The following is a 72,089-nucleotide window of genomic DNA, read 5'->3' on the forward strand; positions in this document are numbered from 1 at the left end:
TGGCAGTGTGATTTTTTAAATGGATGCGCGGAGCAGCCATTTTCTATATATCATTCATGTGTTGCTGGTGGAGGAGCATTCTGGAGGCAAGTCCTTATTTGTGAGGATTTCTTGGTCTGTAGGCTGTACCTTCACACAATGCACATGTAATCTGCTGTTTGAGAGCTTGTCTACTTATCGGTTGTTAAATGGACAGCATATTCACTGTTGCTCATGGTAGAACACATCATCTGTCGCAGGGTTTCATACAATTGTGGAACTGTAAAAAGTTGAACTAAGGGCCTCATTACACGGTAGGCGGTGAGCCATGGCGCTATTAGCGCCATGGCTCATGCCGGTAAAATACCGGCACCGCCTTGGTGGAAAGGGGATTTACCGCCCCATTCCAAGGTTGGAGGGGCGGTAAATCCCCCTTCCACCATTGCTCTTCCCCATTCCCATTTCTGCCCCATAGGGCTCTATGGGAATGGGGAAGGCGCTAATTACGGTACCGCAATTTTGCGGTGCCGTAATTAGCTCCGAGGTCCCTTTGCGGGTTGGATTTTGACGCCTGCAAAAAGCAGGCGTTAAATCCCCCAACCCGCAAAGGGACCTCGTAGTAAGGCGGTAAGGATTTACCGGTACCGGTATTTTACCGGTACCGGTAAATCCTTACCACCATCCGTGTAATGAGGCCCTTAATGTCCGGCTGGGCATTTTGTAGCGTGGTGCAAAACTATTACTAAGGGCTTTAAAATCACTGTTTGCAACAACATTGAATAGCCAAACCTTTGGCTATAAACTCTCAAACCAGTTGTTAAATTTCCAGACTTACTCTGTGGCTTTTGGCATTTGCTGTTCTATATTATAACATGTCACTTATAGTTTGCTGGTGAGGTGATGTCCTACTACAATCTGAAGATACAGTCTTTCTGGAAGTAGTATCATCATTCTACTAATTTTCAAGCATAATTGTGATTCGCCACAACCCTGTGTGCTCTCAGTTTGATGCTTAGAAAGAGCCAATGGATGATATTGCTTAAGCAAACTTAACTAAGTTGCCCTGTCTGTTTTCCACAGCTCACTTTCTGGTTAGGTGTCGTCGATATAGCCATAGTACTATTTTGGGGGTGGATTTGAAAGTGGCTCCAAACGATTGATGTTGAAGGTGTAGTGCTTGAACCTGGAACAAGATGCTCTGTTTTTCTAAATTTTTCAGATGGTATTGAGTTCTGTTGAGGGGGTCGCCAATTATGGTGTGCTTTTTTCTGTATTATCCATCAGGATACTGGTAATTTCCTTTGTAGATCTCATAGATTCAAAATATTTAAGCATTGTCCTACTATTTTGTCGATCTGCATGTTGTGTTTCAATTTCTCAATAAACTTAAGAGAGACTAGAGGTAATATTTCCTATGACCGATAGTGAACAGCCCTCTATAAACAGAACTCTTAAACAATACACAATGTTCACTTGGTCCCTTGCTTCCCCAAGTCCATATTTGGTTGAACCTTACTGTATGAGGTTAATAGCCATTAAATTCTCATACTACACCACATCGCATCAAAAAATAGTATTTTATTTTTCATATTTCAACAGTAAAAAACTTTTTTCTTTTATCTTTTCTTCTTCACAGTTCCAATTTTTTAATCTTGTATAAAAAGGAGTATTTCTGATAGTATGCAAATCACAATATCTGCACCATTACCATGCAATATCGTTGTGTACATTTAATCTCATGTAACAGTTGACCATTAAACAATTAACAAAAATTCATCTCTTAACCTGGATCTACAAGTTGCTCACCCCTATCGTCGAGACAAGAAACCCAGTCCGTAAAAACCTTTCACTTATTCTTCCTAAAAATCATGCTTACTTTCATACCACATCCATACCATACCCGACATGTTTCATTCCTTACACACTTACACACTATTGACAAGGAAATTCTTCAGGGGTAAAATTTACACAACATTCAATTAAATGCACAATCGTATCAGTCTTCTTGTAGACTTAATTTCTTGCGGGGTCAGCTTTCAATGAGATCCCATCGCACTTTTCTTTAGGGTCCAACCTTCAAAACGAATACACTGTGAGAAGCAAGTGTGGGATAATCGAAATTTAGTATTCGAGATAATATCCCGGTCGACATTTATATTATGCACAACCTGCTATGTGTCAATCATCAGCGGAAGGGTGTCATTACTTAGACCATCACCTTCTTTACATTTGTTATATCTTCACACCTCCACCCCTATCTGCAACTAGGTCCTTCAAGACCAAACCCATGCTGTTATCACTTCAGGTCTAATCTTTAACTACGACACTGAGTATTTCACAACTTTATAATCAATTAACCCAATCATGCGGTACAGTTAAGTTGTCCAAGTATGTCTATGAATTTGCTTTACCTTCTACAGGCTGACTTCTTCTTATGTGTCTTCTTGGGGGGTCCCCCTCGATTTACAATCCTCTTCCTAGTTAAAGTCTGTCTGATGTTGGGGTGTGCTTGGCTCTCAACTGGATACCACTATCTGCGATCACTGGGAGGCATTCCTATTTAAGACAAAGTCACAGGTGAACCAATTGGCGTAGCCTGGCTTGATGTTTATTCTATTTGTCAATTCATCGTGCTCAAAACTACCCTGCATATCTTTATATTGACCTAGCGTGATTACTTTGTGGATTCCTGTTCTATTTAATAGTTGACTTTATCCCGTGCCGCTCCTCATTTAGATAAATCTTCTAAATGTTCTCACGTGGGATGGGATGACTCTATATATCGTTTTCTAGAATGGAGAGAGGCACATCAGGTACTCGGTCATGATTCTTCTTCGTACCGCTGTTCATTTAAAATTAGAGTGGGGATATCGCCAAAAGGCTTTATGCTCTTACCTTTAACAAGCTTGCCTTTGACACCTTGTACGGGGTTACAGCCGCTGCTCACATGTGGCTGTCCTCTCTCTCAAGTCACACTCCTATCTCCGCCTGGTGTCCGTTTCTACCTGTTCTCATTACGTTCTCTCGCTTTTTATTGGATTTCGCCCCCCACATGACCAATTAGTCACGTGATCGGGAGGCGGCACCTTAATGGTCTCTTTCTCTTTAAAGACTATGGCCCTCATTACGACCCTGGCGGAAAGTGACTGACCTGACCGCCACAGCGTAAATAGCGTTTCCGCCATTGCACGACGGAGCAAAGTGCGGCTAATTCCGACCCATCGGGCACGAGCACTACTCCATGGCGGAAGTGCAATGTCCGCGATGGCGGAAATGTCCCCAAAACGCCCCCCATCGCCGTCGTACGGCGCCCTAGGTGCAATTCCGACACCCATCTTAGCGGTCACCGTAATGAGCGGCAATCGGAAAGTACGGTGACCGTAAATATACGGAAACGGAAGTCAAAACATGGTCCCGGAACGGGAAACAGCACGCCGTACACCTATAAAATCAGAATTCCCACACAACCATTAAAAATACTACCCTGAGACACATCACAACCCGTCATCCACCCTAGTGAAAACAATAACAATGGGAAAAGTAGCGAAAAAAGCGTGCGACCGCAAGCGGCAGGTCCACTTCTCCCGTGAGGAACTCACCGTGCTCACAGAGACCCTCCAGGAGAATGCTGCCGTCGTCTTCTCGACGCAAATGACCAGGACGGCACTTGCGAACAAGAAGGCCATATGGGCCCTGGTGGCACAGCGGGTAAGTGCGGTGGGGACCGCACCCCGCAACCCACAGCAATGCAGAAAGCGATGGGACGACCTGCGGATACGCGTCCGGAGCATACTTTCTGCCAACCGAAACATTGCCACAGCTACCGGGGGAGGATCGGAATCACCCATCAAGTTGACCCCCTGGGAAGAAATCTGTGCCTCCACCATTGAAATGGAGAGTATAGAGGGAGTCGGAGGGATGGAGAAAGGAGTGCAGACATCCGAAGAATCAGGTAGGTGGGCCAAATAAAACAATGCTAAATCCACAATGTCCAATCATGTGAAGTACCATGTGTCCACATAGTCCAACAGTAACACATGTCCAGGAGAACGTCCACATACATCGGCCTGATAGCGCACTTCAATACTCACAATAAATACATAAATAATTAAAAACCCTAAAAACACCCTCTACACGTGCAGCATGCACACCCTAACTGCAGGCTGCAAAACAACTGCATCCTCAATCCACACAAAAATGAAACCACCTCCAAGGCCCCGACCCAAATCACCCTCAGGTACCACCCCAATGCATGTGATACATTGCCATTCCAATTTCAACAGACCCATTAATAACGCTCGCCCTCCTTTACTCCACCACAGGGTCCGATTCAAACGACGAGCTCCAGGACACCCCTACCAGCACACCTGCAAACAGGGCCAAGACCAACGGCCAAAGACCCTCCACCTCAGCTGCACGCATCAAGACACGGCAGCAGCACAAATCAAGTGACAGCACACAGGAGGGAACTCCAACAGGCACCCCAGCAGCCAGCATGCCCACAACAGCACCACCACAGGTCCCCCCAATGGATTCCACAGAAGGCACTGCTTCTGGTGGCAGCAGCACCATAGGTGACACTGCATTAATGGCAGCATGCTCCGACACAGAAAACGGGGATGTCGAAGTAAGATCCATCCATGACCTGTCTCAATCCCCCTGTTCGTTACATCCCGTACACCATGAGGATACCACGCAGGGGCACCCACAAGACGACGACTGGCCATCCCCCACAAGCCCTGTGTCAAGGCAACATGAGGTGACCAGCCCCTCTGTGACACCACCGCAAATGGCCATGGCCCAGCAGAGGCAACAGTCCCTCGACCAGGTGATCGTGCAACAGCAGCAACTGGCCACGCTCCTCAAGGACCATGCTGATGAATGTGGGGGTACTAAGGCAGCCATAGAAACATCTACTGAGACACTAAGGGCACAAATGGAGAGTAGCACCGAGAGCCTGAGAGTACAAATGGAGAGAAGCACCGAGAGCCTGAGAGTACAAATGGAGAGAAGCACCGAGAGCCTGAGGGGTGAACTGCATGCGATGTCCAAAGACGTATGTGCTGAACTTGCCGCTGTGCGCCGTGTGCTCACTGAGCTCTCACAAACCCTTAGGGACATGCATGGACGTGAGCAGGCAGAGACATCATCCGTTGCAAGTTCCGTCCAGGGCAGCCCCCAACGTAGATCTGGGAGGAACCTGCGCTCCACAGGCAGGGGTGCCCCTGATACCCGGAGAGGGGGCTTGCAATAGCCTCTGCCCACTGACAATGAGCATCTTTGGACACTGGTGTTCGGGGGGGAGGTAGGAGGGTGGAGGGGGTGTGTTGGGCTCACCTGGGTGGCGGGTCGATGGGGTGTGTAACATAATTTCACATATGCTATAAACATTTCACAATCATCCAATGAGATGTGTGGACATTGATCTTTGTGTACGAGGCCTTTATAGGCGTACAGTCCATATTGAGCATGTTCCAGACACACACAGTGCCACAAGTCCCGTGTCCATGTATCAGCCACCAGGCGTGAGTGCTAGAAGCATGAATCTATGAGAATCTGACGAATGTCACGGCCCTCCTGTGCCTCGCGGACTCCTTGAGGTGCTGCCACATCCCCACCCTCATCATGACCATCTTCAGGTGCTTGCAGTTCTGCGTCAGGGGGCATGGGCACATTTCTACGTACGCACATGTTGTGTAGCATGACACATGCCATGACCATCTTTGCCACCTTCACATGGCGGTACAGGAGTGCCCCGCCAGACCTGCTGAGGCAGCGGAAACGAGTCTTCAGTAGGCCGAATGCCTGCTCTATGACTACACGGGTACGTGAGTGGGCATGGTTGTAGTCCTCCTCATGCTGGTTCTGTGGGTTCCGGAGTGGTGTAAGGAGCCATCTCTTCAGTGGATACCCGGCATCACCTGTATGTGGACAATAAAGGATGTTTGTGGAATGACATTGCTACGTACGGCCCCCCCCCCTTCCTGCCAGGTCATTGCCGCATCACATACCCCACATTATCATGCATGAAATGAGACTCACCGAGTAGCCAGGATCTGTTCCCTGCGTGTCGCTCCATGTAGCGTGGTATTGTAGAGTTCCTCAAAACCATAGAATCATGGGTTGATCCAGGAAATCGTGCACAACAATGTGTAATGATCCTGTTGGAGTCACACACCATTTGTACATTCAGAGAATGAAATTGTTTTCGGTTGCGGTACTGGGCCTCCATGGCATGCGGGACGACCAATTCCACATGGGTGCAGTCGATGGCACCAATGCAACCCGGTATGCCGCCAAGTGCATGGAATCCCACTTTTGTGTTCGTAATTTCCTGCTCCGAGCGTGGTAGAGAGATGTAGTCGTCTGCGTGCTTCAGGAGGGCATCGAGCACTTGCAATAGTGTCCGTGAGAACACTGGCTGTGAAATGCCATGCAACTGTCCGACTGTGTGCTGGTAGGTGCCTGTGGCCAGGAAGTGGAGTACAGACACCACCTTCAGTAGGGGTGGAATGGCGGTTGGGCTATCTATCATGCTGACAAGGTCAGCCTGTGTCATGTCCACAATGGCGGTTATGGTGTCCCGGTCCAAACGGTAGAGGGTGTGGATCTGCTCATCCGTGAGGTCGAACGGATGTGCTCGGAGGCGTGGGATTGCGGGCTGCCTGCGTGGTGGTAGTGGCTGTGCTGGCGGGCCTTGCTGGCCCTGCCTTGCCCTCCCCCTCCTCCTGCGTCTCCTCTGTGCGGCCTGTTGTTGTAGTAGTTGCTGTTCGTCTTCTTCTTGAAGTTGGAGTACTTGCAGTGCAATCAGGTCCCCCAGGGTCAACATCGCTAGTCCTGCCGGTAGCATTTTGGTGTGGGTGTGGGTGTGGGAGGGGGTTGGGTGTGCAATTTATGTGTTTTCAAGCTGTATTGCCTCCACCTGTGGTGATTCATTCCACCTGTGCAAGCTGCAATCCCCTTTGGGCGAGCACGTCCCGCACACAACGCTGCAATTCGACGCATGGCATCTTGCTATTACAATCATGTATATGATCCCGATGGCAGTGAAATATTGGTTCATATGTTCATTCTGCTATGGTTCCATTGTTTCACATACTATCTTTGCAGTCGCGAACAAACTTGTGAAGGGTCAGTGGAATGTAGTACTCGATTAACGGTGGACCCTCATGCAGCACTGTACCGCGGTTCACCGACGGGCGGGGCGTCCCATTTGTGAGTGAAGCCAGTTTGCATTTACACACAATGCCGCACTACATGGATGGATTTGTGATTTCAAGCGGTCACAGATGCCTTTTCGACGTGATGTTGCAAATGAGGTATTCGAAGGACGGCGCTTTCGGTCTTCAGCTAGCGGCGAGGAGACGCCCACAGGTCTGACTGCAAATATAACGTTCTATTGTTTAGTGTCCTTGGGACAGGGGCCATGGCGAGAATGCAATGATTGATATGAATAGTATGGGATGCGCAATAGCGTAGTGGACGATGAGGCAGGACGTTCCCAAATACATCTTGCTTCACAACACTGGAATCCCGGCCTGGAGCACAGTGGATTTTGCAGACTGCATTACGCACAGACTCAATGGAAATTTCACATGTGATGTGAGTAAATAATCAGGCGTTTTCATACCGGGATGAGGGAATGATGTATGGATGCATGGACAGATGATTTGATGGAGAGTTTGCCATGTACAGGGCTTTTTGGAATCTATCCACCTCCCCTGCGCTATGTGATGCAGAGCTGCCATAGTGGGACCATCGTCTATCTGCCCTTGTTGTACCCTCCCTGTCTCGACGCGCCTTCATACACTTGTGTCTATGCACGTTACTAATCCCATCGAATGGATTCTGTTTTGACAGACGCATGCACACAAGCACTCGTGTGTAATAGTGTTTCCAGCTCGATTTTTATAGTTATGATTCGCAAGTGATTTTTGGGTGGGAATAATCCTTTGGAGTGGGCTAGCATGCATATGGCTGTAGATTTAGTGTGATCATTGAAGTGAGTAATACGAATCAAGTTCTGATGGCCTACTATTCTTTTTCATTTCATTTGGGTGACAGGTATCTCCTCCCCTTTTGCCGCTGCCATCTGTATGCCACTCCTGCAGATGGCTTTTACTCCCGACACCTGCTGCTTCGAGTTAATCAGTGGAGCACCATTATGATCTTATGGGACGATCGCCAATGGGCCACATGCCCTTACGCAGTACTAGTGGCTAGGAGCAACATTTCGAGCTTTCAGCTGGACTAGTGCCTACCTAATGGGACGGCCCTGCGGTTCTAGGCGCTTCCATGTTGCCTTTTTGAACGTGAATGTAGCCCCTGTGTACCATGAAGGAACAGGGCGTCACACAAGAAGAAGCTGGTCATTTATTGCGGATGCAGCCCACAATGATGAAATGTATTTTGGGGTTCATGACCTAATGGCTGTATGGGCTTGGTGATTTTGTGGTGCATTAAATGTCTATTCTGATATTAACCGTGTAGCGTTCTTCTTTGCAAGTAATGTAGCATATTCCTATTTGTGGTGCGATGTTTTGTGAGAAGATCTGCATTGGGTTCCGGCTTATGAGTATAGTTGCGTGGTACTGTACTGGCCGCGTTTGCCTACGAAGCCCAGTGTGGTCAGGGATAGGGGCTACCATTGTGACTGTTTTAATGATGTCATGCTCATGGGCGGGGGATTTGCTTTTGTGTAACAGATGCCGGTCAGCCAGGTGGATTTGTGGAATGATGTGATTATCTGAATATGGCTGGTCACAGGTGCCTGTGTTTGCGTGCGTTTCTTGGAGGGAGACTGAGGTCATGTCCATTGGAATAGCTTCTGTATTCGTGCCATCTGTGCCCTGCAGCTCCCATTGGCCCCTCTTGAGATGTGCCTGGCTGCTCAGTCACTCTGCCAACTTGTGTGGTCCATGCTTATGCTGATGGTTGGTTGGTTTACTGGCAGGAGTACAGGGCTGGTGCAGTCTCCCTCAGGATACTGCTTTGTATGTTGCCTTACACTGGTGTCAGTCGATGGGGGGGCCTGTTTTTGTTTGTCTCATTTTTCTGCTCATGTTGCTGTACTTGAACCTTCACATGCCTGTGCTGCATCAGTGCGGCAATGGTGCCATGGCAAATATGGATGTCCACTCACAAGGCACTTGGAGCCCCTAGATTCATTTGTTCGTTGGCATGCATGGGTGGCTTGTACATTTCACTGGTTGCATTTGTGTCTTCATTGCACCTACGAGGAGTTGTGCAATGTGGCCAGGGAGTGGTGTACAGGCACTCAGTAGGGCCGTTTACGGTTGATTCGCGAAGCCGTACTTCTCACCATGGCGGAATGGTACTTTACGCCATGCTTGATGGCGTTAGGTACATGTCCGCTTGGATCGGAATTCGCGTACCATTACGCCATGGTGGTAATTACGGTTTGGCATGGCGCGCGTGCGCGTACTTGGTGCAGTTAGCGTTGGCGTTCACTACGGTGTCGCTAATGGCATCGTAATTTACGGTGACGGGTCATAATCGCACCGAGCGCTATTCGATGGCGGTATTGCATTTCCGCCAACGTTTTTCGATTTCTGCCAGGGTCGTAATGAGGGCCTATGTCATAACCTATCTTGCCTTCGGCCCCCACCTAGCCCAGTTTCAATTTCTGCCACACTTTCCTCAAGGTCAGCATCTGCAGACTCTACATCAGAGTCCACTCACTCAATACTGTCACTAAGATCGACTGTTGCCCAGCTTCTCATTCCAGGATTGATCAAATTCAGATTTTCCCTCCATATCTCATGTGGCCTCAGGGATTTTGCCACATGTTTTATTTGCGATTTAATCCGTACTGGGACTTCCTTCTCTGCAAATTGTCTTACTGCAGTCTTAAGCATAGTATGTTCATTTACAGACACCGCAGTTTATGCAGAAATGCTCCAGCCCCCCAATACACTTCCAGTGGAAGCACCACTCTACAAATGTTCACAAGTACTGGCAAAGCATACAATGTTTGGGCTGCCCCTTAGCAATTTTCATAGACACTTGTTTGGTCATCTGCAACTTTTTTTTGCAGATGTTGATTTTGTTAGTCAATGTATTCTATAAATCTATTTTGTAATACAGCTCTTTCTCGCAGAAAAGGCACTCCCTTAAAAATTGTTAAATGGTTTTGGCTCTCCATCACAGACTTACAGGAAAGACACTTTCTCTTGTACACTATTTGTAATGCCTCATCTTCGCAGGCCCTCCGCTCCCTGAAAGATTGCAATGGCTCGCTTTCACAGAGAACCACAACTCTGAAAAATAAAATGGCTACCCCTTACAGAAAAGCTGTGCTCTCAAAAATCATAATGGCTCTCCCACAAAGAAATGCTGCACTCTTAAAAATGGTAATGGCTCTTCCTCTCCTTTCTTTTACAAATTACTAGCCAGTATCAACCTTTGGTGAATATAGTTTATGTGGAATTATGATTTTTCTGAAGGATCGACAGACTGGGGCTTGAAATAAATCAAAATAAAAGGAACAAAGAAATCAGCTGCCTGTTAAAGGAATTTATTTCCATTTAAAGTGAAAAAAGATTAACTCATTGTATAAAATAAACTGCAAATAATACCGGTTTCCAGAAGCAATAGACATATAAATAACATTGTTATTTCTGATAGTCTGTTGCTATTGAAAATCTGCTACCGATGGGATAGAGACAGCTGCTGGGATTTGGCAAGTTACTGACTCTTACCCAGCTCGATTGTCCTTTCAGAGGCACCGTCCTTTTTGGATTCCATCTATTGTCACTAAAGCCGACTTCACCTCTTAGTTTGTGAAAGCACAGCCCATTGATAGGTCCCTAAATCTCTTGAATGGCATATGAAGACGTGAGAGGCTGTTTATCTGTAGTAGTATTTTCAAGACTGTAAACAGTGCAAATATTACATTTCAATATCAAACAAAAATGCACTCACACTGGTTATTAAAAAAAACAGTATAATATTCATAGCAAAAAAAATCGAAACATGATAACCCTGTATCTGAGCATTAGTGTTATTGTGAGCATTAAACATTCAGTCTCAATTTATCAAATCGGTCGAGAGAGAAATACAGTATCAAATGTATTTTAAGATTGGTAATATTTTCTGAAAAATAATCTGAATCACAAGAACACAAAAACCTAGAACAATCATTGTAGCCAAGAACCAAAACGAACACCAATGCTATTTTTTATATAATAATCTACCATATTATGATGCGGCAGACAACGCTTTACAACGTATAAGAAAGCATAGATACAAGTGTATGTGTTCCATATAAAATGTATTTATGTATTTATGTATTATTACCCATCAATATGGATCAACATTAAAATTATTGGATTAGCATAAGTTAAAAGCAGCTCCTTTGTATCCAAAATTAACTAGTGGCCAGGAGCTACCACTGAAGAACAAGGTGCTAATTAACACCTAGCGTCCCGCATATCTAACTTCTACATAAGATGCAAACATATTACTTTGTCCATCATTTATTACCCCTTTCTGCTTTACATGTCAAATAGATATATCCTAATGTTTATTTATAGATTGTCCCAAATGCACCAAGTTAAGTTCACATAGGTGTGTTTATTTGGCATCAACTGGACTGGGAAGTCAACCACAGCTGCTTGTAGATGTTGGTGTCAAGCTAACCAGGCTCTTCTATGTTCCAATTAGGAGCTAAATATCTCCCATCTCACCTCAATTTCGAACCCTGATGAACTATCTTGAGAGCTCCCAACAGGAGCAAAGCTCTCCCAGAGCTGTCCAACATTACTCAAACCTACTGCCTGACATTGTAATTCATGAATCTATAGAAAATGTCAATGCTATTAACAACGTTCTCATCAGGAAGATAGATGACATATTCCAAAAGATCGATGCAGCAAAATATGCTCTTGATCCCACGGCGCATCAAACCTGGACTGCCTTTGCTCCCCTCCCTTACAAGGATCTTGCTGTCATCCTCACATGTCTTAAATAAACGATATACAAAGATGATGCCATCCCCGCTTTCACCCTAAAACAAAAAAGGGGCTCATCTCCGCTGACTCCTGAAAATAATAAATGCTTCTCTCACACAAGGCATCTCCCCAAGATCCCTAAAATCAGGACTAATCCTCCCTCGCCTTAAAAAAAGCCATCTGGGGCAGACAATCTCTGAAACCTGTGGCTAATCACTAGTCTCCAATTCATGCGAAAAATCAATGAGAAAGCAACCCAATGATAGAATTCCCTAATATGGACCTGCTCCACGTTGACCAATCTGGTGACAGGCCAAAATGTAGCACGGTAACAGCTACCATCCAGGTCATAGATAATGCTTTTCAAATCCTGGACAAAGGTGCCTCAGTCCTCCTGGTCTTCTTTGACCTCTCTGCCACGTTCCGCATGGTCGACCACCTCATGCTGACCAGTCTAGCTAAGTACACAATGGGTTTCTTGGTCACAGTTCCCAATGGGTTTGCATCTTACATCTCGGTCAGCCATCACAATGGAGGTGTGGTAGAAATTGCAGAAATTCCCTCCTATGAGAGCGGTAGCAGCTTCCTATTTGAGGCAGGATATTAATAAAGATGTCCTGCATTACCTATTAGTCAACCGCCACTGAGACACTTGCCTACCTACGTGCAAAACTGTGTAACTCAGATAGGTCATGCTCCTCGAGGTGCCACGCCATCGCTAGGTCCGAGACAAAACTAATACAGGGAACAGGCCTTTCTTTTTATGCTCCTGCCTACTGGAACACCATTCCGGTGGAAATCCGGACCGCACCAACATTGTTTCATTTCAGGAAGGAACACAAGACCGTACTCTTCAGACAATACCCAAGTGCCCCTCCTTTCGTTCCTGTATTACAACTAGCCCAAGGCCGGAACATCCCATTCTATATATTGAAACCCCTCCCTCGTTACATCATATGTTACCCTCAATGTCATTTAAGGGATCCATTGCTCCCTAGCTAAGGTTTCACTATATAAAACCCCAAGTACAAAACAAAAGAGCAAAAAGTGGCATCATGGAATTATCACCATGTTTTACCACTCTGCCAAACTTGTAATGAGCCCAAATTAAGCCAGTGCTCGGTAAGCAGGCTGATTTCTTATGTCATATCACACTTAATTTCAGAACATTGTTCACAATACACATCTCTTCTGTTATCAGTTTCTCTTATTAGGTCAAGCTAACTCGACCAAGTTCAAATCAATACTTTCCTATAGTTAATAAAAACGACTAAACTGGCAGCTTTCACCCAGTTCCAACCATGGGGACTCGTTGGCTTGAATAAGATTGAGCAGATTTATTCCATGCATGAGTCGAATTGGGCATTTACTGACTCAGCTCAAATCCCCCCCTGAGTCATCTCTATGCAGACTCGCAAGGCTCTAGCTGAACCAGGCAATTATTTTCATTATTTGAACTGACTGAAGTTGAGCACTTTAAGGCACCCCCATCCCTTTCCAAAATAGCCTGGTACTAGCTAACCTTCCTCTGGATGATAAACCCTTAATTCTGCTCAAGGACTTTAGAGCCACAGTCCATGCCCTTATGCCGACATTGATGGTAAAACGCCCTCCGCATGGGTGTTCCCTCATCTCACCTGGCCCCGCAATGGGCTGCCCAGCATGCTGCAGCATGACTCATAATGAGAAACTAGAAATTCAATCACATTGCTCCTGTCCCAAGGGAGCTGCACTGGCTTCCCATCCCAGCCAGTCTGTTCTTTAAGCCTTCCTTCATCACCAATAAGGCAACCACCACCCACACAACTGCCTACCTAGATACAAGGCCCTGTAGCTCAGGTGAAAGTCCTCCACAGCGGTCCGGCGATCACTAGACTCAAGATAACAGTGCAATGCAGGGAAACAACAGGAAGCAGACCTTCTTGTGCTACGCCCCTGCCGTCTGGAATACAATCCTGACAAGGCCAATGCTCTTTCAGTTCAGGAACGGAACTCGAGACTTTACTCTTCAGCCAACACCTAGATGCCACGTAGGGTCCTTTGGTTCCTGCACCACTTCCCTCCCCGTGGCCAGAACATCCCAAACCACATGTGTAACTCCACGCGTTGCTTCATATGTTACCCACAATGACAAATACAGTGCTCAGGTTCGTCCCAGCTAGGTTTGTGCTATATAAAGGTCTACTACAAAGACGAAACCCCCATACATTATGTATCAATTTCCCCCAAGGATATGTGCATACAGGCAATGTACCTTGCATTGTGTAAATGACCTGTTGCATCTTGTTCCTCCACGGTCGGTCAGGAGGACAAATATTGTCCAATATCTCAACATACACATTTTAGCACATTACAGAGCTAATGTGATCCATCTGCACCAGTGGGCGGTCAATTGTGACATGTCGGGCACATCGTCTAATAAAAACAGTCAGGTTTTTCTGGAAGCTGTTATTGTTGCTCTGAGTGCTCCACATTGCCCTGCTGAGTACACGGCAATGCCATGAGGGGTGTGATATTATGAAACAGTGCTCCCCAGTAAAAGCAAGGTCAGGTTAACTGCTTGGATGAAAGGGCCAAGCAATCTTAACACCATTGTGTATCAGATTAAACGCAAAAATATTATTCTTATTATTATTATTATTATTATTATAATTATTATAATATTTATTGAGCGCAGAGCTAGCTTTGAGAAGCAATGCAGTGCATTACAGAGGTATACATCAATACAGATTCATAATGAAGCGCTTTACAGAGGTGTGCAACAGTACACATGCATAGCGGAGCGCTTTTCAGAGATAACCACAGAACAGATATACAGCGGGGGTAGAATGCAGAGGGGCACAGAGGAGAGGTACATCTGTACAGGATGGCAGGGAGGAGAGGGGCAATGTGATGGCCTAGATGTTGAGGAGGAGAGACTCCTTGAAGAGGTTTCACATATGGGGTGTCAAGTTGTAACCAATCAACCCCCTTGTAAATAAGCTTAAATGGGAAACAGAGGTTTGTTGCTAACGTTACATAGTGTTACAGATGGAGCTGCTTTGGCCCTCACGGGGAAATGTCTTTTGTTCTGAATAGCGTTGGGGTTGAGTAATGAAAGGAATCCCTTGGAGCGGCCTGGCCATGTCGCCAACTCTGTTAGGGCAGGGGCAGATGCCATAGATAGAGCCCTCCTTATGAAGACGTATGGACAGAGATAACTCTGTGGTGATCCTTTGGAGGCAGCCACATCGGGGGAACAGTGAAAAAACCATTGTTTTGTAAACGTGCTATAGTGTGACAAATCATCTCTAAGAACTTTCTTGGTAGTCGCTCCCAAATGCCAGTAGGAAGCTGATCTCCAACAATGGACATCCTTCGCAATCCAGCTCTTAATAACCACCGTGTTCTTCACATCTCTTGCTCATACACCTTACCAGAAGTGCTGCCTGGTGAATGCCTTTGTCCGCATTCTTCAGGAGAAAAGGATCTTAGGGTGCACTGGTTTCATGAGCTGATCCACCTAGGCACTAGACGCTACACCACATCTCCTCCCCTTTGGCTTAAACCAATCTCGCCATGCCTCATTTTTCACATCTGATTGGTCTTAGGGTGGGTTATTCGACTGATTCGTCCTGATTGCCTGAGGGCTGGACTGTCTGGTTCCAGCCATGGTGTGAGTCAATCTGGACTTTAAGGACTTGTCCATCATGCAGAAGGCCTTGTATGGTGGAGGCGATGGTGGATCTACAGGTTCACTCCAGATGCTTTATACTCAGACTTCCAACACATCTTTTCTTTGCAGAGAAGGGATGTCTCACCTGAAGGATTATATGTTATTGGTCACTGAGAGTCATGAAGTTACCAGTGAGCACAATCCCTTTAAGCCGAACCTTTTCAGTAAGGTGTCATTGAAGTTGGAGTTTGCCTTGTGGGTTCTGTGTTGAGTCATCAGGAGCCACTCTCCATCCTTACATCCACGCTGAGTGGGGTCTCTTCTTTACCTCTCTGAATATTTCTTCATGAGTTCATCACAATCCTTATTTCTAACACAACTATATCATCCCTTCTTATTGCTTTGTGTTGCCACTGTGTTATCTTCATCCAGACTTGTCAACCCAGAATAACTTTTCATGTGCCACAATGGGTCAGGCAGTAGGTCATGTGTCATTCTTGAAGGACCTTAATTATTGCTTGTAGAAGTGAGCTTCAGCAGGCTTCCCCATGCTAAACTACTCCTCACAATGAGTATATGACACATCTTCTCATCCTAAATGACTATGGCCACACAGAATTGTGATGTTCGTGTGATGCAAGGCCACTTGTGCACATTTCTGTTTGGGCTCACTGTCGTAACTGTCTCTGGTATACCGAAGGGTGAGAACATATTAGTAACATAGGATAATGTAACATACCATAACATGTTTTGTTAAGGGTGAGAACATATTAGTATGACCGATGGTGCTGCTGCGGACGCTACTTGCCAGACAAGTGGGAGCCAGTGGTACTTGTCATTGTCTACTAGCAGCTATCTTCCCATTTGCAGCAGGCCTAAAATATGTATTCAACTCATTGCCACATCCTTGGTGGTAAGGTTGGTATTTGCAACAGTGTCAGTCAAAGTGTCTTTCTCATGCGCTGCAAACATTCCTTCAGTTAATGCTGCTAACCCCATGCCATTTAGTGTGGAGGATCGCAAACATCCTCAGAGCTTGTAAAATTGCTGTATTGTATTCCTTCCTTGATACCGTCCATTACTCTCGGACACTTGTGTAGCTCTCAAACACACAAACAACAAAAAGGGCATTCTCCCCTCCTGCAAACTGAAGGCTATAAAAGGTGAAGCACTAACGCCCCCTCTCAACATCACCCTCCCTTCCCTCACACAATGCACCGTCCCAGAAGAACTGTAAACAGGACCGATCATCCCCCGATGAAGAAGCCCACACTCGATCGCCAAGGGTAGATGGCCATCACACACCTGCCCTTCTTCGGCAATCTAGTGTCCACATCAAGGTGAGGCAGACGCGTAGCAGGTACAGGTAAGTCTGTTTTATTCGCGAGACCCCACCAGCGTGGTGCTCTCTCTAGATGCCGGGGTGTCACTGTACTGATTTCAAGGAACAACAGTCCTTGAATAACCTGCACTGTCTGGGTTCTAGAATCCAGCCAGCTTCTATGCATAAGATGAAATAAACTCTTTAATTTGCTTTCATCTTTGATTGATGATGTCACACACCATGTCATTGGCAATGTAATGACCTAAGCAATTTCTGACTTCACATGTGATGCAATGTGTGATGCCATGAATAACACCAACACCCACCTGCGCACGCATACACACACACACCCACACACACAAACACACCCACACACCCACACCCTCCTGTTTCCCACTGGCCTCTGGAACCGCTTCCTGGATGCCAGAGCAAGACGTGGTGCCATCACTGCATTTTCAAAGTTGGATGCCAAAGTCATCCCTAAAGAGCAGTGGGCATCTGCCTGGTGGTTATAATTGATGTAGTCAGATTCTGTATGTGTGGCCTCTGCCATTGAGGGGCAACTAGGTGGTATTGACAGGTTGTACTCCTTACCATGGGGTTGATTGGGCCATCACTTAACCCACTCCTTGGCCTTGGCCTTGGCTCGTCTTCGTCTCAGCTTTACCTTTTGTGGGGGAACACTACTGACAACCCTCGGTCACAAGGATGGCACTCTTAAGAACATATTCTTCAGGTCTGCAGAGAGTGGGGGTGCACAGCGATTGTTGAGCGAACACCATTGGGTCTCGCTTCCCACGGCTAACATCGACAAGGTGGAAAAAGGTGACCCAGTACATCAGAATGTCACGCTTGATGATTCCATGATCAGTAGCTGCCCAAGTCATATGCCTTATTCTGTATTCAACAAGATCAAGAGTCAAGGTGACTGGAACGGCCTTTGTAAAACTGATCGCTCGGTTACGCATAGAAATACAGAAGTGCTATAGGGAAGTATGGTATATTCTGGGTTTATGACACACACAACAGTCGATATTTATGGCCAGCTGAGGAAAAAACACATTTTCCTTCCTGCCAAACACTTGCAAAGGCTTTGAACACTGCATAATTTCCATGGTGCCAAGGCCAGTTGTTGGACGGGTTTCATAGTCTGTGAACAGTGAGCCGTTAGCTTTCACACATCAGCGTCATATGACCTCAATCCTGGGCACAAAGGTTGCAGGCACGTGGGAGAGTAGGTGTGACACTTATTTACACTACTGACTCTCTAGTACTGCAGCTGACACGTGTTCTCTGCCCACCATTTACCAGGCAAACCCCTCTTTATGTACAATCAAGCAACACTTTCTTTTCTCATGGTAGACCGATCATGATATTTGCACACGGTGGCACCAAATATTTCAAGTATTTGGAACGATATGCACAACATAACACATGTCAGAATGAGAAAGTTAGTACCTATGAAGTATTTTAGCTCCAAATGGCTTTCTTTGCATAACACCTCCAACCAGCAGCGTGTGATACAGGGGACGGCTGTAAGGACACCTCCAGCAGCCTCTTGCCATTGCTGGACAAGCACAAGCACCGACAACAGAACAGGCCTCGCTCGCTCTTACTGCTTGCACAGGTATGCAGGCCTACAGGAACTGAAACACATGTATGCAATGCATGCAGGCCCAGAAAGGCGACACACACACAGGCATGAGTACAATATACCTATGAGCAACATGAACACAGTGACAACAAACATACCACACATACACACAACACACATGCATGGAGGCACAGTTAGTCTAACCATGTCCTTGATGTCACCATCATATGCTAGTTACTCCTTTCATATGATAAGCCTCATATGATGTGGCAGAAACATGTCTGGGGTTGCTCGTGGGCTAGCGTAGAAATGATATGATTGGACTACAGTTTTGGGGTAGGGACCAAGCCTGATTTGCATATGGCCTTCTCTTTGTCTGTAAAGGCATGGCAGGCTGAAAAACAATGGAATTGCTCAGTGGTTATCATTAATTCAAAATGTTCCAGTGATCAACCTTTAGTTGTGCGTGCTTTCATGTCATGCCAGACATTGCCATCTTGTGCCCAATCACTGCTTCCACATAGCGAGCATAGCCATTTTATTCTCAGGTTCTTCCCCAATATGCCAGGTACTGGCATCAGGTGCCCTGATACCGCCCTCACATTGATGGTGTTGCTATCATGTTACCACCTGCCTGCACCGCATGCCAAATATTCCCATCATGTGCTAATGCACACCGGATAGCATTGCCATGTTTGCTTGTTTGTTTTATTATTTGTAATGCGCGCCAGACTCGAAGGTATCAGGGCGCAGGAGATACAAGAATACTTTCAGCTTAGTGTTACAGAGTAGTACTAAAGGATGGATGAACATATACAGACAGTGGTTACAGACAGTGGTAGATACATACAGTAGGAATAAGCAGTACAACAGTACAACGTTACATAGTTAGGATAGAACAATCACGGATCCTGGCGAGAACGCACAAGGCAATCGGACCTGGCAAACACTAAAAAGACTAAGATCCTTCACCTTTGGCGAAAAGAATTCCTTTCTCAAGACTTGAAAACTAAAATAATTTAAGAAAGTGAACACCATGCAGGGAATCTCTCCTGAAGAACCACGGCTAAATGCTGTGGAGAAACACGTGTTGGGAGATTATATGTGTTTCATGTGAATTCAATAACATGTATAAATGTATGAAGTCAATGCATGGAAAATGAATGAATAACTACTACAGATTGATCAATGCTATGTATGAAATCAATACATGGGGAATAAATCCATTCATAATTTAAAAAATGAAGAGTCTTTCTCATTACAGTTGGTGCTGGGCTCGCACAAATTACAAGTGACAACGTAAAAGGAAAAACATTCAGACATTATTGTTTCAGCGACAATAGAGACACTTGAAGTGCAGATCTGAGCACAAAATATAATACTGGCACAGAAGAGTCGCCCTTGAGAGGACTATAAGCCAACAAAGGTTGAATAATTCAAACAAAACATAGTTAGGATAGTATCATACATAGACTGGACATTATGATGTCTGTTTACAGTACAAGAAGCAGTAAAGACAGAAGGAAAGTAGCTGGCGTGCATTAGAGGACATTCTTTAAGCCAGGTGATGGTGTTATATCTACAGTTCAAGTAAGTTTGGTCCGCTCTCAAGGATGGTGGTAGAGAGATCCATAGCTGAGCAGCTTTAACTGGGAAACTACTCCCCCCCTCCCCGCTTTAGCCAATTTGAACTTTGGTACAGTACTACTTTGGTAGTATTACATGTACCCGTGTAATACTATCAAATGCCCAATGAGCTGGCAAGATGCCAGCATTTATGCCCTGATGCTGCCTCTCACGCAAGCCACCTGCACTGAAAGTGGACCTGCTCCAGTTCCCGGAAAGTCAGAGGAGGATGACAGAGCCTTGCATGTTGCCTCTCCCGTTCAGGCAAGACAAAAAACAAAGCCACGCAAACACTGATGGAGAGAATACGCGCACACTCACGCAGGCTGCTTATAGTTGCGCCGCATTCTCCAGCATATTTCAGTTGAAAGCAACTTGTCTTTCCTGTCCTCTTCTTTTTGTTACCCTCAGTCTTCATGTAGGCCTCTCCCCTCCGAAAGATTTTTGGCCCAAGTCCTGTCCAGACAATTTCACGTGCATATCCGTGTGAATCATTAGCACCACCTTCACAATCACTCCATGTGGTTTTTATTTTTACTGGGCTAATTAACAATGGAATAGTTAATAGTCACGGGAATATAGCTCAGGGGCAAGGTGCTCGCCTTCGAACCAAGCAACTGGGTCTTAAGCACGTTATAAATAACCTATCATATCACATCATCTACTTCTGTCAACTGAGGTAACTGACTTATAAGGTGACTACATGGAATCTTCTAGAAAGTCTCCTTTTTTATCTTTTGCCACACATGATTGAGGAATGGATGCCGGGCTTCAAGGTTATGCTCCAGGTTGTTCACTTACATATCACCTGCTGAATATCCCATTTAGGCACTGAAATCTCATAGAAGATTGTTAGCCTGGAGGATCTATCAGGGGCAATGCAGTTGTCAAGGAAACAAGAGAATGCTGAGCAATGCCATTGTCTTGGAAACAAAACGATTCCGCGTAACACAGTTTGGCTACCCGGTCCAGTGCTTAGAGGCGGGACTCTGGCATGAAGCCTGATGTAAAAGAACCATTTTATTTTTTACAGTTCATTTCTGATGCATGTTTTCTTGGGTTTGCTCATAACTTGATTAATGAAACTTAGAAGTCCCTGATGTTACTCTGGGAGCATATCTGTTCATTGTCCTCAGGCCATGTCTTAGCATGCTCCTTGTAAGGCGATTGTCGATGAGCGTGTAATGTAAGCAGAAATGAATACACTGGTGTCACCATCAGGTCTTTTAAACACTGCCCATTCCCATCGGCAACCTTCTGGTACCCTTTTCTGATTTCCCACCTCACCTATCGGTCAGGGGGTGGTTAATAATCTGAAATAAGTACATACATAAATGAAATCCTTATGTTGTCTTTGCTTTGAATTCTGGTGATATTCCAAGCTATTAATTCTAGGGCGTGCCCTGACATATGTACCTAGGCGCAGAAATCAGACTTCTTAAATCCAGATAATGACCCATAAAAGCCAATAACAAGATTCCCTGGAGGGCACAAATTGGAAGATCATTAGAAGCTCAGATCCAGACCTATGTTGGGAAGTGTGACCCATGCTGGAATAAAAAACTAGTCCTGAAACCAGATCCCTGGCCAGGTTACTTAATGTGTACTTGTGTTGCAGAATACAGGGCAGAAACATAGAAGATACGCAGTGGTATTTCATTGGGCTCTCTATTTCTCAGAGAAGGTCACCAGGCTCTTCTGGTCAAAACAAGATTTCCAGTATGAGTACAGTCCCAAGTGGCAGCACCGACTGACAACATATCGATATGAAGTAACCGGGACAGGAGTAGCCCAGAAAGGACATTCATTGCTAGGCAATTTGGAACCTCTCCCCTTTTCCCAACTTCTCCTGGTCAATGCATAAAAGGTAGCTTTGGAGGCTGAGTTGCCTTTGTGAGCAATCGCCTCTCAATGGGCTACAGATCCCACTCTCCTTCTTCTGTAGTCTTTCTTCATCATGCTGGTCCGCCATGTTTTGCTGACGTGACAGAGAGATTAGTTCGCGCTTATCACACCTCAGATGCTCACTACCCATTAGGAGGTTGCACAGGAATTAGGGGAAGAGCAAGATCTGGGATCCACAGAGACCAGACATTGCTTTAAGGTTCCTTCTCTCCCCACTGTGCTCTGACTTCCTAGAAAACCAGAAAGAGCGGTCATTAGACGGCTGTCATGAGAGTTATAGAGTTCCAAGCTATAGCATACAGTGAGCCCTTCCAGTGCCCCTGTAAAGGAAGCTGTAGTGCGTATGCCAGCACAGAGATACATAACTTAGGTTCCATTATCACAAACAAATTACATGGTAGCTGCCATGTTCAAACAAGTCTTTACCAAGCGTTTGCAGGGATAAAAACGCACTGGGATGAAGATAGAAGCTAAATAAATGATACATGTGGAAGGTGTCTGACAGTCTCGGGGGGATAGCTCAGGGGCAATGTGCTGCCTTGGAAGCAAGAGGCCACAGAACAACACAGGTTCGATCCCTGGGTCTGGGCTTAGAAACCTCTGGGTATTAAGCACATTATAAATAATCATATCATATCTCCAGCACAGCTAAAGGTCTGTATATATTACAAAATGACAGTGCAAATACCTCCTGTTGTAAAAGTAAATTACCGCTGGCTTTAATGAAATTCCCATTACATAAGGGAAAAATACCATTGGTCAGTAAAATCAACTCCACCAGGTTAGAAGCATGGTACGACTGGCAGTAAATATTCAACTAGAAATTACCCCTGATGTAAAAAAACAATTGCGGTTTATTTTTTAAAATTCATTTATACCGCAAGTGGTCTCTAAGCACAAGATCGGGATTCAAATCTGTGTTGCGCCACAATGTCTTGCTTCCAAGACAAACACGTTGCCCTTGACCAATCCTTCCTCCAGCACTCCCCGTTACCACTGTATTACCACGAGCACTCCCAATTAAGAACGAAAAGTCAGCCAGATCATGGCTGATTTTTACTGGCCAAATAAGATCAGCTCTCTTCAAAACGATGCACCCATAATTTACTGCTACCATCTATGTGTTACCAGTGTGTGTGTGTGTGTGTACACACGCGTGCGCCCACACACACACAAACGTGATAATGGATGTGTGGTTTGTTCTTTAGGGCGCCAGATGTCAGATTCTGAAATGTAAATATATCATGACCAGCTGCATTTTTAACACCAACAACATTTACTCTCAGCAGTATTTGTGTTGCTGCTGTAAATGTAGAATAATGTGTTCCACAAGCTGTATTTTGACCACTGGTGCTTTTTTCCGGGTGGTGGTGACATACCGCTGGCAGTGATGTTTATCTGCTATAGCATGGCGAGATTGGCTGGTGAGGAGGTATTCTCGGATGGGAAATAACTTGCCGCCATCAGTATTTTCTGGCAGTACTTTCAATGCAAAGCCTGCTTCCTGGGAGCTATTTGTGCAATACTGAATGTGAAGTCAGGAAGACAAGAAGGTGAAACCATGGACTGCAGGCAAGTGATTTCAAAATGGAGTCCCTGTGTAGGATATCACTGTCAAAGTATAGGTAATACAAGAGGGAATGGCCAAGATTGAAGCTCAACTCAGTTAGCATTTTGCATCTATATATTTCATTCGGATTTACAATCATATATCAGGAGGAGACTGTTTTTCTAATGATATGTCTAAACATGTTCACTAAAAATGAAAATTAGGTTTTCAAATATGTGTCAAAATCAGGGCCTGAATTTGTTCTGAGCAATGGTGGTAAGTAGCCTGTAGTTGTATAAGCATAGCGTCCATATTTCATTTTTCCGAGATTGACCTAACAAATGTTTGCGTTCTCAATGTTGTTTGATCGCAGGTCTATTCTATTTCTCTTACAAAGTTGGACAATGATCTAGAAATAACATTGGATGGCTTTGAAATAATTTTAGGAAAAAAAGTCCTTCTTTTTGAAAGAGTGTAAAAGCGTCTAAAATTAATTCAATTTTTTTTTAAACAAGGATTTGGCAGTAAACAGGGTTAGGGGAAGAAAAAAGCAAGGGAGCCACCACTACATTTTTAAATTGATTGTGGGAACCTCATTCCATCTTTTTGAAAGAGAGTTACAGTTGCTAAAGTAAATTCAATAATTAAAAAATAAAATTAAAATAATGTTTTTTTAAAGTGGATAGTATATCAGAGTGTAAAATGAGGTAGTAGAGTACAGTAGAAGAGAATGAGATTGGAGGCTATCTGATCAGAAGGCAAAATGGGAATGTGTTGTGATTTCCCATAAAAAGAACAAAAAGGGCAAATGAAGGAGTTTTTAAAAAGTCACTAAAGTGACAGACCTATGTTTAAAACAAGCTAAAGGAAACAAGCTTTAGGTCATGACGCGTGTATGAAAGATCGTCCTTTAGGAGGTCAATCTTCACTATATTATCTACTGGAAAATAAACGATAAAAAGGCCTACAGATATAGAAAACAAATTCTTGCAGAAGCAGTTATTGGTTATGACCTAGCACCCACTTGTGCACAACCAGATCTTTTCCTTTCTTTGGAAAAAAACCTTGACACTCTGAGGCAATTGTTAGCATATGACCTATGAATAAGTCCATCTTTAATGCGTCACAGCCCTAGGCCTGACTCCCCCTATCACTGCACCTCAAAGCATATGTTAATCTTCTCAGACATAGCGCAATATACTATTCTGGAATTGTCCTCCGAAACAGTGTTATGTTGCTGATTACAGATGTTCATGGTTCCTCATCTCAAGGGTGCTCAAGTGTCAATGTTTTATATTAAGAACTATGCCAAAGGCCTTGTTGTGCAAAGTGACCATCTTAAAATAATGTAAACAAATCGCCATGGGAAGTCAGTTCAAAAGGTGAGTAGCACCATTCACCAAGGGCCAAAGATCTCTTCTTTCTCTGCTGTTGGTGTCATTTCGCATCAAGTGAAGCTCTAGGGCGTATTGGTTAAATCATAATGCCTTGTTGTGCTCAGTGGTTGCATAAGAGCATTGTGGGTTCTCTCGCTGCCCAGTGCTTGGTGCCTCTTATGGCAGTTGATTCAGAAGAGATATAGCCTCCTTGAGTTTGTGAGATTGGTGAATTTATGGCACATTTCAGGTTAAATTCATTTCCAAGGTGGCGTAACCTTCCCCCTTTGCGGTCCTAGTAATGTGGAAATTATTTTCGATTTAGTGATTATGTTGGGACAGTGCAATTCACCAGGCAGCATAGTACTTGCCTATTCTAATATCTTACGTTTTTAATATGATGGGTGCTGATCAGTGGTATTCAAAAATGTTGTTGCTGAGCCCCCTTGAGTAAATATATTGCTGCCAAGCCCCCTTAAGTAAAAATATTGTTTCCGAACCCCCAGATGCCATCATTGCTTACATTTTCTATTAAAATAATTTGCCATACTCGCTTTTTGAAGAGCCTCACGCCCTCCTGTGACATCCTACAGGCCCTCCTAAGGGGGCCAGCCCCACAGTTTGAAGACCACCTCCCTAGGGCATTCACACCAAGGGCCTTTCAGTAGGACAGAAACCCAACCAGGGCTATAACGAAATGGTACATTCCTCACCCGGCATCTGTATCAGCTAACACATCAAGGAAGGAAACACCTTTGTTAACTCGTAGCAAGGTTACAAAAATCACAGAGATGATTCGGGGGATGGAAAGAGAAAGCATTACTAAGAGGCTTCTAGGTCTCCCTATTAGAGGAGAGGTATCAGACCCTTGCTTGTACTGTTGTAATGCATCATCAACAGACCCTGTTGTTGGAAAAATCTATTAAAGCAAGAACGCTGTGAAGATGGGAGTAGGAGGAGCACTTGCTACTTTTCTTTTTTCGCAGTTGAACTGATATGAAGGCACAGTTTTCTCCAATTATGTGTGTCTGGGCGCTGAAGGTTGCTGAAAAATTCTTGGTGTGAAATACCTTTTCACTTGCAGCTAAACTTTTGTTTGACACCCCCTAGCGAAGAAATTTTGCCCAAAATCAAAATATTGGTGAAAATAGTTTGTACTCAGTGCAGCACACAACTGTGGACCATGCTTCATTGTCCAGACACTTTTGGATGTTGTAGAGATCCAGCAATTGGGCCTCATTATGAGGTTGGCTTTGCCACTGAACTCGTAACACGGTTTCAGCCGCCTGATATCCCGATGACACTGTGATATTACAGGTGGCGACGGGTTGGGATGTCAGGTGGCGGAAACTGTAAGTCCCCATTCCCGTGGAATGTGAGTCCCAGAAGACTCCATGGGAATGGGGACAGGGAAAGCACCGCACCCTTGCTAATGGTGCAGGTGCTTCTGTGAAAACCATGCATGCCGGTAATCTCGTAGTCTGGCAGTCCAGAAAGGGTGCCGGAACGTTGCTACCGGCAACCTTATTTCCAGACCGCCAGACTTGGAATGAGGCCTCTTATGGGTTCTAGTTGTTACCTTGTGTTTATGTTTCCTTGACTCCATTTGACCCTGACTTGATCAATTCTATGCTTCTTAGGTTTAGGGATCTTCAAAGTCACAACGTATTCATCCGTGTGCTTTAGTGGCATTGGGACTTGTGGCTGGTGGGATGCTTCAAGGTTGTGATTGAGGTGGATTCCCCTGAAAGATCCGGCTACGCGCCCTAGAGAATGAGGAGACACAGTGTGTTGCGTAATGTTGCTTGAGCATGAAGCAGACACTTCGGTCCAGCAGAGACAAGAGGTTGGTGTCATTGACACCCCCGGTGTTAAAGAGTGGGCACTGGGAAGGGGGTGGGGCACCACGTGATGGTGGCAGAGGTTCACACATTCTTATCTAGGTTGAAGAGGTGGTGAAGGCACCACATTCGGGTGTTGATGTCTGTTCAACACTGGTTCTGCTTTCAGTTGCAAGTGTCCAACTCTGTCAGCTGGGTTCTGCAAGCCCACACTCCCATTCTGGTCGCAGCCTTGCCTGGGGATAATGAGCATGAGGTTATGTAGTGGTGGAGGCTTTGTCCTGGTCATTCCTGCACATGTAAGGTAGATGACAAAGGTCCTGGTCTCACCATGGATCATAAGATATCTGGTCCCTAAAGTTGCAAGCAGAATTTTAATGGCAGGATATCTGGCAGGACCTTAAAGAATTATCTTCCATACATCGACTAGCAACACAGCATGTACTCCACATTTATAGGGGCTGCATTGAGGGTAAGGGTCACAAATGCCAATCACAAGGTGGCATCCAGTCAAACGTTTTGGTGGCCAAGCAACCTGTGGTGGTTGCCATATTATTCACCTTTTGCAGGCTTCTTCCTCTGCATACTCCAAGGATGTGGACTTCACTACAAGGTGCATAACATCCAGGTACACTGGCCAGAACTGGTCCGGACTTGCCCGGCTTCTGGAAATCCTAGGCAGGTAAGCCTTTGGCCGGCATGGCAAATCTGTGTGTGTCTCTCTCTCTCTCTCCTACTGCCCCACCCCCTTTCTCTCTCTCTCTCTCTCTCTCTCTCTCTCTCTTTCTCTTTCTCTCTCTCTCTCTCTCCCTCTCTCGCTCTCTCTCTCTCTCTCTACCTCTCCATGGAATATTGACCAGCTGAGGGACAGCACTAGTGAATCTTAGAATGAGGCATGCAAGTGAACACTCATGGAGCAACTAAGCTGTACTTTCTAAAAATGACAGAATCTGTTGCCAACTATATAGGCTCTTCATAACCAGCCAGGTGAGTTTCAAGACTTGTGCAGCAATTGGATTCTGCTGACCTCATCGTGCTAGCGGGTGAAATATTGTTGATGAAGGAAGCAAGAAAGAAAGATACCCTTTTCAGCCTTGGCATATATGGTGATAAGGTGAGACGTACCAGATGAGAGAGTGGCCTCTGTGGAGGTCGTCTTTGAGCTGGTCACTAGAGCACTATCCACCTCTCTCCCATCCAGGTAAACGAGTTTAGGCTTCTATATTCTTCTCTAGAACCTATGTAAATATTTGAATGTTAAGTTCAGACATTTTGAGGAATTTGTTTATGATTATTTAATGTATGTATATGCTATTATCGGCTCTCACTGTCCTACAAAAAACAATTGTTTCAAACCTATGACAATAGTATGGCAAGAAATAGGGTTTCACTCAGAGTTCAGTCCGTTATTGATTTCTTAGTTGTCAATCAGTTTGCAGCCCTTCTAGCTATTGCCGCATGGGACATTTCTTCTCATCTCTTACAAATCAATTTCTGGTCGTAATGAAGGGTTGGGTCTCATTATAAATTCCCTGGTCTGGAAAACATGCTGGTAATTCCGGCATCACATTTTTTGAACTCCTGGGAAACAGACGTTTGCCGGAGGGCTCATTGATCTACCAGCAGGCCTCAGCTGCCGGGAGTTCAGGCCCTTACAGGCAAATAAATGCCAGAATCACCAGCACCAGTTCTACCAGTGCCAGTAATTCCAGCAATCCCATCCCACGGAGTCCTGTGCGACTCCATGGAATGGGAATTCACCGGCACCTCTGCCGCCCATGATATCCCGGAGGGCCAATGTCTTCATAATTGTTTTGGTGCCTAATGATATATAATTACCTGATATTGACACAACATTTTTGTCTTACTATAACATTTCTCTGTGCAACTGATTCCACTATGCAGTTGTTTCGACACTATGGGCCTCATTACGAGTTTGGAGGTAGCCATGGTGCTAGTAGCGCCAATGGCTGGCTCCAAACTCGGGTCCGGGTCCCTTCAATGAGGAATTACCGGGTCATTCCAACCTTGGAGGACCCGGTAATTCCTCATTGAAGGAACCCATCCCCATTCGAGCCCCCATAGGGCTCAATGGGAACGGGGAGGGAGCTAATAACGGGTCCGTTAATAACGGGCCCATTATTAGCTCCCTGGTCCCCTAGCGGGACACGCAAAAGACGTCTGGTCTGACCAGACGTTCTGAGCAGGTCCTGCTAGGGAACCTCGTAATAGGACAGTAAGGGGTTAATGGCACCGGCACCCTTACCGGCGCCGTTAACCCCTTACCACCAGGGTCGGAATGAGACCCTATGTGTTCATTTTTAGTTCAGGCTCCTTGCTCTCACTTTACCACTATGCTAGTTTATATGTGTCTGATCTTTTGCATACCTTCGGCCCCCTTCATAATCATACCATTGCTCATTTGTGCTGAACAAATACTGTCATGTGTAGATCATTCTTCATTGGCTGTTTCAGCTGTCACTCAAAATAATTTTAGAAGTATTCAAAATAAGAATTGGTGAGAAGTTCTAAAATTATGTTGCAGTGTTTGCTGGGAAAAGAATCCGCCTGAAGGGTGTGTGTATCTTTTTACTTTTTAAAGTGCAAAGGAAAGGATTGATTGACAATGTGTGGTTCAAGTTTTCAAACCAGGTTTTGATACCTTTTATTGGACTAGCCGAAAATATTACACTGAGATAAAATGCATGAGCTTCGGAAGTCCCAGAGGATTCTGGATCAGATGGTGATCACATGATAAAATCCATCTGCGGGTCCCCAGCCGGGTCTGTGGGCGCCAAATCTGGCCACAATTTTCAAGACACCAGGCCTCTTTTTCCGAAACATGGCTCTCGACCATGCCTCTGACACCCTCAGTAACCATGGCGAATTTGCCTTGTGGACCGAGTCACACACACAAAGTGGCCACTGACCCACAGGCTACAAGCTGCTGGACACGGGCCGCAGGTCTAAGTTGGGTTAATACCCCTGACAGGACTTTAGTCACTTTTGAACTGATTTAAATAAACCTGCTGGACAGATTTGTGCCAAACAAGTGCAGGTGAAAGCACACTTGCTCCTGCAGCTCACAAAATGTGTTACAAATTAGAACAGCGTGGCAGGCTGTAGGATGTTGGTGAGAGCACAATTTGCCCTATGGGAAATAAAATAGGAAATTAAGGCTTTGGGACCCACCCCATAACTTTGTTGTTAACTGATAGAACCTTTCAAAACTTGTGTATTTAATTAATTGTTCATTAATAACACACTTAATACCAGGAGTGGTTTCTAAGCCTACGATCGGGATTCAAACCGGTGTTGCGCTGCGTTGTCTTGCTTGCTTCCAGGGCAAACGCGTTGCCCCTGAGCTATCCTTCCTCCATATAGGACTGATTTCCCCCCTGCTATCAACATGTTCATGGTTAAGCACCTCCTGCTCCTTGGGGCTTAGTCCTCATTAAGTCAAATACTTTACAAAAGAGTAAAGCTACCAGTCTGCACTACACAGTATAAGAAAAAATCAATGTTTACAAGACCTCGTTATCACCCAAAACGTACGCACGGTTATTGGCATTTGCTTTGGCTTCAGAAACGTGTTGGCATGCCATGCCAGTGAAAGGTTGCTCAGCCACGTTTGTGCTTCGGTCTTCTGTGAGGTGTGGAAGTGCTCGCTGCAACATTGCAGGGGGGCTGGAAGGGGTGCAGATGGCTGTGAGGGGAGCTATGCTCTATTGCTTTCCTGTTGTTAATACTTCAGTATTGTGAGTTCTTTATTGTTTTGGTTATTAGGTTGCGCTTAAGCCCCACCTATAAATCGAAACCATTGCGTTTGAGTAGAGATAATGGGGACATGACATGGCTTATGAGGGATACCCACTCATTGATTGCCCATGGCCATGCTAATCCCTAGGGCCATTTCCACCCGCTACCCGTCTCGTTTGAAACTCGGCTATCATACCGAACTTTACCCATTTACTCTATCGAACCACATTATCAAGGCACTCGCCAACAGTGGAAAATCCTACAACCGCTGACCCATAGACAACTTTTGAATTCACAAATCGAAAAAAACAGAGCCTAATTAGTGAATATGCACTACAAGCAGTAAACCCTTATTCTCAGTGAGAGTGTATAATCGGCTCACACAACCACACAGTGGTCCATACCCCTAAACCCTCCTGAGGAACCAGCATACATATACTAGGGAAACACGTGTCGAGGCAACCACACAGTGGTCCATACCCCTAAACCCTCCTGATAAACCAGCATACATATACTGGGGAAACACGTGTCGAGGGAACAAACAATACGAGGAAACTAACAAGGGAACAAATAATACGAGGTAACAAACAACCCTAAGCAACAGCAATATCTACTTTTAATGCTACTATCTGTTCAAGGGAGCTACAAAATCCATAGAGAGACCAAACAAACCACCACCGGACTTGTAATGGGGCCCAATGTCTTAATTGCAGCTATACAAGAGCTACTGGTGCAATAAAAACGCCTTGACCAAGTGTGCCTTCAGCTACTGCATTCCAGAAAACGTTTTGAAACAGCCAACGGGTTTGGCTTGTGTATAGGTATTTGATAGGCATTTACCAGGCACAGCTATCATACGCCGGTGTGATCACACCATTTTCTAGCAGTTGCCATCTCATGCCCAGGAGGTTCCATCATGGCTACGCCTTGTCAATACCTATCCCATCTTAACACAAAAGCCCAAACTGTTGGCTTTGCCAATCATTGTTTAAAAAGATGTGTAGAATATATATCTATTGCAAAGTAAACAATATACTTCCTTAAGAAAAGGTTGTGAAAACAAATCCATAATCAGGAATCTCATCCCACAACGGACTTAGGACTTACAAGTTTGTTGAAGGACTGATCAAAAGACCCTTAAAAATCGAAACCCCAAGAAGGACATCAATAGGACTCTCATGAATAAGAGCACTACAATCAGACATCTATTGTGAAGTTAACAACATATCTGAATTGTGATCAAAATCCCAATAAGGACATCAAAAGACTCACATGTATGGACTCGTATGAATACAAGTACCACAAAATAGATATCTATTGTGAAGATAACAATATATCTGAACTGTGAAGACAACAAATATATCTGAATAAACAAGAATTTACAGCTTTATTGTGTCTCTGCCTTACTACCCAAATATCAATCAACTTTTTTGATAACTGTAGGTGCAATTACAAGGTAATACACTAAATTTTGCTCTCATCTTTTTCAGCATTGGGCAACCTCAATGCAGTACTACCATGCAGCCACAGTTCTCTCACCATAAAATCACAAATTAGCTTACACTTATGAGCTCGCTTTGAGATTGTCAATAGGTTGCATCATTTTTCAGAAATTCTTTTGGTTATTAGGTTGCGCTTAACCCCTACCTATAAGTCAAAACCATTGCGTTTGAGTAGAGATAATGGGGACATGGCTTATGAGGGATACCCACTCATTGATTGCCCATGGCCATGGTAATCCCTAGGGCCATTTCCACCCGCTACCTGTCTCTCCCGTCCAAGACACATCCTTCTGATATCTCCTTGATCTGTAACGTCCAATTTCAGCTGGGACCCAATGGGCCTCATTATGACCATGCCGGTACGGTAACAACGGTGCTGGTAAGCTTACCGGCACCGTTGATACCGGACTGGCATAGACCGACTCTGCGGGTGGGAGCCGTCCCGCCCGCCAGGGTCAGACCTGGCGGGCGAAACGGCACCCACCCACAGAGCTTCACTGAAGCATCAGCACCGTTATGAACGGTGCCGGTCCTTCCGTGATCCACAATGGAATGGTGATTAACAATTTACCGGTGCCTGACTTCCCAGAACGCCAGGGTCGTAATCCCCTGGTGTTTCTGGCAAGCCAGACGCCGGTAAATATTGCAAGTCCGGCGGCAACCGGCCGGTAGCACTGTAAGGGTTACCACCGGACTTGTAATGGGGCCCAATGTCTTAATTGCAGCTATAAAAGAGCTACTGGTGCAATAAATACGCCTTGACCAAGTGTGCCTTCAGCTACTGCATTCCAGAACAAGTTTTGACAAAGCCAACGGGTTTGGCTTGTGTATAGGTATTTGATAGGCATTTACCAGGCACAGCTATCATACGCCGGTGTGATCACACCATTTTCTAGCAGTTGCATCTCATGCCCAGGAAGTTCCATCATGGCTACGCCTTGTTAATACCTATCCCATGTCAACACAAAAGCCCAAACTGTTGGCTTTGCCAAACGTTGTTTAAAAAGATGAGTAGAAAAGATGACCTCTATAACAGAACGCAAACTCAGAATGTGCTTTTGTTTTCCCGCTTTTCCACTTTGGAGTCAGAAATGTTAACAAGCAGCATGTGGTTAAAAGTTACACCATGAACTTTGGTTGGTTCCTTCGGTTCTATGTTCATTTATCGAAAGACATTTTTTGGATGGTTTTATTTCTGAATCTTTGTTTCTCCATAAAAAACACATTAAAATGTGTTCTTTCTTTTTTGGGGCGGGGGGTTCCCCCAGCCTTCCTCTGCCATTAATGTTTCAGTATTCCTGATTGACTCCACCCCTTATATACCCTTCCCAAACCCCCTATGTTTCTCGATGGGATGTTTGAAGAAAAAAATAATTTCAGAAAAAAATCCATCGAAAACATCACTGTCGATAAATGAATGTTGTACCGTTCCTTTGAAGTGATTTGATTTGCACTGCTCACTTTGATAGAAGATGTGCCCCTAAGCCTTTTGCACATGTAGATTTCCCAATAGGGGAGAATGGCCAGGGAGTTTATGTGAGGGCAAATGGTGAACAAAGCATCATTGGTATATAACACTCTTCGAATTACAAGAACACAGTCCTCCAGTATTGCTGTTGCCTGTTTCAAATCGTTCACCCTCCTGGCCCCCCACCACTGGATCTCAATACCCCGTGAAATAAAGCACACCCCCTCTCCCTGCAGTCAAACTCACCCTGAAACAGCACCTCCTGCCTTAGAAATACCCCTGCCATGCACAGCTGCATCACCCCCCAAGTGATTCAGCAGTCCAGACCTTATACACTTTCCTGATGTTGTATGTATTGTTTGCATTGTAAAGATATCGTTCATGCTGCCCTGCTTTCACTGTGATGTCACTTTTTATGTCACCACCTTTCCTGCCCCAACCCCATCACCAGGTTCTAGTGCCATTCCTATTGTCCGTGCACTGGCAATACTCTGGCTGCCATCTGATCTTTAGCAAAGTGCTTCTTGTCGAAACACTATGGGCCTTATTACGTCTGTGCCAGTCCGGTAACAACGGTGCAGACCGGCACAGTATGACTCTACAGGCGGGTGCCATCCCACCCTCCAGGGTATGACCTGGCGAGTGGAGCTGCACCCGCCCGCAGATTCACTGAAGCACCGGCACCATTATTAACGGTGCCGGTGCTTCCGTGGTCCCCGTTCCCATTGAGTCCAATGGGACTCAAATGGGAATGGGGGCTTTTAATTACCGGCGCATGACTTCCCGGAATGCCAGGATTGTAATCCCCAGGTGTTTCCGGCAAGCCAGGCGCTGGTAAACATTGCAAGTCCGGCGGCAACCTGCCGGCTTTACTGGCACGGTTACCGCCGGACTTGTAATGAGGCATATCTCTCTTTTACACCGATCCAAACACACATAGATAGACATTGTGCGGGCTTGCACAGTGTCTATACAAAAGCCAAAACGATTGACTTTGTTCATACTTGTTTTTTAAGGTTTTCTCCTTTTTCAATGCATTACTTTAATAAACTGTGCTATTAGTTTTCATTGTAATAACAAAAAAAGTGTATCAGTCTTCCTGGATCTTATTGTCATGAAGGCAAGACTTTAACATGGTCGAATCAGACCCATTTGCCTTTCTCTTATAATTATGCTGACACCACAATAATTGAGAAATCAGATTAAATTCCCTGATCAGCAATTTACCCTTCTAGACGAAGTGATCAATATAAAGTTTCTTCTACAAATTGCTCTAGGATGTGGCAAAATGGGTCAACAAATTTTACCAAAGACACCTTTCCTCGGTGTATGCTTGTGCATGCACACTCCTCCTTATCATAGCGGCAGTGAACACATTCCACTAGCTGGGCTAGTCAACACCAACAAGATGCAAGGCTGGCTCACTATATTTCATGTTGTTATGTGAGGAGTTGTTCTGCTATGACCATGCCACAGCAGCGGTCTAACAGTGCAGAGCTTTGTCCATAGGGTGGCTGCCCCCACCAGAGGTATGCACACCTTCATCTGTGGGAGAGTAGAAAAGGGCAGCAGAGGAGGGAAAAGGGGCAGAAAGGTACACACACATGGCAGATGTGTACAGGTTAGCAAGGGAATGAGGGTAAGGATGGAGTTTGGGATGGCTTGAGTCCTGTACAGTCGGTGTAGAATGAGCAAAGCACAACTTCGATCAGCTTAATGCCACTGGGAACAGGCGCATGCCTGTGTGGGCAGTTTCTAGAACATAAAGGGTATTGAAGTTAGTAGGTGGTTGTGTGATAAGCTTGAGAGGTGCACTAGCCTACACTTGCAGTGTGGATGCTTCACTGTTCATGACATGCTCTTGCTACCAGACAGACCCCATAGAGAGACATATGGGACTGCTTTGCCCACTGTCAGAAGTGGCAGAACCCCACTGTGTGCAGGGCGAATGAGGAGGACACACATGAAGAATTTAACACAATACAATTCTTTAATAGAAAGTGTCGTTACTACACAATGATTAAAGTGAAGCTTGTCGGCAGCTGGGCTAGCAGAACACAGCCAATCCTGGATGTGATGAACAAAACACAGCAATCTGTAAATCCTCAGCAAACCCAGACAAAATCTCTGGGTCTTAAGTTAAAAAATCGCTTTAAAAAATCGATAAAAAAGACTGATTTAGAAAGACCGCTCTGTGACCTCACAGAGCGGTCTTTCTAAATCAAACAGTCACGCCCCAGCCACAAACGAGTGCGCGCAGGGGCTAACAGGCACGCCAGGACCCGGAAGCACCGTTGGGGGAGAACGGGTGTTTGTGTGTTGCATGTTTGTATTTGTGTGTGTGTTGCGTGTTCGGTTTTGTGGTTTTTTTTGTTCACGGCGGAGCCTCGGGTGGGGTGGGACACGGCGATGGCTGTGGGAGGGTTGTTAGGGGGTGAAACCCCCTGATTTTGATCAAATACTGAAAGCGAGGGTGGGGGTGGGAGGCGAAGCAAAGTGTTTTTTTCACTTTTTGCAGACCACCTAAAATCAGCCGTAAAAAAAAGTGGTCTTTTTTGTTAGGCAACCTACAAAAATCGAAAATAGGACATAGAACCAAACTCTGATCTGTACCATACATCAGTTTAACATCTGCTTTGACCAGAAAAGATGACGAGATGGCATTCGTCTGGACTAAGGCTGGAAACATTTCCTCAAATGTGGATCGTGAAGATTTGGAGGGTCGGGACCAAAAGTTCTATTTCCTGAAAATATTCACGGTTCACAAGCCCTTTAAACTCCTAGACGCACCCCATGCCTTTCACCGCCTCCTAATGCTCCTCGTCGCACACCTCAACCCCTCTCCACATCTCAATAACATGCACATTTTTCTATTTCCATGTCATAAGCACTGCTATGGGGTCTCATGTACAGTGGCGACAGCGTGCCCGCCCTGGTAGGGCACACATTTATACCCCCAAGAGACAATCAATTTCTACGGACGAATATCCTGGAAGGTTTTGGGAAGAAAAAACACCCAAATTCGGATAATTCGGGAAATCGCAGAGCTTTTCGCCCAGCACTTGCCTGCAATTAAGAGTGAGTTGGAGCAAATCTGAGGTATCTATGGGCGTAAGTAGGAGCTACAATAACTTTGCTTAGTTGTGAGCCATTGGGCCTCATTACGAGTTTGGCGGTAGACATGCCCTTAGTAAACTACCCCCAAACTCGGGTCCGGGTCTGGGTGCCGCAAAAGGGGACTTACCGGGACATTCCTGGCTTGGAGGGCCCGGTAATTCCCTTTCGTGGGACCTGGACCCGGTACGTCCCCATTCCCATTGAGCCCCCATAGGGCTCAATGGGAATGGGGAGGATGCTAACAACGGTCCGTTGTTAGCATCATGGTCTGCTAGCAGGTGCCGCTCTAGACCAGAGCGGCACCCGCTAGCAAACTCGGAATGTTGCGGCGAGGTAACAACGGCACCGGTAGCACAACGGTGCCGTTGTTGCCTTACCGCAACACTCAGAATGAGGCCCATTGTATTTTTTTGTCACCCAGGTCCTACTGTCAGCCAGACAGTGGGGCAAAGCATGCTTGCTCTGTCTACTGGTTCACTGTTGCTCTAGAGCTGTCAGTCATGCATGGGTGATGCCAGACATTAAAATGAACCTCATTGAATCTGTCTTGGAGCAGAACAGTAAAAAATCAAGATGGGCCCTGGCAGCCTTCTACAAGACAACCCAGTGTTGAGAAAGAGTCCATGCCCCCGACACAACCATTGCATTGGCATCTGTACAGGACATTATTTTGCAGGAAAGGTTACTAAATGTGTCTATATTTCTGCGTCTGCCGTGTTGTATTTCGAGGCAATCTCCTGTATACGCTGGGCTTTCTACCACGTCAAGTTCAGGTTCCAGCTGCCAGCTGTGATGGTGCAGAAGGTTGCCCCTTTGTTCAATAAGAAACAATAGTCTTTATGTCGCGGAGGTGAGCTATTTTGAGGTATCTCGTGTAGGCGCTGCATCAAAGCAATCATCTTCCATCCACGCCCAACATTTCCCGCCCACTGGTGAGACGTGTAAACAGGGCGCCCACACACTGCATCTTTTTCCCAGGGATGATAGACAGTAGTGTCAGTGAGTCCGCTAGCCGACAAGGATCCAGCAGCAAAAAAGAGTTGGTCTTAAAATGGCACTGCGCCGCCGCAAGAAGGTGAGACCTGAATTTCCAGCCCCCGCTTGGCACTGCCGGCTCCACATCAAAGCAGTTAGGCAATGGAACATGAGTTTTGCAATGTCGTGGGCACTCCGTCTCCCTTTTATAGATCGCTGATGGGGTGTACGGTTGAGTTCAATACATTTATTGTGGTGCTATGAAAACAGTGTACAACATCAAACATTGTCCTAGAGTGCCAAAATGCATCAGCTGCACCTTGTGGCAGCCGGGCACATTCACAATGCTTGCGTTTCTGGACAGGTTCATATTTATACTCAGTAGACCACTAAGGCAAGAACCGTAGGATGACTTGGAGTCTCCTCCAAACGCCTCAAAGGGTGGTGCTTACTCTGGGCACATGGATGTGCCACCATGCATGGGTGCATGTGTCTGTGTGGATCCAGTAACTCCTTGGTCGCATCACAGAGAAGTACAAAATGGCCCCCAACCTGAGGGTGAACCCCGGACATCCAGATCATCCATGCATTGGACCACTGTGCCTTTAGAGAACAGGAAGTAGAGTTAAAATCCCCCAAATTACATTGCTTGTCAAAGAGCCTCTTGGAAAAGCCTTTTTTTCAACCCGCCATTACAAAAAGAAATCTGGATTTCGATGTGGAACCGCTCCAATATTCCAGTTTTGTAGAGGAACACGGAAAGAGTGGATATGTGTGGGTTACCATTTCTTTGGTCGAGAGATCTCCTTCCTTGATCTGTTGAGGAGGGGGTCAGCATGGCATAGGCAGTCTTGGTGTGGAGGTGGAGGGAGTAGCGTGGTGGGAGGCGGATACGTTATGGCCCATAAGTAGTGCGAGAATATTTGCCCGTTTCTGAGTACTTTACAATTCTTGATGATGGGATGCTGCACCAGTAATTGTGCACCTTGAATGGAGTAGTGCATTGGATCTCACAAGGGTGTTCTATTTTTTTCAATGGTGGCAATAAAGCCAGCCAGGAGTTCCTATGTGTTACCTGAGTGGCAGCTGGTCTTCAGGGTCCCACAGGAGTCATTGGGGTCATTTCGGGTCATTATGAGTTTGCCTGGATCCTGGTTGTATTACCATCAGGATACCAGCATACGAAACTACCGTTACCGGCACCCGTTCCGGTGCAATGTCCACTGTATTCCAAGTGCCGGTAATGGTGGTAAAATCCCATTCAATGGAGTACAATAGGACTCCATTGGAGGATTACCCGTATTACCGGTGCTGGTAATACCGGATATTTTTGACACCCATTTTCATCTAACCCTTTGTGTAATGTCTATCTAACGTCATTATGTGATGCAATTAAGAGAACCAACTCTGCTTTCATATAAGTTATGCTAGTGACATGCAGAATATCATATCGTTCTCATGCACAAATAGCAGAAACGTTGCTTCCCTTTTAGCCTGAATTGCTCAATCTTTCGTTGTGGCTGGTAACAGACTAAAAGTGGAGGGATCTGAGAGCACTCGGGCCACGGAGGTTGCTTCAGAGGGCAGTGCAGCTTCATCTTTCACTGATTTACAGAGCCCAGTTGTGGCTTTATTCCCCTAATATGACACACTTTAGGATTGCCTAGGCAGCGATTTAGCTCTATGCCAAATGTCGTACAGCAATATTTAGGCGGGCCCTGGCTTCAATCTGCAGCTACTTGATGCAGAATTAGTGCATCATGGGGGAAATCTCTGTTATGGTGTCAGCCATTTTGTAGCTGCTCCTGCACGCCTGTACAGTGGGGAGTGAGTTATCAGGTGTTGCTTTTAGAGATTCCATTGATCCCATACTACATGGAATATTCATGATGTTCCCACGTTTCTGCCACTGCATTCTTTTTCATTTTATTGCTACTTATGGAGCTTGATAGCTTGATGTTTTGTTATTTTTATGTTATTAGAACTTTCCTTTTATTTTTCAATTTGCTGGCCTGTTACTCTGGCAAAAAAGATGACATCAAGATCCCAATCTAGCACAATAAGCTGTTCCTTTCATTGGCCCATTGCACCGTACCTAAAGCAAGATTTCCAAGGGCACAATCTTAGAATAGGGAGCACATGCCTGATAATGTTATAGTTTGCTTGTCATTGCCTGCACCATAATAATGGTTCTATTATATGTGTGCTATCTTTCTGTGTGCCCCCTTTGTAATGTGCCACTTAATGTAATCATACAATACAGTGAAGGGATTTCTGCATTGCATTTTGAATTTGTATGAAGTTTCGGTGTTGTAGGTGCAGGTACATGACTTTTGTTTAAAGCAGCCGGTGATGTTTTCTTTCAGGAAGAAAGCAGCAGTGTCTCTTCCAAGCATCAGACTTCATGGGTTTACAGATGAGACCTGGCTGACCTCCGATGCATGCATGAGTAGTGCTGATCCGAATGATGAAAACAAGTACAAGGTTTGTGGTGAGTTGAAGAACTCTGCATCCTAATATTGGGGTGGGGGGGCAAGCTAGTAGGGACCGGGTTGGTCCTTCCAGAATGTGCCTCCCAGAGGGTGGATAATGCGGGATCCCGCTAGCTCCCTACCCTTCCAACGGTGCGATATTGACGGATCCTAGACATCCATGATCCCAACTAAAAACTGGGTGCAAGACCATCAGGACCCTTCACATAATGCACTAATAACTCAAGAAATCTAGTGGGAAGCTCCCTTATCCATCCGAAGACCAGAAAAATGTGCGCACTCTCACTGTAACAGTGCCCATACTCATCTGCACATGAAAGACCAGAACCAAGGCAATTGCGAATGGTGCTGTTGAGCAAGGATGCTCCAGACACTCTCTCCCTGAGCCTGGCAGGACACAGGCAAACAAAGAAATTCTGCAAGAGGAAATTCAAGATGGTGGCAATGCAACTCTATGCCTATAATGCCACTGAAACACCAGGTGAGGCTAGTAATGACATTATCCAATGCAGAGACAGTGCACGTTGCAAATTGAAGGCTCAGTTAAAGAGGTACTTGAGGAAAGTTAATGTCCAACGCACAACAAAATTCCTTCGCAGCACCAGCCAATCACAAGGGGTGACTCAAAGACATACACAATGGAAGTACTATAAAAGCGGATGTGAAAAATCTGAAGTAGCAACAGCAGATCAGGGGGATAAGGACATAGGGCCTCATTACACGGAAGGTGGTAAGGGTTAACAGTCACTGGTAATGGTACCGGTGACCGTTAACCCTTACCGCCTGATTACGAGGTCCCTTTGCGGGTTGGTACTTTAACGCCTGCTTTTTAGCAGGCATTAAAAACCAACCCGCTTAGGGACCAGGGTGCTAATTACGGTACCGCAATTTGCGGTACCGTAATTAGCACCTTCCCCATTCCCATTATGTCCTATGGGGCAAAAATGGGAATGGGGAAGGGCAATGGGGGAAGGGGTAATTACCTCACCGCCAACCTTGGAATAGGGCGGTAATTCCCCTTTCCTCCAAGGCGGTGCCGGTATTTTACCGGCAAGGACCAAGGTGCTAGCAGCACCTTGGTCCTTCCGCCTACCGTGTAATGAGGCCCATACTCTTCACCACTCCTTTCTGAAACAGGGAGTCTGCCGCTTGTACAAGGTGGCCACTTTGCTGGAAAGTCTGCTTTGACCCTGATACCGGCATGTGAAGTCTGCCATTGGTCGAGGAGGGATCTGAATAATGAATGCTAAGAAACCATATGTCTGGGCAAGGCCTGCCTGAAGTGGTAAGAAACAAGAGCTCTGGGAGATATCTGAACAAGTGAATGCTGAGAAACACCAGATCTATGATGGACCTGAACAAGCAAATGCTGAGAAACACCAGATCTATGATAGACCAGAACAAGTGAATGCTGATAAACACCAGGGGCCTCATCACGACCCTGGCGCTAATGGATTACCGGTACCGGTAATCGCTTAGCGCCTGATTACGAGGTCCCTTTGTGAGTTCCCACCTTATCGGCTGGTTTTACCAGCCATTAAGGAATGGACCTGCAAAGGGACCTTGGTGCTAATTACGGTACCGCAATTTGCGGTACCATAATTACCGCCTTCCCCATTCCCATTGTGCCCTATGGGGCAAAAATGGGAATGGGGAAGGGCCATGGTGAAATGGGGAATTACCGCCCCGCCAACCTTGGAATGGGGTGGTACTTCCCCATTTCACCATGGCGGACTCGTTACAATACCGGCAGCAAACATGGTGCTAATAGCGCCATGGTTTAGCGATGGTGTTGTAATGAGGGCCCAGATCTCTGATAGACCTGAACAAGTGAATGCTTGAAAACACCAACTCTATAATACACCAGAACAAGTGAATTCTGAGAAACAACCAATCTATGATACACCAGAACAAGTGAATGCTGAGAAACACCAGATCTATGATAGACCTAAACAAGTGAATACTGAGAAACACCGGATCTATGATACACCACAACAAGTGACTGCTGACAAACACCAGATCTATGTTAGACCTAACCAAGTGAATGCTGAGAAACACCAGATCTATGATACACCACAACAAGTGACTGCTGACAAACACCAGATCTATGATAGACTAGAACAAGTGAATGCTGAAAAACACCAGATCTCTGATAGACCTGAACAAGTGTGTGCTGAGAAACACCAGATCTATGATAAACCTGAACAAGTGTGTGCTGAGAAACAGCAGATCTATGATACACCACAAGTGACTGCTGACAAACACCAGATCTCTGATACACCAGAACAAGCGAATGCTGAGAAACACCAGATCTATGATAGACCTGAACAAATGTGTGCTGAGAAACACCAGATCTATTATAAAGCAGAACAAGTGAATGCTGAGAAACACCAGATCTATGATAGACCTGAACAAGTGAATGTTGAGAAACACCAGATCTATGATACACAAGAACAAGTGAATGCTGAAAAACAAAAGATCTATGATAGACCTGAACAAGTGTATTCTGAGAAACACCAATTCTATGATAGAGCACAAAACGTGAATGCTGAGAAACACCAGATCTATGGTAGACCTGAACAAGTGTATGCTGAGAAACACCAGATGTATGATAGACCAGATAATTCAATGCTGAGAAACACCAGATCTAGGATAGACCTGAACAAGTGAATGCTGAGAAACACCGGCTCTATGATACACCAGAAAAAGTTAATGCCGAGAAACACCAGATCTATGACAGACCTGAACAAGTGAATGCTGAGAAACACCAGATCTATGATAGACCAGAACAAGTGAATGCTGAGAAACATCAGATCTATGACAGACCTGAACAAGGTTATGCAGAGAAACACCAGATCTATGATAGAGAAGAACAAGTGAATGCTGAGAAACAGCAGATCTATGATAGACCTGAACAAGTGTATCCTGAGAAACAGCAGATCTGTGATAAACCTGAACAAGTAAATGCTGAGAAACACCAGATCTATGATAGACCGGAAGAAGTGAATGATGAGAAACTCCAAATCTATGATACACCAGAAGAAGTGAATGCTGAGAAACATCAGATCTATGACAGACCTGAACAAGTGAATGCTCGGAAACACCAGATCTATGATAGACCAGAACAATTACTTCTGAGAAACACCACATCTATGAAATACCAGAACAAGTGAATTTTGAGAAACCCATAGGGCCTCATTACGAGTTTGGAGGTAGCCATGCCCTTAATAAGGGCATGGCTACCCCCAAACCCGGGTTCCCTGAATGGGGAAATACCGGGCCATTCCAACCTTGGAGGGCCCAGTATTTCCCCATTCAGGGAACCAGGACCCGGTCCAACCCCATTCCCATTTGAGCCCCCATAGGGCTCAATGGGAATGGGGAGCATGCTAACAACGGGTCCGTTGTTAGCATGCTGGGCCGCTCGCGGGACCCGCTAAGGATGTCTGGTAAAACCAGGTGTCCTGAGTGGGTCCCGCGAGCGGCCCTCGTAATGGGGTGGTAAGGGGTTAACGGCTCCGGCACCTTTACCGGCGCCGTTAACCCCTTACCGTCCTCCTCATAATGAGGCCCTAGTCTTTTAGAGACCAGAACAAGTAAATACAGCAAAACCAAAGGTCCATGAGAGACCAAAACATTTGAATGGTGAAAACAGGTCTAGGAGAGACCTAAAGCTAGAACACTGATGAACCTGAGATCCTGGAGAGACCTACCCTGAAGGTTAACGATCAAGAGATCTGGAGGAGACCTCCCTATTATGGGGAAGTGCCATAGGTTGAGAATGTCTCAAACATTGCAGTGCAAGTTGCTAGACAAGAAAAGGTTGGTTGAAAACCCAAGGACATGGGGGGTGGGATCTAAAATGTTGTATTGGCAATATAGGGTCACCATCGGAGGGTCAAGAATGTGAGTAACATTAAGAAAAAGTTTCCCAGAAGAACCTTTCTTTATGTTTTCTTTAGAATAGAATTGGACATTTCAGAATATGTTTTTGAACTCTTTAGTTGGCCAGGAATTAGAATGTTTTGTGTTTTAACTTAGGGTTAGCCTGAAGGCTAACGATCTGTTAAGTCTAGGTTTTGGTTCTTTCAGTTGGTCACCTCTTTGGACAATTAATCAGAGAATAAGGTATTCCTGAGGCGACAAGGACTTGATGGGGTTCCAAACTCTGTCTCTCCCCCTCTCTCTCTCTCTCTCTCTCTCTCTCTCTCTCTCTCTCTATATATATATATATATATATATATATATATAGCTATATATATATATATATATATTGAGCCCAAGTAATTAACTTTTACAAAATATGTAATTAAACTGCAAATCAAATCATTTCATTTCATTTAACAGTGAACCTTTTCAAACTGAACCCCACAAACATGTCATCCAATTCGTTCATTTGTGTATGATAAAACAGACATAATAAGATAAAATACTAATAACACCATTAAAAGCACTTATTACCAGCAGTGTAAGAATTTCTCAAAGGCACAATTTTATTTATTTACATTTGTATAGCGCATGTACAGCCCAGAGGCATTGAGGCGCTGTTACACGAGATTTGTAGGAATCTTGAATTAGTGGTGACATGGGACCAAGGTGGTCTCTTAGGTACAGGTACATTGATAGTAGGCGAATTCACTAGTGACAGGTGAAGTGCCCAGTTACAAGCATCATTAGAGTTTACATAGCAGAACTTGTATTGTATTATGCATCGCAGTCCTTATTACAAGATTAATAGCGGACTCATACAATCAGCCGGCGCAGACTTTCCATGTCTTGGGGGTGCGAATCATGTTAGAATAACCTTTTCTCAAAGGTCTGGTGGAAGTGTCTATAAAGATTCTTTGAGCTAGGTAGGGGGGGCAAGATCATGGAGGCATTTATGCGTGAGGTCGAGAGTTTTGAAAACAATCCTCTCTTTGACAGGAAGCCTGTGCCCTCCCATCCTTGCCCAAATGTGTTTTAATCTGACACCATAACCGGTGTAATGCTATCTGTACTGACTGTGTTTCAGTATTTGCGCAATAGTGGAAAAAGGCGTCTGTTTTTATTGAACCGTATCTACTCGCACATTGGCCCAATAAACACATGTACCCTGTTCTCATAGCTGCACATTGTGTAAGGACATGTCCAGGTGTCTCTAGCATGCCCACATATTTACATATGCAGGAAAATGTTTGCTGTTCTATTGGGATATGTGTGTATACACCGTGGACCGTTAGCAACTGAAGTTGGTTCATTCGGAGGTCCAACCTAAAGTTACGAACCGACAGGCTAGGATTTTTAACTAAATAGGCCTGAGTCTTTAAGTACCTGTGTACAACACCAGTTACGCACCTATAGGTTAGTAAAATTACAACCCCAGTCCCATTTTCACATCTTCTTAATAAAGATACCCTTAAATATCTCGTGCTGGGTGCCCTTTTCAAAGTCCTAGGTCCACTCAATCTGTTGGAAGCATTCCTCATTTAGTCTCTGGTAGCTTTTACTTTTACCCCCTCGAGGGCGCGTTTCCTAAATTTTCCCCAGAAGGTCCAGCAACTGGCCCTTTGAGTCACTCCTTGACTTCAAATAAGGCGTACCTTTACGAATCAACGCCTGGGCCCTCTGGGACACCAGGCCTAATTCTAGTCTCAGCTGTGCCATTGAAGTCGCAAGGGGGAGACTTAGGGCCTCATTACACGTTATGCGGCAAACCACGGTGCTATTAGCACCATGGTTGCCGCCGGTACCATACCGGTACCACCATGGAGAAAAGGGGAATTACCACCCCATTCCAAGGTTGGCGGGGCGGTAATTCCCCCTTTCTCCATGGCCCTTCCCCATTCCCATTTTTGCCCCATAGGGCTCAATGGGAATGGGGAAGGAGCTAATTACGGTACCGCAAATGGCGGTACCGTAATTAGCACCAAGGTCCCTTTGCGGGTCCCAACTTTAACGGCTGGTCTACACCAGCCGTTAAGGTCGGGTCCCGCAAAGGGACCTCGTAGTAAGGCGGTAAGGGTTTACCGATACGGTGCCCTTACCGGTACCGGTAAACCCTTACCGCCTACCGTGTAATGAAGCCCTCAGACTTTTTCTCCAAACGAGCTCCTCCAATACATCTAACCAAGTTCGAGCCTTAATTGCTAGGACTTCCAGTCCATAAAGGAGAGCAGGCACAAAGCTCTGCTTATACAGCCTAATCATTCCCTCCATGGTATATCCTGCAGACTGTCAGGCAAACCTGTTTATACCATATGTTAGCTGGCTGTTTTTTCATCTCATCCCTTCTACAATAATCTCGCAGGCGCCCCTTAGAGATAGCTCAAGCCCCAGGAATATATAGCTGCTTACGTATTCTAATTTACCAACTTCGAAACCCAGGTTTACCAGGTGGATTTTACCACCTGTTATGATCATTATTATTGTCTTTGCCATGTTAATAGCAAGATCATTTCTGTTGGCGTAGTCTACCAGGGCCGTAAATGTACTTTTTTCGTGCAGCTAATAGTGCAGTCCATTAACACCAAATAGTCAGCATAAAGAACACTTGCCACTAGGCTAGCGTCTATTTTCACTGAGCAACCTGTCACCCCACAGGACCGAGTCTGGAAGATCTGACAGATATTGCTTGAACAGCAGGGGGCCCACACTCATCCCTGTTTGACCCCCCTGTTGATATCCACCCTGCTGCTGGACCCACTTCATCCGACCTCACCTGTACACTTGTGTTAGAGTGTAGACGAATATTAATGTCCAACAACCAGTTTGGCATCCAAGCTTTCTCAATTGTTCCCACAGTCCCTTCTGGTAGATTCCCGAATCAGAGAATCCAGCAATCTAATGTCATCCGTGGTGCTTGAACCAGGCGGAAACCCTGTCTGGGCTATGTGCAGCAGATTGGCATCTCCTGTCCACCTCTGCATTTCCATCAAAACCAGCGATGCAAAGAGCGTGCCCGCTACATCTAGGAGTGAGAGCAATCCATAGTTTTTGGGTTGCTCTCTATCACCCTTCTTGTAGATGGGCAGCATAATTGCACGCTGCCAAGATTCTGGAACCACCCCCTCCCTACAGATCTTGTCAAACAGGATTTTCAAAATTCTAGAAGATTCAACTGGATTTACCTCCAATACTACGTTGGACAGACCGTTTGGCCCTGTGGCACATGAGCCATTAAGTTGTAATATTGCCATAGAAATGTGCTCAGATTGTGGAAACAAAGAAATTGACATGAGGCCGGGAAGCCCAAAAGGAAACACACCAACACAGGTTACAAAGGACATACAAAGCGCTTTATTTCAAAGTTACAAAGTTACCAAAGTCAATTGACAAGCGAATAGCTATTCGGCCCTCTGACTAACACACGAACCTTCAACGTTAGGTTCGCACTGAAAGTGGGAGAGACCGATCATCGGGATGCTTGGGTTTTTATACATTTAGTACTGCATTGGCCAGCCCTCTTACAAGTTAACCATTTCTGGAACCATGGCTAGGGTTCGTAGCCAGGTCGAACACACAATTTCCATATATTAGATCAGTTCCGCTGATATGGTTACATATTTACACATAGGTTAAACAGAGGACAGGGTCTTAGTTCATGACCCTAACAAGTAGCCTGCAGACATATTATTCATTCACGTGTGCGGAGGTCACCATGGCCGAAGTCTTACTCGAAATGTCATTCGGCCTCCATTTTGTGATTCAGGGTGACTTCCACACTGCAAGAGTACCTAAAATGGCGGCTAGATTCAAGATGGCGGCTTACACAATACATTAAGGTCAAGACCTTGCCGCGGAACCTATGTACATAGTATCCTTTAGACAGCTTGGCGTAGGCCAACATACATTTAAACGATGCGATTGGGGTCATAATATTATATCGATTTCCACAGACCCTCCTTTTGGCCTATGCCAAGTGCTAAAACATTATTTCCTAATACTTTTGAAAATACTTGAAGGCATTAGCATCCATAGGTTCTGCATCATTGTCTGAAATGTCAATAGCCATAAAGTTGTTCATAAGAACTTCTTGCAACATGAATTCTTTAGATGCTGTCTTCGGGGTATATATTCTACGCCCTATTGCGCTCATAACTTGGGCACAACATCCCCCTATCATTCCGCATATACTCGGGAGGCATTGAAAACAGCAACAAAGGAATAACAGAGTCCCTAAAATACCTAAAATAACAGAAAGCACCTTCCACCCCCAAGATCGTAGAGAATCCCAAAACCAAGTACTAAGGCTCCAGTCTCCTACAGGGATATGGACTTCAGAACTAAGAGTGTGTAAATTCTGAATTGCTTTGAATATTGTTGGTGAAGAATCTGGACGAAAACACAGCAAGCGGACCCCACTAATTTACATACTCCACCTCGTTCAGCTAAAATGACATCTAATGCCATTCGATTTTGAAGTGCTACCAATCTTATCGCCTTTTGCTCTAAGGTCATATTGTAAAGTATGTCCGTGGTCCGGTTGATTGTTTTCTCCAACACCCTCGCTAATCCCCTGATGTTTTCTGAATTTGCTATTTGTCCCCAGAAGGGAACTACTGATTTGGCTATATCCCCGAACACTTGTCCAGGGGTATCTCCATCATTATCCCGTCGCGGGCGAGCCTTAGATACCTCTAAGGTACTGGCTATAAATACACCTGGTAACAATATCCCTAAATAACAAGTCCCCTGCCAATCCTTGGGCAACCAGGGAAAAGCTAAACTACCACACACAAAATAAACCGGTCCCCCTACATACAAAGGCCTATTTTCCCCAGTCAAATTTACAATATTTATACAAGGCTCGAAATCTCCCATTGGCCTAGTGCCGTTTCTTTGTACACAGAAAGGGACAGAATCAGGACTATGATTTACAGAATAAGAAGGAGGCATGGCATCCTTATTGCCTATCGGAGCCATCTTGAAAGAAACTAGATTTTGAAAAGGAAAAGAAAGTTTATCAGACGGCCTAATAGAGGCGATATTAGGTCTACTCCTATTTGCGAAAAGCGAGCATCCCAGGGGAGTCAATTCACGTTTTTCAAATTCATTCAAATTAGTCCCATCGAAGTTCCCTGAGATGCTATCATTCCATCAGCCAAAAAAGAGTGCTCTAAGAGAGGCATAGCAAGAGGTTGTTAGAGGTAAGGGATGTATATACCATCCCAGTCCCTTGTTCCCATGTTGTGGTAAGTGAGTGCAGACCCAACAATTACTCCTATTAAAAAAATGGCATGCGTAGCATTCATCACTATCATCAAAGTGTTATTATAATATTTCTGTCTATGCCGAGAGTCCCTAGGGGACAGAGTGTGAAGGTGTATAGAGGGAGTCAAAACAGTTGGTACAATTTTGGTCGGTAACAGAGGCTTCAAAGGATAAATTTCTTCGAAGTACCAAAGTCCCACAGCAGCAGTTGCAAAACTAACAGTAATCAAAACGAGAACACAGCAGTACGTTTTCGGGGCCCAGGCACATTGTCCATTGTTCGAATTGGTCACCTCCTTATCTAATAGTTCAATACGAGGAGCAGCGGTGAAGGCGGCAGGCATCATGGTTATCCCGATCGACGACCCCAATGTTCGTTGCTGGCGGCACTTCGGCCGCGCGACTTCTTAGTCCTTCCCAACCCTGGCCAACAGAACCCCCCCCTTTTCTTTGTTCCAAAAAAAAGGGAAAACAATAGTATTTCAATCACTCCTTTTTTTTTTTCTTCCAGATGCACGATACTCGTGCGGCGATTTTATTTGCGTGGTCGAAGGTTGAACCGGATGGTACCCAAGTTTGTTGAATCCAAAAGCAAAGTATCGTCGCTCCCTGAGGGGAGCGTCGTATCAGTAGCGACGGAAGTCGCAGAGCTTGAAACAAGGTTTTCCGGAAGTGATTGATCACGGGAGTGCGGAGACAAAATGGACGGCTCCCCGAGCTCCTCAGGCTCAGAGAACTTCTCCGACACACTCACAACGCTGTCTGCTACTCCGAGATCAGAGAGTGTAGCACCAGCGAGGGGTTCTGTTTCTTCTGTAACGTGTGGCGTCGGGTGAGGGATCTTCTTGATATGTGTTGCATGTATCCAGTTCTTCTTTCCTGCCACCCGCACTGCCGTCCTGGTGACCAATAAAACCTGGTAGGGTCCCCGCCAGCGAGGCGCGAGACAGGAAGACCTTTCGTAGGCCTTCACCAGGACCCAGCTGCCGGGCAATATATTGTGTCCTGGGCCCGTAAACCGTACAGGTAAGGCAGCATTCACCTGGTGGTAAATGAAATACAGATTTTTAGTCAATTGATTACAATAGTCTATGAGCAATACATTCTCCACATCCCTCAGGGCTTTAGGTTTAGGGAGACCCCAAATATTAGCAGGCCTTCCCATTACTACCTCGAATGGAGAGAGCCCAGTTCTAGTCTGGGGTGTGGTGCGCATAGCTAACAACACAATAGGTAAAGCATCTGGCCATTTTAATTTAGTGTCGGCACATGTTTTTGCAAGTTTGTTTTTCAAAATACCATTGTGTCTTTCTACCAACCCCGCACTTTGAGGGTGCCTAGCTGAATGAAAACGTTTCTCTATCCCTAAGGCAACACATATTTGCAACATTACGGCTGCGATGAAGTGGGGGCCGTTGTCCGGCCAAATTATCCTCGGGAGCCCAAATCGAGGAAAATAGTCTTTTACCAAGATCTTTGCGGTGGTCATGGCGGTAGCATCTTTGACGGGGAAAGCCTCGACCCATTTGCTAAAAGCACAAATGATAACAAGAACATATTTCAAGTTATTACATCGCTCCATTTCAATAAAATCAAGGTGAATGGTTTCAAAGGGGACAGAGGGGGGCCCGAAACTTCCCCTTGGAGTCACTGTCCCTTTACCCACATTGTGCTGCAGGCAAATCATGCAGTTCTGGACGTGTCGTTTTGCAGTTTCCAAAATTTTATCATTCACCCAAACCTGCTGTAATATCTTCGCAATTTGCTGGGCACACACATGTATTGGACCGTGTGCCATCGTGACCATTGCTAATACATAAGAATCAGGAAGCAACCATTTCCCGTCAGATGCGTCCACCCAACACCCTTCGTCATCCAATTTCCCCATGTCTTCAGCCCATTTCCTAGATTCTTCAACAGAGGCATCAGTCTGAATATCTCGCACAGACCCAATGCCTTCATCTATTATACAACCCTCTCTCACTTCCCTCGAGGTGTACATGTCTGTGCTAAGGTCTGTAGCTGTTTGTCTAGCTATCAAATCTGCAAAAGCATTTCCTCTTCCCACATTGTCTATGACCTTGCGATGTGCTGCACATTTCATGATTGCTAATTGTTCAGGGAGTGAGAGCGCTAAAAGTAGTTGTACTATTAAGGGACCATGCTGAATCTTGGTCCCGTGTGAGGTCAGAAACCCTCTTTCCGACCACAGTTTTCCGAAATTGTGAGCCACCCCAAAGGCGTACTGACTATCCGTATAAATGTTAACTCTATGCCCTTGGGAGAGCTCACAAGCGCGGGTCAACGCTATAATCTCTGCGGCCTGCGCGGAGTTATGCGGAATCCTTTTAGTTTCTATGATCTTGTTCAAAGTAGTAACTGCATAAGCAGCTGTAGATGTGCCATTCGGAAGTTTAAAACAGGAGCCATCACAAAACAGCTCCCCTTCCGCATTCTCCAAAGGAGTATCTGAGAGGTCTATTCTGCCTTTTGTTTCTTGTTCGGTGGCATACAGGCAGTCATGTGATCCGTCATCGCCGCAAGCAGTAGTTTGCGGGAGAGGCAAAAGTTCAGCCGGATTGAGAACACAACACCTTTTAATTTGGATATGAGGAGCAAATAGAACTAATTCGTACCTGGTCAACCGGGCAGAAGTAAGGTGTTGTGTTTGAGTTTTATTCAATAGAATATCGACAGAGTGAGGTACCATCAAAATTAAATCGTGGCCTAGGACCATCCCCTCACTCTGTTTTACAGACGCAGCAGCAGCAGCAACAGCGCGCAGACATCGCGGCAAAGCGCATGAAACAGGATCGAGGGCGGAGGAATAATAGCCGCACGGCCTATTCTTCCCTCCATGTTCCTGTGTTAACACAGACAATGCACATCCATTACATTCATGCACAAACAACACAAAGGCCTTATCGTAATTTGGTGTACCCAGAACCGTTGCTGAACACAGCGCGGCTTTGAGAAGCTCAAATGATCGTTGATGTTCCGATTCCCATGGCAATGGCAGAGAAATGCCCTTCTTCGTCAAAGCCAACATCGGTTTTACCACTAGGGCAAAGTTCGGGATCCACAGTCTACAGTAGGACGCCATCCCTATCAGGGCTCTGACTTCCTTCTGTGTTTTTGGGACAGACATGCCAGAAATGTGTTTTATTCGTTCAGGTGTCAATCTTCTCCCCTCCTTTGACAGGAGGTAGCCTAGATAGGCAACCTCCTGACAACAATATTGAAATTTCTTAAGTGAAGCTTTGTGACCATTTTCAGCTAAATGAACAAGCAACAATATAGTGCCCTTTTTACAAGCTTTCTCAGAGTCTGCAGCCAGGAGCAAATCGTCTACATATTGAAGCAGCGTGCAAGTAGGTGGTAATTCAAGGGTGTCGAGCTGCTCTTTTAAGGCTCTACTATAGATACTAGGACTTTCAGTATACCCTTGAGGTGCCCTTGTGAATGTAAACGAGCGTCCCCCCAAGGTGAACGCAAACAAATACCTGCTCTCCTCATGTATCGGAATACTAAAGAAGGCGTTTTTTAAATCTACGACACTAAAGTGTGTAGCCGTAGCAGGGATCATTGTTAAGATCGTTGTTACATCAGGCACGATTGGAAATTGTGGGGCTACCACCCGGTTAATAGCACGAAGATCTATTATAAACCGGTACGGAATTGCATTGTCGCCTTTCTTATATACTGGCAAGATCGGGCTATTACATAAGCTACCTGTAATCTCTTCGATCACTCCACGATGTACAAAATCGGAGACAATGCATTTCAGAGCGCGCTCTCCTTCAATTGAAATTTTATATTGCGGAATGCGCGGTAGCTTAACCCCATGTTTCAATATTATCTTAACAGGATCGATGTGCAATATCCCGACATCATTATCGTCTATTGCCCACAAACATTCTGGGACAATGTCAAATTCGGGAGGTAGAGGTCGGGTCAAGTATTGGGAGTTAAAGGGTTGCTGTGGTGAAACTGTTAATCTTATTCCGTCAGGGGAACAATGAATCACTGCATTCAGTTTCTTCAACAAATTCAACCCCAGCAAATTTTCTCCACAGTTTGAAGTACGAAGAAAAGGGCACTGGTCTGTAAAAGGACCCAAAGAAACGGATACCGGCGCAGAAACCGGACAAACAGTTGGTATGCCAGAGAACCCTATAGAGACGTTTGTTTGCCCTGACAGTGGGATGTTTGGAACCCTCGAATGGTCGATGGAGCACTTTTGTGCTCCAGTGTCGATCAAGAACTGATGTTTCCTATTCCCCACCAATAATTCAACATAGGGGCCCTTCTGAATAACGGGAATAGGTAAAGGTTCCAAACGCTGCTTCGGGCAATCCTAGTAAGGCAGAACTTCATCAAAGGGAAGTTCCTCAGAAAGATAGGCGGCGGAAGGGTGATCAAATATATTTCTCGAGTCCATACTCGGAGTCTGATTTTCCCGTGAAAAAGGTTGCTGTGGATCTTGTAGAAGCTGACCCCTTTCAGGGCCCCCTGCTCCGGGGCGGCCCCTTGGTCGCCTACCCATACCTCCAAATGTGCCTCCTGACCTCTGACGAAGGGCAGGGCACTGTGCTCGCCAGTGATCTTCCTGGCGGCAATAAGCACACTGATTAATATTTATAGAATTTGGAGGAGTATTTCCTCTTGGAATATACTGACCTCTAGTCTGCGTCATACCTCCTCTGGGGTTTCTGACAATTTGCTGCAACAATACCTTAGTCTTTAGGTCACCCCTTCTTTTTTCGATTTTCTCTTTTTCATTATTAACCCGATTCTCATAATACTGAGCCATATGCAAGACCTCTGACTGAGATTTTGCCTGCCAAGCGCTCTCTGAGGACATAATTTGTGACTGGATGTCGGGCAACAATCCACGCACAAATTTGTCCACAAACAACCTCTTCCCCGACTCTGTACCTAAATCCTGTCCACTGAAGTCGGAGAACACCTGTTCGAATCTATTAAAAAATTCAGTAGTACCTTCAGTTTTCCCTTGGACGCAGGCCGTAAGCTTGTCCCAAATAATCCTTTTTTCTGGGATTATAGTTTTTAATTTAGCAACTATTCTATCGGGTATGGTAAGTATTACCTGGGGTGGTTTCTCACCAGCTAGTCGTTCCCCATCTATTCTAGTTAAGTTTACCCATGTATCCCCTAACCCCGGCACATCATCTATTGTTCGTACCTGTTTCCATACATCAACAGGTAAAAGCACTGGAAACAATAAATCCATGTCACTTAAGGTGAACACAGAAGATTGCAAAACGGATTCTATTTCTTTGTAAAACCCTGTCGGGTTCTTCCTGATATCAGGGACTGATTGTCTAATCGTGTTCACTTCCTGTCGAGAGAACGGAACGTGAACAAACTGCGATACGTAATGTGCAGGGATATCCACCGCGGCAGCACCAGTCGCCGCGTTGGCGGGGATTTCTACTTTTGGGACAAAGGTCGGAGGGACCTCTCTCATAGGCAACTGAGATATAGGGACCTCCGACCGCTTACTGAGCAATAGGGCCAAATCGAGCGCTAAAGCAGCTGTAGAAGTGTCGGGCGAAAAAGCTCTTTTACAAATACCCAATAACTATGGGGCAACCAACCTTCTTCCTTATACATTCCTCCTGTAAGTGCTGTACCATCACTTGGATTACCTTCCTTTGCATCTCTACCGTGTATTGACTATATGTGTCATACACCTCATCTGCCGGTATCGATGAATCCGAGATCCATCGAATCGCATCTCTAGTACAAATCCGTACTTCCTCAGGTGCTGATCTTTGGCACGAAAGGAACCGTTTCTGCATATATATCCTATCGTCCTCATCATCCTCGTTTTGTAACCTTTCAAAATCCCTCCTAAACTCAAACAATCTGTCAACATGTCCATATACTTTCTGCTCTGTATCCCTCGAAAGTGCCAAGGCATTCAGATCTCTCACCCCTTGTGGGAGATCCGAAGTCTGCAATCTACCCCACATTACACCTAAATGAATCCCCAGTCCTTCAATAAAAACGTTTTTCTCGGGAAAATCGTGCAAATTAGATAATGTTGAAAGTACATCAGTTTGATCACCTTTTTCCATACAATGTTTAGCCCAAGCAAATAGTTCCTGTTTCCTGCCCGCAGGAACAGTACTACGAGTCACAATTTTCGACCCTGCACCGGGATCTGATTTAGTGAACACGGGACTCCCCAGAATCGGAGGTGTAGGTGAACCTAACACGGGTGCAGGGGAAAGAGGTAATGTAATAGATGAAATAGACAGAGGAGCGACAACCAAAGAACTAGGGGCAGTAGGCTGCGCAGGAGGAGTAGGAATAACGATAGGAGCAATAGCAGGAACGGGCAAGGTGTCCACAACGGGAGCATACGGAGGTGGCGCTGAAGAATCAGGCCTCCGTTCGTTTAATATTTTCTCAATAAACTCCTCGGAAACATGAAAATCTTTAGAAGGGTAAATTTTCTGGACTCCAAGCGAGAAAGCTCTATCCATCTTCTGGGTTTCATCTAATCGTTTTTCCTTGTCATACAACAATGCCTTTTCGGCATTCGTTTTATGACGTCGTGCATGTTTATCCCTACTTTTAAGCTGCTGTTATGCTTCCTTTTTCCAATTTTGTAACACATCAAAGGCTGCTGGCCTAGCCTTCTTTTTAAGCAAGATCGACTCTAAGTATTCAATACGGGGGATCTCAAAGCTACTATTGATTGGCCACTGAAATTCGGAGGCATTTCTGGTCTGTCTGTGCCAAATGTCATTAAATACAATACTACCAATGCCATACTTACAGTACATAGTACACGCCGGCGACCCCTCCTGTGGTGCCGGACGGCTAAATTCCAAAGATTGTCGATCGCTGCGGAACAGAACCCTAAAGCAGCTAGACAATTTCCCAGGCATTTCTCAAAAAATTGGTGTTACCTGGTCCAATAATTGTGTCTGCAGATACAATACGCCAAATTCAAATTGTCAGGGTTAAATTAAGAGCCGGGTCACGACTGCACCTGACCAAACCTAAGGAGGACCGTATGGTTTACAAAGGACTTCAACTAACAAATTTTACCTGCGTTCGGTGGTTTCGGCAAATCTGCCCGCCTCGGAATTGGACCCTCGTCAAGATGCCGTGTCAGACCGCACGACTATCGCCCAAGGATCGGATCGTGCAGCGCTGCCGAGGTATCGCGTCTCGATCGGTCGGGCCCGCAGAATCACACCGTCCGATCCCGATTCGATAGTCTGCGTCAACCTTCAATGATCCGGCATCAATCTTGAGGGTCCCTATTCGGGCGCCAACTGTGGAAACAAAGAAATTGACATGAGGCCGGGAAGCCCAAAAGGAAACACACCAACACAGGTTACAAAGGACATACAAAGCGCTTTATTTCAAAGTTACAAAGTTACCAAAGTCAATTGACAAGCGAATAGCTATTCGGCCCTCTGACTAACACACGAACCTTCAACGTTAGGTTCGCACTGAAAGTGGGAGAGACCGATCATCGGGATGCTTGGGTTTTTATACATTTAGTACTGCATTGGCCAGCCCTCTTACAAGTTAACCATTTCTGGAACCATGGCTAGGGTTCGTAGCCAGGTCGAACACACAATTTCCATATATTAGATCAGTTCCGCTGATATGGTTACATATTTACACATAGGTTAAACAGAGGACAGGGTCTTAGTTCATGACCCTAACAAGTAGCCTGCAGACATATTATTCATTCACGTGTGCGGAGGTCACCATGGCCGAAGTCTTACTCGAAATGTCATTCGGCCTCCATTTTGTGATTCAGGGTGACTTCCACACTGCAAGAGTACCTAAAATGGCGGCTAGATTCAAGATGGCGGCTTACACAATACATTAAGGTCAAGACCTTGCCGCGGAACCTATGTACATAGTATCCTTTAGACAGCTTGGCGTAGGCCAACATACATTTAAACGATGCGATTGGGGTCATAATATTATATCGATTTCCACAAGATGTAACACCCAGGGGCCAATGATCAAAAGATAAGTGTATGAAATCAGAGGATGTAGTTTGTACATATTTGTTCGATTACCAACTAACTCTGAACACCCCCGCCCTGCCCCGCACTCCCCCAGGCCTTATACAACAGCTGCCAGATGCCTCTGGAAATTTAACTATATAACACTACTAACATTTGTTGCTACTGTGCGTTCCTTTTGGTAAAAATCCTTCTAGATAGCCACTTCTTATAACAGTTTTTATGCATCTTAATCTGAGCCTCCATATAGCCTAGGTTCCCTCCAGTCAAGTTTACTTTTCGGATGTTTCTCAGAAGTTGACGTTTTTCTTCTTGCACCTCGGGATCAAAAACATTCTGATGCTTGCGGGGATGTATCGCCAGGTTCCTATTGCTCAGGGACCCAGACTCAAAGGCAAGCAGACACAACCGGTCGCCCATTTCCCGACACACTGTACGGTGCAAACTGAGTTAACTCGTTTCTAAAAAGCTGTACCGTTGCCCTCGTGGCCTTCCCAATGTTTCTTGGAGTCCAGCCTATCCGATTTCCAGCTTTGTTTACATTCAGACCCCCCCCCCCGCCAGTTTGTCTAGTGCCTAAATAACCCATATTCAAGGACAACACTAAGATGGAATGGTCTCTAAAAAGTCATGTCTCGGACCTCCATGGACTCGACCCTCTGAGTGCATTCGTTACTGGCAAAAAGGTAATCCAGTGTGGAGGATTTATTATTCATAGACCAAATTGGTTTACCCGGGCTGTCCCTTACTGTCCTACCATCCATCTAGATATGAACTAAAGAACTTGTTACCCGTGTCAAACGGAACAGGGAGAATAGATCGGGTCAAGAGCAGGAATCGAGATGCCTATGACCAACACGACCCGGAAGACTATGCTAAAAAAAAAAAATGAATACGTGAAGATAATAAACACAACATATGGGGTAGTGAATAAAACTGATTGCTGGATCTGCACCCACATGCCCCAACATAGCAGTGAAGGCATCCCAGTGTACGCGTCGCCAGTTACTGAGGATGCCGGGTGTAAATTAATTGACATGAGAATAGTGTCAGCACAGCAATACATGATACTGAATACCGCTTGTTATGTTAGAGGAGAGAACAAAACCCTTCTAATGGAAAAGATACGCTATAAAATCAAAACTGAGGGAATCGGGCTTGCACCTGCTATGGTACAGATAGTAAGAGAACCTCCTCCCCCTATCACCATCACACAAGAGTTCAGGCCAAAGAATATATGTTTTAAGAGAAGCGCAAGAGGTAATCAAAGAATGATCTCGGGGTGCAGTCAAATGGTGAATCTAAATAACTACACGAAGGGATTGTTACAGATAGAAGGACATGCCTACGTCTGTAACAAGAGGGCTTATTTGTGGTTAGCGAAAGATTTTGTTGGGGTATGTTACATAGCCAGAATAATGCCGGCTGTGATGGTATATGCCCCGTCTACTCTGCATAAAGAAATACACAGCAGAAATAAACGAGCAGTAAACCCAAAAATTCCTACGTATCAACCTACAGGATGGGAAATGTTTATAGATCTGATGGGGGCCCTGGTTCCTCCAGCGGGCATCTTTATGAACAGTCAAGAAATCCAAAAGCTAAGCAGGGCCCTTGAGTTCGTAATCGAAGAATCCGCAGACCTAATGGAAAACATCACTTATGAAATGAAAGCAATTCGGCTAGTGGCTCTCCAGAATAGGTATGTCTTAGACATACTCACTGCAGAAAGGGGCGGGGTCTGTTTCATGGTGGGGTCCCAATGTTGTGTTTACATACCAGAAGAAAGTACAGGAATCTTAGATGGAATAAACAAACTACATAAAATAGCGGATAGTATCCACCAGGAGGAAGGGTCAGGAGATAGCTGGTGGATGAAGCTCCTAAAAGAAATCGGGTGGCAGCTCCTTACGCCCATACTGGTTCTAGCGGCAATAGTTGTAGGAATTTGTCTCTGCATCCAATGCTTCCTGGTATGTGTGTCGTGCTGTGTTTCCATGTGTTCTTCCAGCATAACGCGCCTAAATCCAATGGATAAAAGCCATGTACAACAGGAATTTTTTGACATGGGAGGCCTGGAGAAGATTATGGTACATACATTATGTAATGATGTTGCTTTCCTGCCATCTGCTTATGCTCGGACTGCTTAGATTGATGCTCAAGTGTGAGCAAAGGGTGGATTGAAGGTACGCATGCATATGTAACGTTGTGCTCACACTTGGAGTTTGTACTAATCACCATATGCATTAAATGAATGTACTTTTTGCTAAAAGAAGAGGCCTTCTCTTTTATACGGCGGCGTTTAAGACCTGCTGACCCGGCAAGAACTTGTTTTTAACAGAAGAATTGTGTTTGGTCACTGTATGTCGAAGCATGCTGAGCCTGCTAAAACTATCTGCAGAATACGGGTGGGGGGAAGGAATGAGTAAGCATGGCCTCGAGCACAGAGATACGGGCACAAAGGGGCACGAAAGAATGTGAAGACCGGGATAACAGGAAACCACGATAGACCACGATAGCAAATGTGCAATGGTTGTTCGTTAAACTCCAACTGGATACTTCAGATAAACTCCAACTGGAGATCCGCCCTGGGGTGGACGTGTGCTATGTGCAAGGCAATGTAAACAGAAAAGTATAAAAGAGCACGATGTGTAGAGGAAGGCGCGGCACTTCGACGACTTGCTTAGCGAGACGTTTGAACTTGCGGCCCATTCGCGAATGCTTGTGCATTAATAAAGTAATGTTTACTTGGCTCTTTTCTGTCTGAGTTATTGCAGGGTCCCTCATTGTACTGGTTATGGTGACGGCGAGAAATCGCACCCACACACTCCCTTCTTTCCTCAAAACATATTTGCCTTCATCAAATATCTTGGTCACCCCTGTCCCCACAACACTGCTACAAATCATAAATCTGTCTAATGCCAGCAAATGAGTGGATGAACTGACTATCCAAAAGGGGCAGAGAAAAAGGTTTAAGGAATAATTGACTCTTATTGACTCACTGTGATCTCTAATTCTAAAGTTGGTCTTCAGGTCCAAGACTTATAGTTTATATTTCAGCACTTTCAGGCAGTTGGATTAAGGCACCATACAAAACTGCAATTATCCGTGGATAAGTGCAAACCCTCCAATCATTGATAATACAATTCATGCGTAAAGACACCACACAGTCCCTTCCAAACAACAACCCTGTTAAAGGGTATATATTCTAGGACAGTGTATATGTTAGAATTCATTTATTTTATTCATCAGTTAAATATCATCGTGAAAAAACATTTACAAAGAATCACATGAAACACATTGACTAATCATCTATTAAAAACCAAATCCAAATAAACACATATCACACCAACCAATGATCACTTCTCACATCCACTTTCACCCCCATTCATACAAACAACCATTTGTATTTGTGCAAAAACTGCAATGTTAATAATTCTGTTCTGTAATCAGAACTCCCATCCGCTTGGAGTTATTTGTTGTCTACTGAAAGTGCATAGTTGGCAATTTTTTAAAAGATGGTAAATGTTCAAAAATAATTGCTTTTAACATATGTCAATTACCAATTTATTTTGTATAAATCCAAGTTAGAACCAACTTGGGGAGGAGTGGGCTCTATGGTAATGTCTACTCGAGTTTCGGGCAACTAGACAGACATATGCAATTTCCGTCTAGTGCACCTCATCAGGACATATACATTTTGAAAAAACAAACAGTTCTTTTCGCAGTAATTCAAGTTGGTGTGTGATGAATGTTGTCCGATGTTCAGTGTATAAGGTCTTCCAATTTACAGAGTCCAATGCTTCTGTAGGTCAAATGTGTTACCATTATTTGTGGATGTACTTTTCACACTTATATCCCAGATTGTGTTGTTCTACTTGGAGATGGAAAGTCTCCATGCAGTTGTTCTATCCTGGCCACAGTGGTAAGAAAATGCTTCCTTGGTTTTGGATTCTGTTTATATCTTAAAAGTACGTCCTATTTCCTCCGAAATGAAGTCACTTTGCCCGGCCCTGGGTCAGGAACCAGACAGCTCAGGGGGATGTTTTAATCGATTTGCGGTCCCCGTGTGTTTTTCCGAATGGACCCTTGTTCGGTTTTCTACCCCGTTCTGTCTGTCTCCACAGACACTCGTATAATTTATTTAACTGCGTCCCCTCTGCGCGTTGTGTGTTCTGCTCCAAATCTGCTGGGCTGTGGATTAAGGCAGGCATGCTATGATCCATTGCCATGGGCACTAATGTGCCAGAATGCCATCTGTGCAAGAAGGCAATCCCAAGCTTTTTTGATTTTTGTAACACAAAATGATGCTGATAATTCAATCACAGAAAGTGAGCTCTGCTTATCAAGACTCACTTTCCAAATGCTGCAGGCTGAAAAGGTATAGCGCACACACGTTCTCTTTGCTGAACCCTGTCTATTGATAAGTAGCATGCATGTATTTTGGCAGCATGGCATTCGAAGAGTAATATGTACATTCATGACAGACTGCTGGAATCCCAATTAATTCAAACAGGCAAGTGCTGACTTAAACCATGGGCTTCCATCATCCAAATGACATATAACGATCTATCCCCAAAGCCTCGTATCAGTTTGGTCAATATAAATATAAAGCTATATTTGATTTGATATAGTGACCTATGAGGAATAACAGTTATACTTTGGCAAAACCATCTAATGTAGTTTTGTATCTATTGGTTTCCAGTGACCTCCTACATTTGTCATGACCTTTGTGTAGCACTGTCTGTGGCTGGGGTGTACAAACAACAATATGCTGGACCCACCCCTGAAGGTTTCCTTTGTTCTCTGCCTGCAAAGTCATGCCAACTCCGCAGAGGAAAATAACATGCTCCCGGAGACGGGTGGAGGCTGATGCCACAAAGGAAGCTCTTCTCACACAAAAGAAATGTCACACCAGTGAGATAATGGCAGGAGTCTCTTTAATCTTAGGTAGACAGAGGGGGAAGAATATAGTGTAGCCCAGGTGTCATGATTACTGTCCCAAAGATGACAACCACACTCCAGGCAGGGGAGGCTGTACTTTTCTAATGGGAAAATGGCTTTCACATCAGCCTATTTCATGTATTTCAACACCCTTCCAAGATGGCTGCCACTTACAGGCAGAATCAGACCCCCATCATGGCCGCCATCTGAGCTGGAAGCCACAAGCACTGACGAATAACTCAGACTACAAGAGCTGTGGACCCAGGACTATTTCAAGCCCACCCTGGCCCAAATCCCTGCTTTGTGTTCCCAACTGATGAGAACAATGCCTGCAAATCCGAAATCCTCTGAATAACGAAGCGAGTGCCCGGCAGTGCTCGTGTGCCTGTTTGAACATTGGATCCCCACAGCGCAATTGCGTGCCTGAATGAAAAGTAATTATTGATCGCTCGCGTTCCTGTCCTGCGCACCTGTGTGCCTCTTTAGTCACAGCTCTCACATTTGCCTGAAGTGAGCTCTCTAACTCACCTGCTCTCCCTCTGAAGGGTCCTGCGCTGCTCACCAGCAACCGGCAAGGGAAAGGAAAGGAGGCTAGTGATATCATTCGTACAGTGTACCCATTAAAAAACACTGATCTCGTGTTGGAGATTTCAACATGGCACGCTTACCTACATTTGAATCCACATATCCCAGTCCACCCAGTCGCTACAGTAAGCATCTTGCTCTTGTCTGAAAGAAGAACGCAAAGCATTACAAGTTTATAAGCAGCAAGACAGCTAAGAGACAGCAGCAAGGATAGAGACCCCCTAAAGGACACTGGCAAAGTAGCCAGAAGAAGGATTAATCAATAAAAGTAAAGTCAGCCCACGGCTGCACGCACATATAAGGAAAACAACCAGGAGCAGACTGGACATATACGAAAACAACCAGAAGTAAGATAAACATTGAGCACCAACCAGTGAAGTAACTGGTTGCTGAGAGCACATCAGCACCAGCACCATATGGTGAGTCCAGCCACCCCACTAAAAACCCAGGGGACAGGAGTGGGAGTTAACCAAAGTGCAAAAGTGATTCCTATGCATTCTCGTTCTAGGGGCTCCCAGATGAATCTGGAAGGCAAGTCACCCTGGTGCATCAATCCTCAAACCTTCCGAAAAACTCTATCCCATCTACCCAAAACACAGCAGTGCGCCTTTTCTGAGCACTGCACATGATTCTGGTGGCCAGAGGCACGGGACACTTTACAAATCTCCAGACGTCCCCGCAAGACCTCAGGTAAGTGTGACACCAGGAGGGGAGTTGCATCCAGTAGAGGGGCACTACTATTTTGGAAGTACATATGCTACATTTGCTTCATGACCCCATCCAAACCACCAGCAGAAATGGCACTATGAGAGCTGAGATCAGAAGAGAAAAACATTTGTTAGAACAGCTGAAATTGGTCCCCTACAAAAGGCTTTAAATGAAACAATCCACTGTGCCAAAATGACTATAGGAGTGACCCTCACTTAGTTGACTCATCTTTAGATTTAAGTAGAAGAATGATTTCTTTGGAACTTTGTTGAGGTACAGCATGTCCACATTCTTCAGACATTGATAGCTTTCCAAGGAATGAGCAAGACATTCTACCCAGCTACTTCAGGGAAATATTTGGAGCGACCTGAGGCATGAAAAACCTGCACACTGCCTAGATACTAGTAACCAGGATGCTGCATACTGGAACTAGCCATCTTGCAATTGCTCTCTGGCAACCTTCCTGCCTGAGATGATCAGAAGAAGGGCAAAACTTATCCTCTGAAGATCTGGACAGGGAACCACAGCAACCCAACATCAAAGGATAACCATTGGGCTCTGTTTCTCTTCCCAAACAGCTTTTGTGCTGACTCGCCTGCTTTTGAGCAATTTCCTACTGCAAGAATCACAAAGCTGGCTTTGCCATTCTATACTTTTCAACCTACTTTCATCAATTTTTAGGCCTCTGACTTGATCTTGGTGCCTATTCCGAAGCGACTTCAAACCAATTGTGGCTGTCAAACCACAACATGTTGCATGCACCTGGTCGAACTCTTACAACCGTCTTGACGCCAACTTAACCCACCGGGAAGTACCTACATGACCATCTTGATGTGGACTCAATCCATTAGAAGGCACATGACTCAACCTTTTTCGATGCTGACGTGATCCACTGAAAAGTGCCTAGAAGCCAAGTTCAACATTCTTGAGCTTAAAGAACAAGACTGAAAGGTATCGGCAGTGGTTCTGTCCTCCTGGCCCAGTTTTAAAGACACTATTGACATTCAAGACCCCACTCTTTACATTTTAAAAGATGAACTTGAATTTAAGCATAGCAATAAAACTATTCAGAGACGTGAACAAAACCCTTCAACAGCACCAAATGTAGGTCAACATATAGATAGTTCTTCGGCGGATCCAAGATTTTCGGAAATATTTTCAATTTATTCCTAAGGTTAATGGAACACCAAGAACAAATGCCCATCTCTTGTTGTATCATATCTGTAGGCATGGGCAATGGAAGTCATAAAAGTCTCATACAGAAGTGCCCTTCAATGCAATCCAGTGTCTTCCACTCAGGCAAGGATAACACCTCTAGACGCTAAGTTATTGTTGGTACCACTTTTCCCTTATATCACCATCCCTAGCCACCTCCAGCCAAGAACCTCAGCCGCTCCATAATTGCTACCATGTATCATACTTGAATAGAGTTGTGTGAATGTTAGCACTTGCCACACTTGAACCAAGTTGTGGACATTGGCATGTGCCTAGACTGAATGGAGTTGTGAATGATGGCACGTGCCGCCCCTGGACGTAACTGCAAGCATTGGCATCTGCTACGCTTCGAAGGAGTTGGGAGCGGTGCCTGCATGAGCAACTGAATATGATGATGAAGGCCGACCTCAGCCACATATGGATGGAGCAGCCTTAACTGACCAATGCCGGGCACTGACTCGATTGAGAATGCTCTCTGGGCCAGATTTGAAGGAACACACAAACACCTGCCTGCCCCGCACACAGACAGGTTTGTGGTAGGTGTCTGGGGCTGAACTTGGGCAAGGTTATGAATGTGAGTGGACGCCATGTGTGAAAGGGACTGTAAGTGTTCGACGGTCGCAGATCTGGACAGAGATGCAGAGATGTTAGCGCACCTCACCTGGAGAGAATACAGAGGTTTAACGCTTCGCTTCCAGACGCGAACGCCAATTAACCAATCCACTAGCAATTTCACCCCTCTGCATATTCCTCTCAATCTCTAACCAAACACAACCACAACCCTATAACATAAAAATCTGCACAAAACTTCCCTACACTGCAACAACAAAACAAACATAGACTCGCACAACAGCACATGACGACTACCAACCGGAAAACACCCAATACCCAGCCAACGGAGTTAACCGAGTTGAGGCCGCCAACAGCACATCACTGCTCTCTTGTACTTTTCCAGCTTTTCCCCACTAACTCACCCCCACCACTTCCCCTTTTCAGAGCCGCCAGAGGACAACTCCGGTGGTGATAGTGTGCGGTACAAATATCCTTTAACATTCAAATTATAGAAGTCAATTAGTGGGATAATTGAGTAGGTGAAGTATTTGGCTTTAATCTTGCACACTTGGGCATATAAGGGGAAAGTTTTGTATTTAATCTTGCTATGATATCTGATCTTCTAGGAGTTTCATACATAGGAAAGCCTAAATATATTGAATGCAAAGTTATTGTTAAAGATTTGTCTTCAATGGTCCAGATGAATTTATGTTGTTTCATTTCACTTTTGCAGACTAAAATCGCAGATGTAGCCAGATTAATATTTAGATTATTTACCTGAACGTACTAGTTCAAACCCATCAAAGAGCACTGAAGGCCATTTTGATTAATGTCAAATATGACAATGTCATCTGCAAACAGGATTGGTGTGACATGTAAGTGACCAATTTTGCGGAGAATAATTAATATTTGCTTAACTCTTTATCTAAACAGAAAAGTACAAATTAAAAATGCAGGGAGCAAAACCCATTTTTGTTGTAAACCAACAGCCCTATAGAGTTCCCTACTAAGAGCATAACACTTGTTCATTCTAATCTGAATGATAGTACCTTTATATAACTCAATAACCAATTTGAGCAAGCCGTCCGTATTGACCCATAATCATAATTTACTCTATAGTTTGTGCCTTTCCACACAGGATTGTAAAGTTGAATTTGGAGTATCAACAGAGCAGAAAAGAACTGGAAGCCACAGCGCTTGTACACAATGACATCAGCTATACACAATTCAAATCCTGATCAAATAATAAAAGGTGACAAGATTGCAGCAGGTGAAAGTATCTGGTTGTGGAGCCTCTGCCCAGGTCTCCAGCAATTAGAAAGTGGGAAGCAATTAATACAATCACACTGCGCGTATGTCCTCAACTTCTTTAATGAAAACAGGCAAATTCCATTGTTGCATCAGCCGACACATGTTTCAATCAATTGCTACCCACTTTCTAAAGTTGAATTTGGAATTACCTTAAGTCAGGTGTGTTTTTTCACTTACCCAATAAATCCTCACACAAAGGTTAATTTGAGGATTTGAAATCCAGCAAAAATCAATTTGAATTTTTTTCCCCAAATAGGTACATTTGTAAGGTGTTGCTTCAACTAGAGTTAATTTGTGAATTTGCATTGCCTCAAATATCAAATTGGGGGTCTGCTTCTCAGGAAAAGTTAATTTGTGTTTTTGTTAGCACAATAAGTGGATTTGCACTGCCAACAAACACCATGATTCAGAGATCAGTGCAAAGTGACCTGCCAACAAACACCCTGATTCACAGAGCGCTGCAAAGTCTATGTTTGTAGTGCAAAGTCACTTTGCACCGTGCTAAATATTCCATGAATCAGGCCCTTAGTTTGTTTAGCTTTTTGGGATATTCTCTGGCAAAAGTGAATGTAAAGATTTTGAAAGCTGCACAATCTATTTTTCAGCTATCATGACCCACAAATGACCTGATTAAATATTTTCTATTACAATTCTTCGATTTTTGGGAAATTTCTGGATTTCGATGTGTACATTTCTGAAATTGGTCAAAGTAAAAGTCAGCCATTTTGCACATCTATAGTGATATCCTGTTGTCTGTTCATGGACTTTATGTATTATTGGACTTGTGGCGCATTCAATGTGGAACAGAATACATGCCTTATTAGGGAGCCTATAAAGAAAGAGCTTTATGAGGGAGTGTCATAGTAATTTTTATAAACGCATACCCATTTTTTTCTGTTCACTGCTGATGTATCGATAGCCAGACCCCGCGTAATAAATACGGTGGGATCTGGAGACAAACTCCACAAAATAAACCGATCTGTACACGTATGTTCATGTGTCTAGTTTGCGTGGCTGAACATTTTCCGTTCATGTAATATCTGAGGCCGGGAAAGTGCCAGAACTGCACCCTGTGCTCTTTTTGTAGACACTGACAGATGGTTTAAGAACTACTGTGTGACTAGGCGGCATTTGACACCCTCATTAATGCAGTGGTCGTTCCCGTCTGTGTAATTACGACAGCATGCCTCATGCAGTGGTGCGCATCTGGGGGTGAGAGTGCTCCCCTTCAGACATTTACTCACTGTCCCGAGGTGTCCATACCCCACGGCACCTTTCCCGCCTGATGAGCAACAGTTCTCGACACACGCGGACACTGTGGTCCGCAATCTAATGTCGTGTATCTTCTTCCGGGGCAGATGGTGCACCGGCTCTAAATGACATGTTTCCATTGTGTTGATTTCAAGTTCCTACTGATATTGGCTGCTTTCTGGTGTGTGGATGCTGGGAGGAAGAGGCTTCGACAACCAGATAGCAAGCATGGCGGAAGGGTTGCGCCACCTCAGGAGGAGGCACTGATCACGGCAACGTGTATTGGATTTTTTAGTCAGGGAAAGGTATTTCCAAGACAATGCGGTCACCCAGGAGTAGCAGCACCAACTGAGCCATTTTTTGATAAAAATGAAAAGATATTGAGACTGTGCGAGGCAGCACTTATGAAAGAACCTGATTTATACAAAAATGAAGTTTCGTTATTAACTAACCTCATTTTATGTACATTTCTTTTCATTGCGCTGAGGCTGCCATGTGGGCATTCATGGTGTGCTGTAATTGCAGTGAACTTGTACTGACATACTGAGCTGCCAGTGCAATCAACGGATAGCCTGCCATGTCAATTTAAAGCAATTTACATGCAACAAGCATTGGCAAAAGCAAATAGTTATGAATATGAGAGTTCAACTTGAGTTCAATAAAGACTGCCAACTGCTGAAGGGCAGCACACACATGTGTTCTGTACAGTTACAAAGCCAGATATATATACATTGGCAATGCTTGTTTCTGTACGTGTGTTCATCCTGGCAATCATTCCTGTGAAGAACTGGGCCCAACCAGAGAGTAGAAATTCCAAATGGCGAATCCTCTTCTGTGGGCTTTGTGTGAAGTACTGTGGTATTACACGTAAGCGAAAAACGGGGACGTTTAGTCATTAACCAGAAATGTTGCCATTCGGAGGCATACTCTTAACCTTTATCTTGCCTTTTCCTCGTGCTTTGGGGTACAAGTCAGTGGGAAAGCGGCGAGTTGCTTAGCCGAAAAAGTCCTCTCAGCAGACTTCCCCATCATCGACTTCCCATAATAAATCAGTGAAAAAATCCAGCCGAGTCTGAGAACAAACCTGCTGTTGGCTGTGGCGCACTTTCCTTTTGACTAGTCATAAAGTCGTACATGCCCAGGCGGTGAGCGGGAAGGGTCTGAGAACGGAATCCTTCGGAGTTTTACACTTTTTACCATGGATTTCCAGTGTGGGGGGTAGGAGGGAGTGGCAGGGGGATGAGCACTTAATATAATATAAAGGGCAAATGGTGCAATTAATTGTTAAATAAACTGTGCTGTCCCCACTAGAGACTGAATCCCCAAAAGTATGGACTATTGTCTAAGCAGCTACTTCAGCTCATAAAACACAGGGCAGTCTGCCATTGTTGCTGATGGACGCAATTTTTTTATTTAATTTGTTTGTAAAGGGCGACACACTGGCCCTGAGGCATGGAGGCACTAAGGCAAAACATGAACAACATACCACAAAACGTGTGGTGCAGTGCAATATCAAGGAAAACTAAGAGAATACAAACGCAAAAGAAATTCGAAAGAAAAAGTTAAAATTCAGTCAGTTATAATATGTAAATTCATAGTAACTTTCATCTTTCCCAGTTTACGACAGCGACTACGACAGCGAAAGAAGGGAAGTTGCTCCGTCTACAGCCAACAACAATGCAGTCGAGGTCATTCATGAGACCATTCGTTGATATGGACCCTCTGCAGGAATTTAAGATCATGGGAGCTAACACAATTTTCTCCAACTTTAATACGCAACCAGGCCAGGACTTTATTCTGGAGGGCGTCTCTCGGCTCATGTCTTTCAGGTTTATTCACATCCATGAGTGCAACATTTCCTTGGTCTGCAACCAATCCTTTTAGGTATGGGTCAGTGATTTCTGGCATTCGTGATTTTCTGGCATGTAAAACTTGACTCTCAAGAACTCCACTGAGCTTTAACAGGGAGCATCGAGGGATCAACGAAGGAGGTCGATGTAAAGTCACCTTGCCTACTACGACGATGGACCCGCCCGGCATAGCTAGGTCAGAGAGTGGAGTCTGCTGCCCGCAAATATCTCTGAAGGGCACATCATTTGTGACCAGCGAGCTAATGTCCACATTCGGATATGTTTGACAACTGACCTCTACATTTTTATTAGATGCCTGTATCATGGGGAAATATGAACATGTCAGTTTGGCTGTCTCTATACACACTATCTAATTGGGGAGTGCAAGTGTCAAAAGAGGTTACCCAGGCAGTAAAATCCAGAACACACTCACATTTATCTAGGTCATAAATGATTCAGTGCTTAACGCTTTGCAAACTACTAGTGGTATTTGATGACGTGCCTCCCAAGTTGGTATTAATAAGAGCTTCCGAGATAACACTAGCCAAGAATGTCGTGGGTGATTGTAAGGCGATACTCAAAGCCTGAGTTAGGCAGCCATATCTCTCTGTTTGGCAAACTCTGTTTACATTAGACTGATTTAGATGGGCCAATTGGGCGGTCTCAGAAAGTTCTGTGATGTTATTCTGCTGTTTCATGGCAAGTGCACTATTCCTTGTCCTAGTAATAGGCATTCTGAATGTGTGAAAGGAAAAAAATACCACACGGGAGGAAAGCCTCTACATGCTAATAACTGCTCCACTTCAAGCGTAATAACAAGAGGATAACAAGAGAAGAGGACCTACAGCCGTCATGCTGTCAAGCCGCACCACATAGCGGCCACCTCTCCCACCCTACCTCAATACCCAGCATCGTTATTATGAAAGTGACATGGAACTATTTTTTTATGTATTTTTTTAATTTGACCTTCCCATTGAAGATTTCTGGTGGGTAGGGGGTCGGTTTTGTGACTTGCAGCTTCTCATTTTGTTGCTCGACTTTCACCTTCCTGACTTCTGGTTTGCTTAATTCATTTCTGTCTTTTCGGTCGTTCTTATTTTCTAATTCTCTTCTTCTGTGGTGGTCTGTCGCTTACTGGTTATATCACTTATTGTACCAATTCATTAATTTTGTAAAGCGCCTTGGCCAAGGAGCTGTAGAAATAAATAAAACAAACAAAACAGTCTGGATCCCCAGTCCCTGTATGGACAGGACCCCTCAACCCACAACCCGGGTAGCAAAATCATAGTTACTGTTAGTTCAATATTATTGGTCATGGCCCGAAACCTTATATATACAATCCGTTGTGTAGGTCCCTGCTACAGTGCCATAATAAAATGCAACATCAATCAACACATTAATAACTCAAAACACATTCATTTACTTTCTACAAATGACAGAATGAGGGTGGAGAAATAGTGAGGGTCGGGTGGGTGGTCAAACTTTGATGAAACCTGTGGGCCGGTAGAGGGAAGAAAAGAGGGCAACCGGATGGGCTCAGCCCTTTACATACTGCCCCACCGGATGCCAGGTGGGTTGACCCCACACCACCTGTAGTCACTGAGTCCCACCCTACAAACCTTCCCAGCAGCCCCCAGATACCCAAACCGGCCCCACGTAATGGCCCACGAGGCGGCCCCTGATTGTGTCGCCCCTGGAGGGCTATGGCAGTGCCTTCATAGGGGTGCAATCGTATCAGCCCATGCCTCCAAGAGATAACACATCATTGTGAACAGATGATACAATAAGACACCATTATTGGAGGTAAACAGACCACATTTTATTAAACAGGAATTTTCATCAAAATTGACGTGGACCCACGGATCTAATCATCGTCCATCATCAGTTACCAAGACCTTGGCCCTAGCAGCCCTGCCGACCCGCCAGCTGCCTGATTGGCCTACTGTCATGATCCCTGCTTCCAAGGGGTCAGGACTTGACCCACGACCTTGGAAGCAGGCCCATGACTCTGATCCCAGGAACCAGCCAGTCCCTATAGGGACCATCTGGACCTTGTCCTGGCGCCAGTGGCGCCAGGCTCATGATGGTGACTGGTCCCGGCACGGGAAGCGCCGGGCTCATATTAGATAAGAGTGCTTGGTGGACCTACCTGTAGCAGACCATGCTGCTTACTTACCAGCTAACTGGTCTCCTGATCCTTCTCTGCCTGGAACTACTTTTTCTGTCTGGGTGGAGCAGGAGCCACTCCCTGGAAGCAGAACACAGGAACTCTTCTAGAAATCTGTAACTCTTTTCTTACCTGGGTGGGGCCGTGGAAGGA

General features: G+C 45.0%; 1 protein-coding gene across 1 annotated transcript; it reads left to right on the forward strand.

The window, feature by feature from the left end:
* The first annotated feature begins 24,966 nt into the window (after nucleotides 1–24,966).
* On the forward strand, nucleotides 24,967–43,307 carry LOC138452887 (golgin subfamily A member 6-like protein 7). Its single transcript, XM_069605233.1, has 4 exons — nucleotides 24,967–24,986; nucleotides 40,009–40,133; nucleotides 42,002–42,703; nucleotides 42,838–43,307. The coding sequence occupies exons 1-4, from the start codon at nucleotides 24,967–24,969 to the stop codon at nucleotides 43,305–43,307; spliced, it is 1,317 nt and encodes a 438-aa protein (XP_069461334.1).
* Nucleotides 43,308–72,089: the final 28,782 nt, after the last annotated feature.

The sequence above is a fragment of the Ambystoma mexicanum genome, chromosome 4p (genome assembly GCF_040938575.1).
Source record: "Ambystoma mexicanum isolate Mex_15411 chromosome 4p, UKY_AmexF1_1, whole genome shotgun sequence".
Classification (NCBI taxonomy): Eukaryota; Metazoa; Chordata; class Amphibia; order Caudata; family Ambystomatidae; genus Ambystoma; species Ambystoma mexicanum.

Excerpts from the sequence above, each read along its gene's own strand:
- LOC138452887 (XM_069605233.1), top strand. The coding sequence starts at position 24,967 with ATGGGAAGTCAGTTCAAAAG. Across the intron at positions 24,987-40,008 it reads ATGGGAAGTCAGTTCAAAAG|GAAGAAAGCAGCAGTGTCTC; the intron begins GTGAGTAGCACC and ends GTTTTCTTTCAG. Across the intron at positions 40,134-42,001 it reads AAACAAGTACAAGGTTTGTG|AACAAGTGAATTCTGAGAAA; the intron begins GTGAGTTGAAGA and ends ATAATACACCAG.